General features: G+C 41.1%; 1 pseudogene; it reads left to right on the top strand.

The window, feature by feature from the left end:
• Positions 1-37,816: 37,816 nt before the first annotated feature.
• Positions 37,817-54,018, top strand: LOC125390689 (COP9 signalosome complex subunit 2-like; annotated as a pseudogene).
• Positions 54,019-72,089: the final 18,071 nt, after the last annotated feature.

Genomic DNA, 72,089 nt, shown 5'->3' with positions numbered 1-72,089 from the left:
ATAAAGAACAATAAACAACAACAGCCCTCTCTCACATTAGGATACACTAGCACACCTCTCCTTCAGTCACTGTTCTGTTGCTGTGGAGCCGCTGCAACCTGCAACTCTTTTTTTTTTTTTTGATTTTCAAGACAGGGTTTCTCTGTATTTTAGGGGCCTGTACTGGAACTAGTTTTTGTAGACCAGGCTGGTCTTGAACCCGCAGAGATCCACCTGCCTCTGCCTCCCGATTGCTGGGATTAAAGGTGTGTGCCACCACCGCCTGTCTGACCACGACAACTCTTATAAAGGAAAATGTTTAACTGGGGCTGCCTTACAGTTTCAGAGGTTTAGTCCGTTATCCTGCCAGGACATGGCAGCATGAAGGCATACATGGTGCTGGAGAAGGAGCGGTGGGTCATACATCTTGATGCACAGGAAGGAAACTGTCACACTGGGCATAACTTGAGCATAAGAGACCTCAAAGCCTGCCTCCACAGTGACAACACATCCCTACTCCAACAAGGCCATACCTCCTAATAGTGCCACTCCCTATGGGCCAAGCATTCACAACTGCGAGTCTATGGGGGGCCTACCTACTCAAACCACTACAATCCCCATGCCGACCTTTGACTCCTTTCTAATTTACAGAACTCTGCATTTACCTTTAAAACTCATGGTACTGCAGAAAGAGTCAAATTTCCTCAGTGATTTTTTTCAGAACAGAAAAATATTTACTTCCCTTGCTTTCTGCATCACCATCTTCCTTATTTTTCAACCTCCTTCTTCCTCCACTGGGTGTAGGAGACCTGGGCTAGACAATGCCATCCTCTGGGGAATCACAGATGCCCTTTAATGGGAAGTCTCTATGTCTACGTGCACTGACTGCTGCTGGCCCAGATCTTCCTGTCAGGTGGGTGAATTAACAATGTGCTTCAGCCTCTTTCCCGGGGGACCCATTGTCCCCTTGCTGGCCTATGGCACCATGCCGCACTCATTGTCTCTGCACCACACTGTCCCAATTAGGCTTTCTCAGCATTGCTGGCACACATTATCAGAAATTATTCCTCTCTGCTCAGCTACACAAGTGTTATTTCTTTTTCTAACTGGCTTGTCACCTATGTGAAATATCTCTCTGTTTAAACAGAGTTCTTACGGCAGTCGTTTGCAAGAATTACTCAATATTTTCCACTATAGTTAGAATAAATCCCAAGGTTGTTGTAGCCTCTATGATTTCCTGCGGTCTGATCCAGCCTCCAGCTCCATGCCTTGCTACTTCCCTTCTTACTGGAGGGGACAGACACACCTTGCCTTTTTATAAACCCTTCAAACTCATTTACGTTCATTGTGACCTGGTTTCTTCTTTCCTGAAGGGCTCGGCTTGTATAGACTCTGAGAGGGGCCTTCCCACCTCCTGGCCTCCTGTGGCCTCTCCCCACCCACATGGCCTCATTTTTTTTTTATCACATCACCCTTTCCGTTTTGTTTTCTAAAGAAAGATTCACAGTAAAAATCCATGCCTAAATTATTTTTGTTAGATTTGTTTTCCTACTTTCCATTTAAACATAAATCTCATGAGTCAAGGGCCAACTTCATCTGTTTTCCATCACATTCCCCATTGTAGAAAAGTTTATATCAGTAAATACTTGCTAGATGAGGACAATATTTCAATACCAAAGGTTAATCAACATAAGCAGGATTTCCTCCATTGTGCTAAGCAGATAAAGGAAAGATGTTATACAGAAAGAAGTGTAGGTGGGACTTGGGCTCTCCACTCTTCCTAAAATGCTTCCAAATTACTGACAGAGGCAAATAGAAAGCAAAGGCATTGTTTCAATATGCAATCCTCTAGTTACCATGGTTTAATTTGATAGGTCATTCCCCATGATGCATTTAAAACTTATTTTTTCCCCTGCTATATCAACAAGAATAAATAAGACACAAACATCTGTAAATGGGTATGGTGGCACCAAGCCTTTAATTTTAGTGCTTAGGAGGTTGGGGACTGAGAATTGAGAGTTCTAAGCCATCTTAGGTTAAAGCATGAGGCATAGTTTGAAACAATGACAACGAGGAAAAACCAAACCAAGCTAGGTAGTGTAGACAGAGGCTCCTTGTTCTTTCCCAGCTGCCCTGACCCAAAATGATCACACAGCAACTGGATTATTGTAGAAGGAATGGTGGGCTACTTCCCTCCTCCCACCCGGCTAGCTTTTACATGGAAACTTTATTCATTTAAACACTGCCTGGCCCATTATCTGTAGCCTCTTATTGGCTAACTCTTACATATTGATCTAACCCATTTCTAATAATCTGTGTAGCACCACAAGGTGGTGGCTTACCGGGAAAGGTCCTAACCTGCGTCTGTCTAGGAGAGGAGAGTCATGGCGACTGCCTCATTGCCTTCTTCCCAGAATTCAGTTATGTCTTCCCCGCCTACCTATGTTCTGACCTATCAGGCCAGGCAGTTTTCTTTATTAATTAACCAATGAAAGCAACAGATAGATAAAACTCTCCTACATCAGATTATTACAACACTGCTTGGCCCATTAGCTCATGCTTCTTATTGGCTAACTCTTACATCTTAAATTAACCTATTTCTATTAATCTTTGTATCGCCATCTTGTTGTGGCCTACCAGAAGGTTCCATTCAGCATCCGGCATCTGTTTCCTGTGGCAGCTCCATGGCTTCTCTCTGATTCTGCCTACTTTCTTCTCCTCTATCTGCTTGGAATTCCTGTCTTTCCCTATTCTGTGCTGCAATAGGCTCAAAACACCTTTATTCATTAACAAAACACATTCACAGCATACAAAGGGGAATCCCAAATCAAGGTAGTGGTGGCACACACCTTTAATTCCAGCATTTAGAGGATTAAGACAAGAGGATTAAGACCTTCTGGACTGTTGCCTTCATGGACTAAGACAAGGTTACCTTCTGGAAGTATTTCTTCAGGGGATAGGATGTAATTGAATGACTGTAGGGTGCATTTAAAACAGTGAGTTCCTGCTTGTGTGGCAAGAAGAATCAAGAGGCACTCTCACTTTAAGTCTGATTGGCTCCTTGCCATGGCACAAGGAGGCCACAACAGCAGACCTCTAGTTTGTCTCCAAGCTGTATAAGCTAAATTCTAGTCTTTGCTATAGGATACTGTTCCAAATGGGAGCTTAGTCATTGTCCTTGCTTCTCACATTTGTCCCTATTCCTTTTTTTTCCTTTCCTTTGAAGATATTCTTCCTGGTGAATCTTAAAACCTTACCATGTAGAATTCACTGAAAGTGAATGTCCCTATACTCACTGAGAAGCTCTGGAGTTTTCATCCTAACTATTTCACTAGTCTGAAACCTACCTGTGGATAAATGGCTCTATATGACTCCTGGTTTCTGTTTTATTTTCAGTCAGAATTTTGTGCAGTTTGGGGTGGCTTCCAAATCATTATGTAGCCGGGGAAGACTTTGAACTTCTTTCTAATTCCATTTCCCAAATGCTGGGATTAGAGGTGTGTATAAGCATGCCTGACTCTATAGCACCTCTGAGACCATGTTGTCTGTGGGTGAGGGACCACTGTAGTTTTCCCAGACATAGATCTAGTCAAGTTTTATGGTTATAGCAATTTGGGAACCGAAGCCCATCTATCTGTCCTGTATTGGTTGGTGGTGTCTAAACTACTACCTGGTAAGCTGTGGCCTGGACAAGTTAATCCTGGAAAGCTATTTGATATGACACACTGTCTAGTTAAAGATGACATGAAAGCAATAGGAATGTGGCTCAGTTGGTAGAACAGCTTGAGGAACACGGGCAAAGTCCTGGGTTTAAGCCTCCCATAAAACAGTCATGGGAGTATGCACCCCACACATTCTACTACTTGGGAGGTAGGGGAGGGAGGATTTCAATTTTGTAGCCAGCTGATGTCACAGAGGAATACCTCACTACCAAATAATAACAACAACAACAAAAAGAAGAGCAGGTAGCTAGGAAAAGTGCTGTTTTGTCTTTTGGTAATAAATATTTATTTTCTGACAGTTAATTAGAAAATGATCTTTTTTTTTTTTTTTTTTTTTTTTTTAGTAAATTTTATTAAATTATAAAAGTTTCCATTTCCGCCCCCCCTCCCAACACCCTCCCACTCCCCCTACACCACCCCTCCTTCCCCTCCGTCCCCCAGGGCAGTCAGGGTTTCCTGCCCTGTGGGAAGCTGCAGCTCCCTCCCCCTCCCTCCAGGTCCAGGAAGGCGAGCGTCCAAACAGACTGGATCCCCAAAATCCAGCATATGCAGAGGAAACAGGTCCCAGTGTCATAGTCAATGGCATTTCAGAAAGACCCCAGGCCAGCCACAGTCAGAGAATCCGACCAAATTCCGAGAATCTGGCTAGATCACGTCCTCGTTCAGTCCCAGTCCGACTGGCCCTGGTAAATTCTCATCAGATCCGTTCCCTTGTATCAGTGGGTGATAGCATCCCTCGCAGTACTGAATTCGTCTTTCATGTTCCTCCTCCTTCCGCTCCCCCTCCGGACCTCGGGGGGCTCAATCCGTTGCTCCAATGTGGGCCTCCGACTGCATAGCTGTCCTTCGCCAGACGAAGGATCACTCCGAAGGCCCTGTGGATCGAAAATGATCTTTCTTTAGGTTTTTGTGATGCTAGAGTACTGATTTCCTCACTTGTTATGAATTTTATGGTATTTTATGTGGATAATAGATGCACAGAATTCATGTGTCCTCATATCATTATTTCTGAAAGGCAAGCAAGAACCTCCGCTCACCCTTCCTCTACTTTCCCCTCCCTCACCTCACTCTCCCTCCACCTAGCTTCCCCAACAACTCCCTTCTGCAACCTGACTTTGGTTCATTTTTATTAGATTTTCCCACATCCCTACTACATCAACAGACAAAGCTTGAAATATTATATTTAAGTAGTGTTTGCTTGAGGAACAAACTAAATTATTTAGGGCTGCAGACCCTCAAGCATTCCCTTCACAGAGCAAAACAATAACATCATGTTGCTCTCTGAGTCGGTATATTTGCAAGAGAATAACCAATCTAGCAGATAAACCTATCAGTAGTGTTTTACATAAAAATATTCTGAGCTTTGAAAAATGTATATGAGATTAGAAATCACACACATATATCTTCAAGGATTGTTCTGAATGGCAATGGTGACATTACGCTAGAATAAAATTATGATGCTATAAACCTGGGGGTTCTATTTTTATCTCCTAATTTTACACATGAAAGAAATGGAAAATGAGAGGTGCCAAATGCCTGCCAAAGTTCAGATAGCTACTGGCAGCAAATGTAAGCAGAAACACAGACTTAGGGAACTGTAGTCAGCCTTCTCTGAAGGATGCTGCCTTTGGACAGTTGTTGTTTATTGTGTTTGCAGTAATGTGGGGAGATTGGGATGTTACAGGTCCAGAGACTGCCTTATCTTGGACTAGCTTTAGCCCATGAATAGTTATTCCTTGCCCATCTCTTTGTCAGAACTAACATCTGTGACTAGTAGGTGCAAACCTTTGAAATCTATTAACTTAGCAATAGCTCCCACCAACCTGACCGCTGAGACTGTCACCACATAGCATCTTGGGCCAATAGAAAAGCATTCCATATCTTGCTGCAGTGAGCTCTCTACTGTACCTAGCAATGAGTTTTAAACTTCCCTTGATTTGTGACATTTTTGTTCTGTTAAACTAAGAAATGGCTTCCATGTTGAAACACAGAATTGGGATAAACTAAATCTGTGTTCACGGCCATGGTCACTCAAAATCTCTCCAGAATATACTATCTCTTATCTCTTTTAAGATGAGGGCTGTGGTTTTTATGTCAAAAACAGATTCATATAAAGTATTACAGAAAAGTAATTCAAATATTACCTTTTAAAATTCTTCATTCTGTGACATACAAGGATGTAGAAAACAGTATTTTAAAATTTGGTTCAGTAGCCACACGTGCAATAATTTAAGCCAATACCACAATTTTTGATAAAAATCTGAAGCTGAAATTAGACAGAAGATCACTGTGGTCTGTGGTGGGGGATGGATTAATGCATGATAGACCTTAAACACTGGGTGAAAATGTCTCCGCTAATGGAATGAAATGGTTTACATCTTGTTAAACGTGCTGTACAATAGGGGAAGCTACATTTTTTTTCAGTTTTCTTAAATGGTTTTTTAAAGGAATTGCACACATTTGCAAGTATCCAGAATCAAACTGTCATTGTCAGTATTGTCACAAAGGAAACAGCCTTGGATCTTAGACCTGTCTTCAGTTAAGCCAGGCATGGTGGCACATACCTTTTTGGGAGACAGCAGTAAGCAGATCTCAGATAGTTTGAGGTCCACCTTGTCTACAGAGTGAGTACCAGGACAGTCAGGGCTACACAGAGAAACCCTGTCTGAAATAGATCTTCCGTTCCCTTTCTAAACACATGTATTAGTCAGGATTCTCTAGAGTAACAGAACTTATAGAATGAATCTCTCTCTCTCTCTCTCTCTTCTCTCTCTCTCTCTCTCTCTCTCTCTCTCTCTCTCTCTCTCTCTCTCTCTCTCTCAACCTGTAAGTACAGGGGTTGCTGTCCAGCTAATCCAACAATGAACATGACTGGCTGCGAAGGAAAAGTACAAGAATCCAGTAGTTGGTCCGTCCACAAGGCTGGATGTCTCAACCGGTCTTCAGTATATGCTGGAATGCTGAAGGAGGGTGCTGCAATGCCAGCGAAGGAATTGTGCGTGCTAACAAGGTGAGGACTAGCAGGCAGAGAGTGAAAGATTCTTTTCTTCTATGTTCTTATATATACTTTCAGGAGAAGGTATGATCCAGATTAAATTTGTCTTCCAGGCTCTTATTCTGAAATAAAGGTGTGTGTCTTTCTGCTTCAAGATCCAGGTCAAAGGTGTATGTTTTCCTTCTTCAAAGGTTTGGACTAGAAGTGGATTCACCCACTTCAAACAAAGCAAAAATCTCTCACAGGTGTGTTCTCCACTTTTGGAGTATAGTTAACTCCAGATAGAAGGAAGCTGATAACCAAGTGTTGCAGGAGAAGGAGCTGCTTGCTTGTCCTGGCTGCCCAGAACTGAAATAACCACACAGAAACTGTATTAATTAAACCACTGCTAGGTCCATTAGCTCTAGTTTCTTATTGGATAACTCTTACATCTTAATTTAACACATTTCTATTAATCTGTATACCACCATGAGATCGTGGCTTATCATCAAGATTTCTAACTGGCATCTGTCTCAGGCAGAGGATCCATGGTTTCTCTTGACTCCACCTCCTTCCTCCCAGCATTCAGTCCAGTTTTCCTTGCCTAACTAAGTTCTGCCCTATCAGACCAAGGCAGTTTCTTTATTCATTAATGGTAATCGCAGCACACAGGGGGACTCCCACATCCACCAAGAATAGCCATCACAGCATATGAAGAAAATAGTCTTCCTACCCATGCATACCAGCTCGCCAGTATTATTATGAATTCTCAATACCCTGAAAAAAATCACTGTCCTTTTGCCTTTTTATGGGACATGTTTTGTTCTTAGTTTTTAAGTAAATGAAGCGGCTGTCTTGTAAATATATCTCTGCCACATGAGTACTCACAGCTCCACCCCACGTTCTCATAGCACGGGAAAGGGAAAGCCTGTTTCCTTACAGTGTCAGGTACACAGTTGGCATTCCAGACTCTTTTCAAGCTGGTGTAAAAAAATTCCTGGGAAGAAGCAGCATAAGCAAAGGCTGATGATGATGGAAAGTCTGAGGTTTCCATCTGATAGTTTAATTATAATTTCTCTTGAAATACCTGTAGCCCACTGAAGAGCTATTCTTTGCCTCCCTCTGTATCAGATCTAACATCCTAATGAACAGATAAAAACCTTTGGAATGTGTTATAAGAACTACTGTGTTCATGGTGTCTCTCCACAGCAATAGGAACTCAAACTAAGACACAAGTTGGGACCAGGGACTGGGGTATAGCTGTCATAGACCTGACCACGCTTTCTTGGAGAAATGTGGACTTTGGGACTATCTTAGTTAGGGTTTTCATGGCCGTGAAGAGACACCATGACTATTACAACTTTTAAAAAGTAAGCTGATTAGTGTGGCTCACTTATAGTGCTGCAGAGGTCCAACCCATGATCATTAGGGTGGGAAGCATGGAAGCTTGCAGGCAGACATGATTCTGGAGAGGTAGCTGAAAGGCAGATCTTGCTGGCAATAGGAAGTTGACTGACACACTGGGTGGCATCTCGACCATAGGGAATCTCAAAGTCGGCTCCACGGTGGCACACTTCCTGCAACAAGACCATTTCCACTTCAACAAAGCCACACTTCCCAGTAGTGCCACCCCCTATGAGATTATGGAGCCCAAACAACATTCAAACTATACCACAGGGAGTTGGGATTAGAAACACAGTTGAATATTTTAAGTGAGGCTTAATGAGCCACACAGCTAGGAACTTGGGATATAGTGGTGCTGAGAATGATTTGAAATGTGGATCCCTGACTCAAGAGGTTTCAAAGGAGTAGAATACTTATATGTGGCCTAGAGATTGTTCTTGTGATATTTTGGTTAAGTATATGGGTACTTTTTGCCCTGTTTGAAAAATCTGCCTGATTCTCAACTGAACAGTTTTGGATTCATGGCGCTGGCAGAGGAAATTTCAAAACAGCCTAGCATTGACTCTGTTGTGTGGTTATTAATTTTCACTCTTATGAAGATCTATAATAGAAAGCAAATAAGCTGAATAAGGAAAAATCTAAATTGTACAGTCAAAGGAGAAAGGGGCACCAGGAAGTGGAATGGGGCTAAATCCTGTTTTCAAGAAGATAAAGAGATTAAAGAAAAGCAGGAGGTAAGGTTGAATAAAGGGAGAGGTGACCTCAGGGCAAAATCCCACCCACCTATGCTTGCTTCCGACTTGTGAAAAGTCATTTAAAGGAAAGTTTAGGGCCAGGTGCAGTGGTGCATACTTTTAATCTCAGCACTCCTGAGGCAGAGGCTGGTAGATATCCGAGTATGAGGCCAGCCTGGTCTACAGATCGAATATCAAAATAGCCAAACTTACCCTGTGAAGGAAGCCATCTAAAAACAAACAGCTGGTGAATGGAATGAGAGGGCCGTGTTCCAGTGTGACGGTCAAATTCGAATTCAACTAAGACCACCCCTCTTATGCCCTCTCCATGACCCCAAGTTCCTGAAATGGGTTGAACTCCACCCTGGGTTTGACTGATGACAGCTACTGACCACATGCTTCAACCACGCCTGATGTGTTTTTAGCCACTGTACCTTTTAACTCGGTACTTCGCCGCTCGCCATAACCAATCAGGTTAAATGTTAACTACCCCAATATCTTCGAAGTAAAGCCAAGGCTTGAGACCCCTGTGCGTACTTTTTTCCTTTATAAACCCTACCCTATGAGTGCTTAGGGCCGCTTTCAGTTTACCAAGTGCTGAGTTGCTGCCCTGGTCTGGACCACCTTCCATAAAGACCCTGTTGTATTTGCATCATATTCTGACTCCTGGCGGTCGATTGTGGGTTTGAGGACATGGACTTGACAGCAGCCCCAGTAAGCAGCAAAACTTGGCAGCTTGGGCCACATAGTTCCGGATTTAGAGTCTAGGATACAAGAAAGGGGTTATGGAATCTCCCTCTCTGGTTAAGGAAAGTCACTGAGACCAGGCACATGTCAGGGGTGTTCCTGCACGGAAGATCAGAGAGGCCATTGTGTGAAGCTATGAAAGGGACACCTGGATTGCCTTTGGAGACCCCAAGGTGGTAGAGATACCTGCCAAGGAAAGCTGCTGACAGGGAGGGGAACCAGACCAAGAGAAAGGAGTGTGCTGCAGTCAAGAGAGCTGAAAAGAGTTGGAGATTTAAAGAGTTCTTTGTCAACTGACACGGAGATGCAGAATTTGGAGTTTTCCCAGCTGGTTTTCAGTCTTGCTCTGGTTAGTATTTCCTCATTATAGTACATTTCCTCCTTTTTGGAACAGTAATGTATATCCTGTGCCATTGGATGTTGGAAGTTTGTGATCTACCTTTTCATTTTGATTTTATAGGGATTATAGTTAAGAGATTGCCGTTAGTCTCAGAAGAGACTTTGAGCTTTGAAACAAGTTAGACGGTGGTAGACTATGGGAACTTTTGAAGTGGATTAAATGTATTTTGCATTAGGATATGGCTACAGATTTGTGGGTGCTAGGAAATGACATGTGGTGGTTTGAATAAACATGGCCCCCATAGGCCCATAGGGAGTTGCGGCCTTGATGGAGCAGCTGTGGTTTTGTTGGAGGGAGTATGTCACTAAGAGTTAGGCTTCGAGGTCTCAGAAGTTTAAGTCAGGCAGATGGCTCAGTTTTATGCCTGTTGATCTGGATGTAGAACTCTCAGCTCTGTAAATTGAAACTATGCTTTTGTTTCCTGGCCGCCCAGACCCATCTAATCACACAGAAACTGGATTAATTACAACACTGTTGGGCTGATGGCTCAGGCATATTTCTAGCTACCTCTTACATTTCTATTAACCAGTTTCTATCAATCTATGAGTTGCCACTTGGCCATGGCATTACCTCATTTTCTACATGTCTTGTTTTCTTGGCAGCTGGCTGATGCCTGACCTGACTTTGCCTTCAATTTTTCTGTATCTCTGCTCGGATTTCCCACCAGGCTTTACTCTGCTAAGCTACTGGCTGTAACAGCTTTATTCATTATCCAATAAAAGCAACATATATACAGATGGAGCTCCCACATCTCAGCTCCTTCTCCAGAACCATGTCTGCCTGTATGTCATCATAAATCCACAATAATAATATTGGACTAAATCTCTGAAACTAAAAGGCAGCCCCAATTAAATTAAAAAACAACTCTTTATAAGTGTTGTTGTGGTCTTGATGTCTCTTTACAGCAATAGAAACCCAAACTAAGACATGTATTAACTGAACGAAACCCTATTCTGGACCAATAGAAAGACTAAGAATATAATCAGATAGCGTCTTAAACCTCTCTACATGGATATGACCAGCTTCTCTGATGCACCCGTCAATGTGTTATACTTTGTCTTGGCTTATGATTTTTTTCTCTATTACTATGGAATTTCATAAATGTGGGAACATTAGAATTTGGGGTAATTTAAATCTGTTTACATGCCATGGTCATTCAAATTTGGCTCTAGAATTAATTGTCTCATATTTCATTTGAGATGTGAGCTGTAGTTTTACATCGACACTAGGTATGGTGGTTCATGCCTATATTTCTAACCTTCAAGTGCAGGAGAATTGTTGCAAATTTAAGCCAGCTTGGGCTATCTGAAGAGACCATGGCTCACAATCTTCCCAGAAATCCCAAATCCAAACTCAAATAACATCTATTATATTCAAACTTAGTCACAGGGGTGATGGGTGGAGAGTAGTAAGTCCAAAGAGGTATTCTGGATGAAAAATGGCCTCATATCATTTTGATTTTTGCTTGTATGATGTGTGTATGCTGAGGATTGAACCCAGGCTTTGGACAGGCTAATTTCATATATTGCTACTGAACTACATCTTTGGCCTGAATATTAGGATTCTGTATTAGAATAGACAGCTACATTTTTCAAGATGTTTTAGGATGAGAAGTAGGGACTTCATCATCGCTCTGCTTCTTTTCCTTGGAATTGATCCTTTAGTCCTTTAAGACTACATGTTCTTAGAGCCAATTATCCAGTCAAAATGATCTTGCAAGTTTGTCTTCTGGTACACATTCATGCTCTAGGTTCATGTATTTGAGCTATTTGGGCTTTGGTTTAGGCTTTGCTTGCTTTGAGAGGTATGCAGTACTTTATATTTGTCTGAATAACTCAGGCTTTAGTAAGTGTGCTGTAGGTTACTGAAACACATAAGATTTATCGGGAAGGAAGAATCCAGGAGGGTGGTTGCCTCTAGGGTTAGAAGTAGCAGCAAACTGCACAGGGTACAGAGCTTATTTAGGATTTTGGGGGATGGTGGACTTTCCAGTGTGGCTTGGAATTGGTGTGTGTGTGTGTGTGTGTGTGTGTGTGTGTGTGTATGTGTGTGTGTGTGTGTATGTGTGTGTATGTGTGTGTGTGTATGTGTATGTGTGTATGTGTGTGTGTGTGTGTGAGTGTGTGTATGTATGCCTGCACACATGAGTGTTGTGCCCAGGAAATCCAGAAGAGGATGTAAGATTCCCTGGAGCTAGAGTTACAGCCAATTGTGGGCCACCAGATGTGGTGTTAGGGACAGAACTCAGTACTGTCCAAGTATTGTGCTCTTGGTTGCTGGGCTAGCTCTACAACTATCAGATGAAATGACATTACTTCATATTCTATCCCTTCTCTCATATCTTGTACACCTTTTATTGTATCATGTGGGAGGCAGAGGCAGATATATCTCAGTGAGTTTGAGGACAGTCTGGTGAGTTGCAGTCTAGCCAGAGCTACATTGTGAGACCTTGTCTCACCTCCATCTCCTATTCCATTTATTTGCTGTGTGTCTGTGTGTATGTGTGCGAGCATGTGGGGGTCAGAGAACAACTTGTTGAAGTTGGTTCTCTCCTTCTACTCTATGGGTTCCAGGGATTGCATTCAGGACATTAGGCTTTGTGTGAAACTTTACCTACTGAGTCACCTCACTGGTTCAAATTTAACATTATTTAAAGCTAATAAATTCAGGCAAGATGCTTTGGAAGGGGCATCTCTTCAAAGTGGTGGTCAACACCGATTGTCATTTTGACAGGATCTACGATCACCTTGAACAGAAATCTCTGGGTGAACCTGTGGGAGATTTTCTAGATTAGATTAATTGAGGTGGGAGACCCACCCTAAATGTGGGCAGAATTCTTGCATGGGCTGGGCCTGTCACATGCAAGTAGAAAGTGAGTTGGGTGTGAACAGTCATTGATGTCTTCTTTCTGACTGCAGAGGCAACATGATCAATTACCACACATGCCCACTGCCGTGCCTTCTCGATGGAATGCAAACTGAGATAAGCCCTTCCTTCCTCAAGTGACTTTTGTCAAAGAAACAAGACAAGTAACTAACACACTCAATAGTGACACCTCCGTCAGTGAAGTCATGCCAACACCTAGTTTAGGTCTTCTAAACTAAGGAATCTGTATCAAAGTAACTTTCCAAAATTTCATCTATTTTGCTAACTAAAACATCTCTTTATCTCATGTTCCTCAGATGTGTCTGCAATATTCTATATGTTTTCATTTTTGGAGAATCTATCAGTTATTTAGGTTTCGATTGGCATGATATAATTATGTGTATTTCTTTTTATTATAGAGGTCATCAATTTACTTATTTAGAAACTTTATCATAGCATGAGTACCTGATTTGCATGGGAGCAGGGGCACAGGTGCCACAGTGCCTGTGTGGAGGACAATGTTGTAGAGTTGGTGTTCTCTCTACCTGTATGTGGGCTCCAGGAACTGGACTCATGTTGGCATCCTGACACAGCAAACTCTTTACTTGCTGATCCATCCAAAAGTGACTTTCTTCTTCTGTCCCCTGGTTGCACATTCACTCTTCTGTGCACCCCCTTGCTTAGTTCCTAGAATCCTCGTGCATTTGCACACATTCATGCATTGAATTTCAAAGACCACAAATGATATTTGGATCTAGGTGCTCTTGTCTTCTTTGCTTTTTCCATGCAATGATCTGTCTTGGAAACTTTAAAGATCTGTGCAAATGAGTCTACTCATTCTTTGTAGTGATGAATAGCATTACATTGTATTTTACTATACTGCAATTAACTATTTCTAATGTACTAAATCAACATGCAAACATAGCCAAATGTTTCACTATTTCCCAAAAATCAGAAAGAAGAGTTATTAGTTTTATTTTATGGTCTTAATCTAACTTTAGTACATCAGATTCTTATTTATGTTGGTTTCTATTGTCATAATACTCATTCTTTGTAGTTATGAGGTTGAATTCAGGCCCTTGTACATACTAAGCAAGTGTTCTACTATCGTCCATCTTCAGGCCTCTACTTTCAGAGTCAGGATCTTACAGTGTAACTTAGGCTGACCTGGAATGCCTTACAGAGCCCAGGTAAGATTCTCCTGCCTCAGCTTCCTGAAATTTGAGATTACAGATGTGTCGCTCTGCTTAAATAAGACTAGTATACTCTTTATTCTTAAGAAAGACTTATTTATTTGTTTATTTTTGGATTTTTGATAAGGGTTTCTATGTGTAGCCCTGACTTTCCTGAAACTAGCTCTGTAGACCAGGCTAGCCTTAAACTCAGAGATCCACCGGTCTGTGCCTCCAGAATGCTGGGATTAAAGGTGTGCACCATTTCTCCTAGCAACAATATATGCCTTTAGTTATTAAATGCTTACAAAATTCTTTTGTTTTGTTTTGATTTTGTTTGTTTGTTTTTCGAGACAGGGTTTCTCTGTACCTTTGGAGCCTGTCTGGAACAAGCTCTTGTAGCCCAGGCTGGCCTCGAACTCACAGAGATCCGCCTGCCTCTGCCTCCCAAATGCTGGGATTAAAAGTGTGTGCCATCACCATCCGGCTGCTTACAAAATTCTTAATTATTTACTGTGATAGGTTAATCAGTAATATATTTTTCTAAAATATTTGTCATTCTTGCATTTATTTTCTAAATAAACTAGAAACTATTTGCCAAGAAAAAGGGAAGCAGTAGGTATTTTACATTCATAGATCAATCTGGGATTGTAACTTTGCAAAATAAGGAAGCTCCTACAACAGCAGCACATTCTTTTGTCTCTAGCTTTTTTTGATAGAGATTTTTACACACTCTTGTCTATACTGTTGCTCTGATATTATTGTCATGGACTTTTTGGTTACACTATTTTAAATTTGTTGGTGTTACAAAGAAAGTTTATATTTCCACTGCATGCTTATCTGTTAAGAAAGAAGCTTGTATCCGAGAGCTTACAAATGGGATGAAAAGACAAGCCAATGTTAAAGTTGGAATGAAAGAACAGTTTAGCTAATAATTATGTGAACTAATATGTAAATGAAGTTTAAGGGTCTAAAAAGGGTCACACTGCTTATAATGACTACAGAGGGCTTGAGGGAGGCACAGCTTGACCTGATTCTTCACAAAGAGGTGAATTGCTAAGTGAGGGTTAAAGAAATGAGACTCAACATGGCCTAGGCTTACAAGGATCTTGTCTTGATAGGTCAGAGAAAAAAGCTAAAACCCACAGAGAATACAAGAGAAAAAAGAGGGTGGCCATTATTCCAGCTCTTTAAAACCACATGAGACAGTTCATAATTGATTCAATGAGGAGATCATGTTGAGGTCAGAAAGGTGGCATCAGACAGCAGGGCTGTAGAATGGTTTTAGCATACTGGATGCAGCTTGTAATTACTGTAGAAAGTTACTTCAGTAACACAGTCTTACAGAGAATGGCGTTTTAAGCAAATGTCAGAAATAAGTGAGGGATTCCAAAGATAAAGAGTAAGCTAACACTAGAAGCAATCAGTGTGGGGGAATAGTAGAGCATTTAAAATGCTGGCCTCTGGCTTGTGAGCCTCCTGCCCCAGCATCCCGAGGACTGAGACTGCAGGAGTGCATCACCTTCTCAGGTTTAAGGAATGCAACACTAGCTGGGTTTTTACTGATGTTGTTAAAGGTACTTATTTCTTTTGCTTTGGTAGAAAGTGATTAAAGCAGTGAGATTATTTAAATGGAATGGGTTCATAGGAAATATGAATCACTAAAAAGCATAATTAGGTTCACATTCAGCATTCTGTAAAGGGTATTTTGGTGTTTAATAAAGGGTAAAGGCATTAGACCTTTAAACTTAAAGATCACATTTATGAGAAGAAAGAAGGCCAACGAACATGCTTTCAAGAGACCCTGCAAAGGAGAGCTTTCGGTTTGTGAGCACTACAGATACTCAAGTCATAGAAAGCCACAAAGCATGCGTGCTGTCCATAATGCTGTATATCTGCTTCTGCATTTGAGGAAATACAAATTATTGACTGCTAATTACAAGTGTAAGATCATTTCATAGAGTCATCTCCTGGCCATGCCAGCAAATTTAAATATTTAGGAAGAAGTCCTTGGTAAAAAAAAATGCTACTGTATTTAGAAAGTTTTTAAAAGATATATTTTTTCTTTGATTTGGGAGTATATGTATGCATGTATATATCCAGTTCAGAGGCCTGCATAGGTCGCCCTCTGTTGATGGAGCTACAGAGGACTGCTGTTAGAGCAACAAGTGCCTTGAACTACTGAGCTCTCCCTAGCCCCATACTCAAAACTTTGGTAATTCAAAGTACATCTCTTTTTCACAATAAATGTCATGAATAAAATCTAAGCTGTAGGGACGATATGAGAAGCAGATTAGAAGGCAGATGAGATACTACAGCCATGTGATGTCGCCAATGAGAGAAGCCAGGATAACAAAGAGAAGACTCCATTTCAAATGCAGGGTGGAAAAGCACTAGGCCTCACAACGGGAGTGTGATAGGGGAGCTAGCTGTTCAGTCCAGAGACGCAGGATGATTCAGTAAAAAGGAGCAAGTATAGCCGCAGTTGCGGGGTGCCCTGTAGATGTTCATTATACATCTGCTCTGCTGTGGGTTCTGAAATGCAAACTCAAAGCTTCATGCTAGTGTGACATGCAATTCTATCTGCAGAATCATCTCTCTGACCTCCATTTTAATTTGTTTTGAGTCAAGGTCTCACCACATATCCTTGGCTGGCCTAGAACTTGCTACTACTTCTTGTAAACAAAGCTGGCTTTGGACTCACAGAGATCTGCCTGCTTTTGCCTCCTAAGGTCTGGGATTAAAGGAGAGCACCAACACACTGAGTTATTTTAATGTTCTTACTTGAAATATCTCTGTAAAAAGAGTACTGTCTGTGTAGCAGCTTCTTCAGTGAGTGTTAATTTGACTAGAATTGCTCAGAGAGGGTTTGATTGGACACTGTTGTGAGAGGCTCCTCCCTTTTCCTACATCCCCATAAATTTCTGTCCTTTCATCCTGTCTGAGTCTCCCCCACTGAGATGTTGATCTCTTAATATTAAGGTTTTAAGAAGGATGAAAGTCCATTTCCTGCTGGTGAACATGAGCCCAGACCCTGACTATCCAGGCATCAAAAGTCTTGGCCTATCTGATCTTGGAAGATCTGTCCTTACAGATCAAAATATTCTCCATCATTAGGGATCTGGAGGGGAGGATCTTACTTCTGGGACATCAAAACCACATAAATAATAAAGCATACAGCAGATTGTTAAGCCTGATTCCAAGATTACCATGAAAAACAACAGGACCTCTTTATCCCTGGGTATCTAAGATCTGTGGTGTTGGAAAAACCTTTGAAAAGTAGGACAGAACATGGATTAAATTTGGAAGTATAGTTCTAGGCACAGGCTCTCTTTGTGCTGCTGTCACAATAGCAGTGACTATTGCAGTCCATTATAACCCAGCTGCTTTTACCATCTGAGCCTTTGCGTTGAGGGCTGAGATCTCCGGGACTGTAGAGCAACATGCGGATAGTTATACATTGATTGTATGCAAACAGAAAACAGAGAAGATCCATTTCAAGAGGAGATCCAGTGGTGGAACAGATCAAAAGGAAAGTTGTGTGAGACAATTACTGAGCACATTATAGCTTTAAATAATGTAGGCTTTTTTTTTTTTTCCTGAATTCCATTTTGGTGGAGTAGGTCTTGATGCAGTCAAATGGTGTCACAAAACATTCGATTATATTTATGTTTGATAGGGTAGCATGAGGGATTCTGAGTTGTCAATCTCTTCCAGAAAGCAACTACATGTTTGCATTACATTACAGGAAGGTAGAGGCTTGTTTTATATTCTAGCTTTTTACAGAGATAGGGCAAATAGGCCCTTATTAATTGTTGTTGACTCTGTAGTACTTTTCCCCAAAGGCACAATGAACTAGCACAGTTAATCTCTGCATTTTGTGCTGTCATGAGTCATGAGGTTTCTTAATAATTTGTTTTTAAATCTGCTTGGGGCAATAGAATCTTATTTCTCAGACATTTTCAGTGTGTATTTTTTTTCAAGATAGGGTTTCTCTGTGTATCTCTGACAGTCCTTGACTTGCTATGTACATCAGACAGGCTAGAGCTCACAGAGATTCACCTGCCTCAGCCTCCTGAGTACTGGGATTAAAGGTTTGAACCACCGCCACCTGACTTCAGTTTATGTCTTTGCTGTTTGACCTATGCCTTTTTTGCTTCTGCAGGTGATGGACTTGCCCCCAGTTCTAGGAAAGAGGCTTGAGTCGTCTTTGTTGCCTCCAAGGCTTGCTAAAAGCTGCTGTAGTTCTAACTGGGACTCCAACAACATGCTTTGACTTTCTATCATGTCATGTAACTCCAAAGGTCACTCAAAGTCATCCCACCGCAGCAGAGTCTTGGGTAGCTCTCTTGGAAGCAACAAAGTGATATGGGACCATCAACTCTTGCAGGATACTCCCCTGGACAAGCAGTGTCCTATTCCTATTCCGTCCGGATGGAATAGCAGGATAGGCTAAACATACCTATAGGGTTTTCTAACCTAGCACATGAAAAAAAAAATCAAGCTGAAAAGAGGTCACGCTGGGCAGAGAAAGCAGCAGCCAGTAAAATTTTCATGAGCGGTGCTGGCGGTGAATCCCAGACTAGCCCCCAAACAGATTTAGCCAAGGTACACCAAGAGACAGCCCACACTGACACCAGTGGCCTGAGGAGTTCCCTTGTCCTTTAGAAGCTTCTACTGGAATGAAGCTGATGATGTCGTAGAGTCTAGTTGCACTAATCCATGTGCTACCTAGTTGTGGGTCAACTTGACACAAGCAGAGTCTTCGGAGAAGAGGAAGCCTCAATCAAAAAAATACTTTTCTAAGATTGGCCTGTAGGACCTCTTATAATTAGTAACTGACGTGGGTGGGTGTCTCTTCCCATTGGGGGTGGTGCCATCCCTGTGCTCGTGGTCCTGGTTTCAAGAAAGCAGGCTGATGGGCGGTGGTGGAGCAGACCTTTAATCCCAATACTCGGGAAGCAGAGGCAGGCAGATCTCTGTGAGTTCGAGGCCAGCCTGGTCTACAAGAGCTAGTTCCAGGACAGGCACCAAAGCTCCACAGAGAAACTCTGTCTCAAAAAACAAAACAAAACAAAAACAAAAACAAAAAAGAAAATGAAAATAAAAGAAAGCAGGTTGAGAAGACCATGGGGAGGGAGCAAACCAGTAAGCATCACTCCTCCACGGCGTCTGTACCAGCTCCTGTCTCTAGGTTCCCATCCTGTTTGAGTTTCTATACTGACTTCCTTCATTTGGTTGAAGCCCCAGGGTGATTGGTAATGAAAAGTCCCCAGACTATCTTGATACAAAATATACAGCTTTAATAAACAGAAGTAAGACTTACAACAGCTTACACCAGAATCCAAACAATCCGTCTGGACGCAGAAGCCAGGCGAAAAAGGAGCTAGCGGGAACTTGCTTGCAGGTTTATAGGCAGGCTTTAGCCTAAGGGCGGCACGCCCCCAAAACAGAATGTGATCGGCTGAACTCCCCTATCATCTCCCCGTTTTTTCTAAAATAAGACAGAACCAAACCAAATACAACTATATACAATAGAAGCAAATAATAAATATAAAGTTACAAACAACAAACAATGTTAAGCAAGAAGCATATAACAAAAGTTCTGCTAAACATTCTATTTCAGGGAGTCTAAATAATGTAGATGGTAACTACAACTATGTAATCTTCAACTCCATCGAAGATCTGAGAAGGAAAATAATTTTACTCAAGCAGCCCGGAAATACAAGCGAGAAACTTTCGAAATGTGTAACGAATGGAAGAGACAACTGAATACCTGGGCAATCACCCAAAGTCTCGTTCGTATGCAATGTTGAGTGAACCAACTTTGGCTAAGGCCTGATGTAACTGACATGCCATTTTTTAAAGGCAAGAAACCTTTTAGGACTCTCTCACCCTGTCTTGGCAAGATAAGACAATCCTGCTTTTATCCATTTACGGATATTCTGTAAATCTGTCAGTGGTTGAGGTATGGGCTTTTTCTTTGCCCAAAGGCCAGTTCTGCCAGGAAGAAGACAAGCTCCATGTGGAGTGTCTTTGGTGCTCAACGTTCTCTCGGGAGTAGAGCAGTGATGCCAGGAGCGATTGTGTCTCACTACTATAGAACTATGAGTTAGATTAAAGGCCATTTTCCATAGCTCTTTGAAGAGGTTGAAGATTATACTATCTATACTAAGTATGATCTCTATGCACCTAAATAACCTGATTAGCCTAAATATAAATATAATAAACATTTATGACTATTGATTTCTTTCTATCTAACTTGAAGACTAAGAGAATGAACAACTATGTAATGAGTGAGGACAATGACCTCCAAATGTAAACAATGTACATAAATATCTTAATCAGACACAGGAATGTAAATATATGTATATATATTAATATAAATAGAGGTAGAAGCATGCTAACATACAATATTCAATATATCAATGTACAAAAATCAACACCGATACAATTTTCTAAAACCAATAACTCACAAATACCAAAATATTATTATTATTCCAATCAAATTACATAAATATCTTAATCAAAGGTATGTAAATATATGTATATATATCAATACAAATAGAGGTAGAAACATACTCATATACAATATTAAATATATTAATGTACAAAAATCAACATTAATACAATTTTTTAAAAACAATAACTCACAAATACCAATATATTATTAACCATATGTGCCACAGCAGCTCTAAGGGCCTGGGACTCAGGTCAGAGAATAGAATCATATATCAGGGTGAAACAGGGTCAGAGAGAACCCTTTAATGACTTTTTACAAAGACTAACTAAGGCTGTACAAATAGGGATACCTGATCCAAAAGCAAGAAATATAGTAATCGAGTCTTTGGCTTATGAGAATGCCAATGTAGAATGCAAAAGGATCCTGGTACAGTTGAACCACTCATACATATAAAATAAAAATAATCTAATATGTAAGAAAAATGATGAATAGATCAACCCCCTTCTACGCCATTCAGACTGTCTAATCATTGTGATGGAACACCTGACAGAACACCTAAAGGAGAAGTATTTCAGACATTTCAGACTGGGGTCCTTGGCTCTGGTGATTGTGACCATGGTAATCTTAGCAGAGCAACATGACTGTATGAGCAAGTAGTGGAGTAGGTTGTTGACCTCAAGGTAGCAGGAAAGAAAGAGTTAGACAGAGAAGAGCTGGAATAAGATAGAGCCACCAAGGCCATACCCCCAGTGACCTACCGCTAGGTAGGCTCCCATCCGAAATGTTTTAGAACCTCTCCAAAGAGCTGTTAATCTGGGAATGAAGCCTTCAAAGCTTTGGTGTTTTACTTCTCCTCAAACCATATCATTTTCTTTTATAGACCAAGGACCTGTTACAAACTCACTGTGTTTACTGTTCCCTATTGTGGGGCAAACTACTCCACAGCCTTCACACCCATGGGCACCTTTGGCAAATCACTCAGTCGCCAGCACCACTAAGCAGGAATCCTGTCTCTACAGCAAAATGCTACAGACAGTCAGGGATTCTACTGTTGTGAAGAGACACCATGACCATGACAACTCTTTTACAGAAAGGCATTAGAGTGAGAAGGCAGCTTACAGGACAGAGTTTCAGTCCGTTATCATTATGGTTGGGAGCATGGCTGTGTGCAGCAGACATGGTGTTGGCTACATCTTTATCAGAAGGCATCAGGAAGTGAACTGAGACACTGGGTGGTATCTTGAGCATATGAGACCTCAAAACTCACTCCTACTGTGACACACCTAATCCAACAGGGCTACAGCTTTCAATAGTGCCACTTCCTATAAGATTATGGCGGCCAATTATGTTCAAACTATCACAGTGACCTCTTCTCTCTTCCATTCAACAGAATGCCAGTGAGAACGCCCCTTGGTTTTAGTCATACATCCCTTCAGTGACAAACATGGCAGCATCCCTACAAAACTACAGAATCAAGTCTGGAATTAACTTTCAAAAGAATATTTCAGGATAAGAAAATCAAGTGTACTGATTACATGGACACAAATTGCTTTTAAAATATATGTATTTTAAAAATGGAAGCTTTATCTTCCACAATCCTTGAAGATATTATATGGATCTTGAGCCATTTAAGGTTGTCTGTACTCGTTGCCAAATTATCATCGGAAGATGGCGCACTCTCTAAAGGGTTGGGAAGTACATGAAAAGCATGGCTGGTTTTGCAAGAGAAAACCATGAGTTACAGTCAAACGCATCTCGGTTAGAAAGCCAGTCTGAGTTGAGCAATTATACTAGAAAGGGCCAGGGCTGCCAGTTACCCATGCTTTAATTTCCCAGAGTAGAAATCATTTTCCCTCAGGTCTAATTTTTCAATTGCCATATTATCCTTCCTCCAGTACAATGGGGAAGAATTGTGTGCAGGTTGACGCTAGATTTCTGGCATCTGTCAATGTGTCCCACAGGTGCCTACAGGGCAGAGTTTCAGGGTCCAGAAAACAGCAACTTGATCAGTGACTCTTTGGGTCCTGAAGCCTGAGTGGCTACAGAGTTTGGAAACCAGAGAGTCTTCACCTGCCTTTACACTCCAGACTAAGCCAGATTGTTGCTTTCTTCATATTGTGTTATCTGGAGGGAACTCTGAGTGTGCTGCAGATTGGATTTTAATGAGAAAAACAGAATCAGAGGAAAGGGAGCGAGTACACCCTTAGGGTTTTATGGGAAACACTTGCTCTTCCCATCTGTTTGGCTTCTGTGCCATGTGCACCGCATCTCCATCGTGTTTTATTCAAGCAAGATTAGGGAGAACGTGCTAATGAATGAGCTTGCGTGCGGGAATTCTTCCAGAGCATTGATGTGTCCAGTGTAGCTCCTGCCCTTTGACAGCTGTCTCAACAGTCTTTATAGGCACCCACTCTCAGAGGGTGCCATCATTTTATTACTGACCAACAAATGCACAGTAAGTGTCTAGCGTTGTAGGGATGCTTGAGTCAATCATGTGAAAATGTATGCATAACAGCGCCCATGATTTCAGACAATCTGTTTCTGTCTCCCCCCCTCTTTCCCATCCCTCTTTCCCTCTCCCTTCTCCAAACTCCTTCTTTCTATACATCTATCTTTCATTTCCTCTTCATTCGCCATACATTTTTTTCTTCTATCCTTCCTTCCCTTCATCTTCTCTCTTTTTCCCTTTGTTCTGCCCACCCCTGCTTCTGCTTCCACTGTCTCTATCAATGTTTCCTCCCTATTTCCCTTGCTGCTGCTAAAACCTAGTCCAGATGCTGCTTAGGTCATGGTCATCTACAGCCGTGTCTTCTCCTTCCTCACGGCTGATTTCACACATAGGACTCAGGCTAACAGAGTCCAAACTCTCAGGGCTGCAGTTCCTATGATTGATAGGAACTTACACTAATGTAAGTGACTGCTCCTCTCCATTCACACACCCTTTAAATGCAAAACCTCCTTCCCTCCATGGGAACCAGAGACAGCCTGAGCAATGCTAACTACAAGCTTATTCTGTGAACTACTCATAAATCCTATCCTGAAACCTTTTCCTGCGAAATCTGCAAGAAGGGACCCTCACTCTGCCATACGAGCCTGAACTCTGCTTGGAGTCCTTGCTGTGCTGCTACATATCTATCTATAGTGTATAACTTGTCTAATAAATTTCTAACCCCAAAGGATTCTCTCTCTCTTTCTCTTTCTTTCTTTCTTTCTTTCTTTCTTTCTTTCTTTCTTTCTTTCTTTCTTTCTTTCTTCTCTCTCTCTCTCTCTCTCTCTCTCTCTCTCTCTCTCTCTCTCTCTCCCCCTTCCTTCCTTCCTTCCTTCCTTCCTTCCTTCCTTCCTTCCTTCCTTCCTTCCTTCCTTCCTTCCTTCCTCCCTTCCTTCCTTTTTTTCTCCTTTTCTGTGTGTTTGAGATGTTTTTGAGACAGGTCTTGCCTTGTAGCATAGACTGCCTTGGAGCTTTTTTTCCTCCTGAGTGTTGGGTGTTCACCCAAGCCCTTTTCATCTCGCGTTTGTTTTAGGTGCTGTATTTCTGCCTTCGTTAACACACTGCTTCCTCATGTCATGGAGACTAGTGTCCCCATGTTGAATGAACTTAACGATCTAAAACCTCTGGAACTGCTCTTTTCCACAGCGCTCATTCTAGCAAGTTCTCTCTTTTGTTAGAAATGTATTTTATATGCACACACTGTTCCATACTTCTCTAATTTTGCCTAAAAAAAAAAAGAATGAAAACAGGATATGGGACGCACACATGTAATTCTTGTACTTTGGAGGTGAAGACAGCAGGATGGGAGAGTCGGGGGCCATGCTTGGCTACACCGTGAGTTCCAGGCCAGCCTAGGTTACCAAAGATCTTGTTTAAAAACCAAGTCAATCAATCAATCAATCAATCAATCAATCAAACAAACAAACAAAAGAGAAGTGGTGCTTGTTGGTTCTTTTTCAGAAATCCAGCACTCCGGAGGCTGAGGTTACAGAAGCCTCACGAATCCAAGAGCTGCGGAGTGAGATCTTGCTTTAAGAAACAAAACATAAACGAACAACAACAGCAACAAAGAGAGAGAGAGAGAGAGCTCTTCCGTGGGAGGAACTTGTATTATTCTCTCATGCTGTTAAAGACAAAAATTCCCTAAGAAGTTGGGGGTGGTGGTGTATGCCTAGCCCAGGAGCCTGAGGCAGGAGGAGAAATGAGAGGTCAAGAGCAACATGGTAAACTCCAATACCTGCCTCAAAATTAAATTATTCCTGTATGGATTAGAGAGGGGCTCATAAGGCCTCACTCCACCTGAGGAACAGATCAATTGGCAGTTGCTTGTTTGTGGGGGAGGGAGTCATTTTTCTTTGTGGGACATGCATACTATTATGTAGCCCATACTCCAGTTGACAGCTGCATACACACATGCATACACACGCACATACACACGTGCATACACATGTGCATACACATGTGCATGGGGCAGCTTTTATTGGGCTCAGTGAATGAATTATTTATAAGAAAGAAGAGGGGGTAAAGTTGGAATGGGACATGCTGGGCTTGAGGAGGGAATTGGGGTGGATCTGATCAAAATATATTGTATATATTTATGATTTTCTCACAGAATAGAGAAATATTAAAAATGGAATGAAATACACATTTAAGAAAGGTCAAGGCATCTTCTGTAGTGGAAGGGAACTTGCCTCTACTTTGGGTTCAGTCCCTGTCACTGTGGTCTAGACTCCCTCAGTGGACCAGGCTTGTGAATGCTCAGTTTCTGTTGGAAAATGTTTGATTTTTGCTCACGTAGATATAGCTGTGTAGTGAAAGATATCATAGTTCTCATGAGAGCACATTAGTGCTTTGCTCCTCAAATTAGCTTGCCTGCTTTTTGGCAGGATATCTTGATCTGGGATCAGAGAAAATCATGGACATGGTTCCCTAGCAACGTGCTTTCAATTATAATGAGGTTAAGTAACTGTGTCCAGAATCTACACTGTATCAAGAACTGACACCTGGCAAGGATTAACCAAAATCTATTAACTTGAAAAGCCCTGTAAGTTAGGGCTGTCTTCTTAGGTGTAAACAAGCATCGTGCTTCAAAGACTAAATGCTACTGAGGCTGTGAGCCTTGGCAGCATTTGAAACCCTCTCTGTAGTAGATTGTGGGGGATGTTTTTCTCGTCATATTGCATCTGCCTGTGTTCACTCCCTCTGCACACATATTTACCGAATGACGAGTCTTGTGCTAAACATCTCTGGCTTGTTTTTAGCACGGCCGGGGAGTGCCTGTGAGGCCCTGGATTCTATCGCCAACACCACAGAGCAGACAAACAAATAATCAATCAATCACAGAGAAGCGGCACACACACTGTACAAGGATGAACTGCAAACTGCTCCAATGTGGCTCTAACTTCCCTGCCTGTTTCTAGATCTCAGTGACAGCAGGTCTCATATTCCTACAGCTGAGTAAGACAAGGGCAGCAGAAGGTCAAAGGGGAGACACAGAGTGGGAGGGTCTTGGTTATGTGGCCTTTTGTGCCTTCAAACACGTGTTCTCTGCAAATGGCAAGTGAAGGAATGTTCTCCCTTCTCCTCAACTAGCTGTCAGCCTCAGGTGAGTGAGCAACTGCAGCGCGACTTCTCCTCTGTCAGCCCGGGTACCAGCTCCCTGTGTGACAATGGAGAGAGGACAGTGCCCATACCATCTGGTGACATGAAATTAGGCTCTCTTCTTGATAACTTTCTAATGTCGTCACTCGTTAAGGAATAAAATTGACCTTCATTGTTCTTTGAGGGGATAGATGTCTGCTTCTGCCAAACTTGAGACAGGTCACTGAATCACATGACCAGGTGACCTTCTCCTCTTCTCTTTGAGGCAGGATCTCACCATGCAACACTGCCTGGCTTAGAACTGTCTGTGCATGCCAGGCTGGCCCGCCTGGAACTTTTGCAAACCCATGTGTCTCTGCCTCTTGAGGGCTGAAATTAGAGGCAGGTGACACCAGGACCACTTGGACTGACTTCTTAACTATTAGAAAGTTTAGAAAAACTGAAAGATACGCTATGTACTTGTCTTTTTCAGACTTGTTTGGTCCATATCCCAGATGGGGCTCATTCTCTGTTTGCCTGCTTTGTCCTCCTACATGTTGGAATTGCAGATGTGCCAACATATCTAGCTCCAAAAGCTAAGAACAGTTTATTTTGATGAACAGCATTATGTATTATGCATAAATTATATATAACATTAAAATACAGAAAATATATATTTGCTGTATTTTCATAAAGTCTACTTTTTTCCCAATACTGGGGAATGGAAACCAGGGCCTTATGCTTCCTGAGCAATTAACTGCTAAATTGCACCCCATTCTTCTACATATTATTTTTGAGACATGAAAACTTATTTAGGAAACACGTTTCTTTTTAATTAACTGAATGTATCTGTATATTGTGTGTATTTGTGTGGGCAATGGGAGTCAGAAGAAGACATATGGGAGTCTGAACTGTCCTACCATATGAGACCCAGTGATCAAATTAGAATTCAGGTCTTCAGGCTTGGTGGTAAGTGACATTACCTACTGAGCCATTTATCCAGCCCCCATTATTTATTTTTATTAGAATTGAGATCTTCAGGATTGATGGTAAGTGACATTACCTACTGTGTTGTTTATCCAGCCCCAATTATTTGTTTTCTTTTGAGATAGGGTTGCATGTAGCCCAGGCTAGCTTCAAACACAACATGTACAAGTATGTCTTGATCTTCAGATTATATCCCTCTATCTCTCAAGTTCTGAGGTTACAGGCATGCATCAACACACACACTACTGCATATATCTTAGAATCACACTCTGCCAATGTACAAATATATACAGATTCTCACTTATAGGTTTCTTGAATTTTGGTAAGAATCATAGAGACTGACTTAGATGTGCATGTTTATAAATTGGAACTTTTAATCCATGAATATATTATGTCCCTCAATTACTCTGAATCTATTTAGAATATTCTATAAACTGGGGCTATAACTCAGTGGTAGAATGTTCACCACTTGATATGTACATATCATCTTGATATGTACAAGATCCTGTAATTATCCCTAATGTCACCAAATATAAAATAAAGCCATAGATAACTTATGCTTACAGAGATATATAATGATCTCTGAGGAAACTTTGAAAAGATTTTGTACAATTTATTTTTAATTACAGGATAATTTAAAACTTTAATGGCAATTAAAATTTTAGCCTTGAGTTGTTTTTCTGATAAGCAATAAAAACAGTTATTATAAAATTTATATGAGAGCTTGAGAGATGGTTTAATGTACAAAGGCACAAACATTAGGATGCAAATCTGAATCCCAGCAGTGTATATCTGAAAAATCAGAGCTGGGAACAGAGATAGGCAGACCCCAGCAGTTAAATGGCCAGCCACCCTACTCAAAATGGCAAATTTTAGATTCAGTGAGAGAAAATAAAGTGAAGACTACTACCAGGGAAGTAGTGCCCATACCTATCATGACCCCAGAAGAATTTCTTACCATGCAACACACAACCACCAAACTTCTAAGAATCAGAGAGGAGATAGAAACCAAGGGACAAAACACACACCCAACAAAGACAAGACCAGATAGCAGCACGTAGAATTACAATCTTTCCAACGAAAGATGTGAGCACACCAGTGTAAAAATACTCTCAGTAGCAAGCCAGGACAGTATGTTTCCACTGGAGCTTAGCAAACCTGCCAGAGCAGGCTCTGGATATTCCAATATGGCTGAGGCACAAGAACAAAGACCTTAGAACAGACTTTATAAATGTGATAGAGGTCCACAAGGAAGAGACAAATAAGTCCCTTAGCCTTAAAGAAATCTATGAAAACACAAACAACAGAGGGAAAAGATATTTCAAGAAACAAGCTAGTGTACCTATTTTTATATCTAACAAAATAGACTTCAAATCAGATAAGATAGGGAAAGACATTACAAACATATCAAGGGTAAATTCACTAGAGGACATTACAATTCTTTACATCTATGTTGCAAACACAAGGGCACCCACGTTTGTAAAAGAAGCATTAGTACATGTTAAATCACACACACTGAGAGTGGGGGACATCACTACACCACCTCACCAAGACAGGTCATCTGGACAAAAACAGAGAAATGCTAGATCTAATATAATGATATTTTCTTTGTGTTTTAGTAAGTAAAGTTTGCCTGAAGATCAGAGTGCAAAGCTACATACACTAGTCAGTCATAGGCCAGGCAGTAGTGACTCACACCTTTAATCCCAGCAGCGGTACTAGTTAGCCATAGAGGCCTGGTAGTGGTGGTGCATGCATTAATGCCAGCATTAGAGAGGAATATAAGGCAGGATGAGACAGGAACTCACTCTCTTTACAGTATGAAGATTTCATAGAGGTAATAGCTTTCTTGTAGTTGGCTGCTTTGTTTCTTTGATCTTTCAGCTTGAACCACAATATCTGTCTCTCAGTTTTTATTAGTCATACTACAATCTAACTGATGTCTTAAACAAATGGACCTAATAAATATTTAGAGAATATTTTACCCAAAGGCAGAGGACTATACCTTTTTATCTGAACTTCATGCAACTTTCTCCAAAATTGATCACATATTTGGATACAAAGCAAGTCTCAACAGATACAACAAAATTCAAACAACACCCTGTATTCTGTCAAACCACTGAAGAAGGGCACGTGAAAGAAATCCCACACTAGCTCAGAATTGAGTATAATAGAGGGCTATTTATTTAGGGGTAGACTCACATATCACAGTCCTCTGCTGGAACTGGGAACAGCAACCGAATCCTGCAGCCGGAGAAGAGGCCGGAAGCATGTTTTACATTGGCCTATACAGTATAAGAGGCCACGCCCAAGTGGGCGGGAAGTGCTACTGGCAGTAGGAAGTCCTGCAGCAAACCACCATGGCTTAAAGTTGGACATCAACAACAACAGAAACAACAGAAAACTTACAAACTCATGGAACCCAAACAACTCTCTATTGAATGAAAAGTGGATCAAGAAAGAAATGAAAGTTCTGGACTGCCACTGGAGGCCATGAGGATGTCTGAGGCCCTTGCTACCCCTAGAGCCCAGGTGGGCAACTGCATTACTGCAGGAGGCCATGTTAGTATCTGTGGTCTGGGTTGCTTCTGAAGGCCATGCCGATGTGAGTGGCCTAGATTGCTGCTGAGGGCCATGTTGGGGTTCATGGTCCTGCTGCAGTTGGGGGGCCATATTGATATCTATGTCCCATGGTACCACCAAAGGCCATGTGATTGTCTGTGATCTGTGTCACTTCCTGAATCCATGTTGGTGCCCATGGGTCAAGCAGTTGCAGGGGGACATCTTGATGTGAGAGGCCTTTGCAGTCACCTGAAGCTATGTTAATGTCCTTGGCCTGTGCTGCTACCAAGGTCTATAATGGTGTCCATGGCCCAAATTATAGAAGAGGGCAATGTTGATATTCGTGGTCTGTATTGCTACCAGAGACCATGCTGACGTCTGTGGCACAATACTATTCTGGAGACTGTGTGGACACCTGTGCCTCTGCTGACTTTAAAAGGCAAGAAAGCTACTTTTGCTGTGTATCAGGGACTGCAGACTCACAACTGAGAAAGGGGGACCTAGAAAGCATCTGTTACAACCTCTACAACTCCCCAACCCCCAAGTAACAGCCTAAACAGGAAGCCATTGGAGAGAACTCTTAAAGATTGTGATAAGAATATTGAAGTGTAGCTCTCAACAGCTGAAGGCTTCTGGCAGGAGCCCAGGTGGGGAAGGTCTCAAGTTTTCTTTAAGGGGCTCGATACTGGGAGTTTGACCATGCATTACTGAATATTCAGAAAGCACAAATTGGACTTGTGAGTTTCTTCTGCTTCTTGTGGAAGTTTTGTTTAACTATGCAAAAGAGGTGTTGCACTTATTTATGTTGCAGAATATTTGTTTACCTATGTAAAGATGTGTTGTATATGTTTAATTATGCAAAGATTTTTGGCTGTTTTACTTTTCCTGCCTAAGGCACCTGATTGGTTAAATAAAAAGCTGAATGGTCAATAATGAGGGAGGAATGTTGCAGGAGGCTGCTTGTTAGTAACGGCCGCCCGGCTAGCTTAGCCCCAAAATAACCACACAAAAACTGTATTAATTAAATCACTGCATGGCCCATTAGTTCTAGTTTCTTATTGGCTAATTTTTATGTTTTAATTTAACCCATTTCTATTCATCTGTGTATTGCCATGTGGCAGTGGCTTACTGGGTAAAATTCCCAGTGTTTGTCTTTGGTGGATCCATGGCATATCTCCCACTCCACCCTTCTTCCTCCCAGAATTCAGTTCTGTCTTCCCTGCCTACCTAAGTTCTACCTTATCAACAGGCCAAGGCTTCCCAGCAAGATTCTAACCAGCGTCTGTCTCAGGTGAAGGATCAATGGCTTCTCTGACTCTGCCCTTTTTTCTCCCAGCATTCAGTCCTGTAACATGAGGGCCGGCTTGTTGGGGTTTCTGTCCCGCCCGGTACCCCACAACCGCAAACCCCAAAGAAAATCACAGACGGGACTCCATAAGATTATAAACTGATCGGTTCATTAGGTCAGGCTACTTATTAGTTCTTATGACTTATCTTAACCCATTATTCTGATCTATGTTAGCCATATGGCTTGGTACCTTTTTCAGCTGTCAGTTTACATGTTGTCTCTTCAATGGTCTGCGCAGGAATGGCTGAGGGAGCTTTCTCCTCCCTAGCCTTATCCTATTCTCATTGCCCCGCCTCTACTTCCTATCTGGTTGACCCGCCTATACTTCCTGCCTGGCCAATCAGCGTTTTATTAAAATACATGATTGACAGAATACAGATAATTCTCCCACACCACAGTCCAGTCTTCCCTGCCTACCTAAGTTCTGCCCTATCAACAGACCAAGGCAGTTTCTTTATTCATTAATGGGAATCACAGCACAAAGAGGGGACTCCCACATCACCTCCCCTTTTCTGTTTAAATAAAAAGAAAGGTTTTAACTTTAACATAGTAAAATTACATATAACAAAACAGTTATCAAGCAAGAATTACAATTACAATACTTATATCTACTTTATCTTTTATCATAACTAAGGAAAACTATAACTATAGCTATAAATTCTTCAACTCCATCAAAGGCTCCAGAACGATATGATATTACCTAAGTAAACAGGAAGAGCATTGTAAGCAACTTCCAAAACTCTAGAAATGACAGAGACATCTCACTGCCTGGACAGTCACCCAAAGTTCTTCTGTACCATTGGGGCATCCATCTTCAGCCGACAGGTCCATAATATCCAGCAGACTTTTTCATGAAGCCGGGAATTTCAAAGACAGTTCTGCCTATATTGGCAGTTTGCCAGTCACTTTCTTCTGTATCCTGCAGAATGTGTCACAGACTCTTTCATGAAGCAGGAACCCTGAAGGATCATCTCACCTTTAGGCAAGTTCATCAGTCATTTCTCTGTGGGTCCTGCATGTCCAGTGAAGCAGTTCAGGCAAGAGCAGTTTCTTGCCCAAATGGCTAAGGAGCCTCTTCGATGTCCATCTGCCTTTTGAAGTAATTGGTGCTGCCAGGAGCAGATGTGTCTCACTCTCATGAAAAGTCCTAGGTTATTAAAACATTTTAAATAACATATTCTGAAGGTCTCTGAAAGATTTGAAAAATACTTATCTAACTGAAATATATCTCTATACATCTAGAAAATCCAACTAGCATGACTACAAACTTGACTATTAGAGATGACTCTCTATTAATCAGTATTTCTTAATTATACATAACATTTTAAAATGAGCTACACAATCCCAATACTGTAATCAAGATCAGAAATACATATACATATAACAAAATAGACCTTAAATTTGTATCAATAAACCATGATCCATAACAAAGTAAATTATTCATATCTATATCATAGGAAGTATAAGTTGAGCTTCTGGGTAGGGAGAGTAAGTAGGAAAAAGAATTGAGGCTTGAAGAAGAAAGAAAAAGAGATGAGAGGAAGATGCCAAGTGCCAGACAAACAAACATTGAGGAAGCTTGGAAGTAGGACATACAGAATGGAAAAAGGTAAAAACTCCAGAGGCAAAACATAGATAAACAGAAACAGGTTAAACTAAGTTAAAAGAGCTAGTGTGACAAACCTAAGCTAAGTCTGAACATTAGTAATTAATAAGTCTCTGTGTATTTATTTGAAAGCTAGTTGGTGGTCCAAAGAAAAGACTAACTTTGTCTTCTTCTTTCTTCTGTTTGGGTGATCATAAGGGTTGGGGGATAGACCTGGGAATATGGGGAGGTGAGTGTGATTGGGGATCGTAACACAAAATTCACAAATGTTCCAAAACATATTACATTGTAAAAAACCACAGAACATTGACATTAAAAAATCACATCAAAAAAATTGCAAGTAAATTGATGGAGCTAGGAAAAAGTCATCCTGAGAGAATTATCCCAGATCCAGACAAACAATTATGGTATTTGTATTCACTAATATGCCAATATTAGCTGTTATACCAAATGAAAACTAAGCTACAATCTTCAGAACCAAAGAGTGTACATATATATATATATATATATATATATATATATATATATAAAATTGAAGAAATAACAATATCATTAGAAAAGGAAACCATATTAGTTAATTAATGGTGGATGGGCCTGGAACAGAAGGATCAAGGGTGGAGTGGGAGAGGAGGAGGTATTGAGGCAGGGAATACAGAGAGACAGCCAAAATTAATAGGCATTCAAGGAGTAGTATGGAAGCCTAATATAGTAGAAGCTCCCTAAAATATATAACTATGTAAAATAAATGAAGGCAAGCTAAATGAAATCACCAGATAATGGAGGAGATAGACTCCCAACTAGACATCTCTTGTCACCCAATGAAGTGTCCAATACCAGGATTGGGTTATGTCTAATTGAGTTGTTGCCCAAAGGAATGCCATGGGAGTACCCAAGCAACCCATACTGATTCCAAGACAATCTGACAGTAAAGCCCCATTGCTGAAAACCCCTACACAACTCTTTGAAGATGTTTTATGCTGGTGCCTGCATAAAGTCTTTACCTTTATGCTCTGGTGTCTTTAGTACAGAAGTGGTACTCTGTACACCACCAAAAGAGAAATGTAAACTCTAAGTCAACCACAAACTATTTGACTTACAGTGGTGTAATGCCTGCAGGATCTGCGAGGACAATGGTGGAACAAAGCGTGAAGGTGTCATCAACAAAGAACTTACTGTACTCAAGGACCACCCAATGATTTGGAACCCATACCTGACACTGCTTGGCTGACCAAAAATCAAAGACTAGGCTGCCCAGGGTTGTAACGTAAAACCAAATAATACTTGTCTTAAAAAATTTAGTGATAACATGACTCTTAGTGATGTTCTGTGATACTCATACATTAATGCTGTATTCAGCCTCAAAGGGATAGGCAGAGAGAGATAGAGGAGGAAACCTGGTGCCCTCTTCTGGACTCCATGTTTGTACACAGACACATACACCAGCATTCCCCCCACACATATACACATATACACACAAAATACACACAAGTAAATAAGTAAAATTTTTTTAAAGAAATAAAGTGAAGGTAGAAGCTATTATGGTTTGATCTAAAATGTCTCCCACAGACTCCTGCTTCAGCAGTCGCTCCCTCCCTATTTCATGGTGTTTTTTTGGGAGACTTTGGAGCTTCAGGAAATGGAGCCTGCATAGCAGAAGCATGAAACCAGCATGCAAAAACCCCCGGTGGTAACACACTCCCTTTGTACCTTCCTTCCTTAAGTGTTTTGAAAATTTCTGATAATGCCTCCGTCCCCTCAGGTAGTTTGATTGGATCTTCATTAGCTTGATTGATCTTTTTTTTAACTAGGAAGGTATTGGCATAAACCCTGATGACAGACAACTCAGTGTTCAGTCATGGTTGGCAATTAAACATTCTTTACAAATAGCACTGCAGAACAGGGGAGACGGACCCTACTATAAGGCCGTGCTAGTGACACTGGTAGAATGCTGTGCTATGCCCCGTGTATAATCAAGTCAAACTGCGTGGTAATATGTATGCAGCATCAATAACAGAATCTCCATTTTCCAGATGAGGGCATAGACACACAGGTAGGCTACGGAAGCTTTAAAAGGACACACCAAATGGAATTATATACTTGCCAGCTACAAAGCCGTTAGTCTCCTTTTCTAAAAAATTTGTGCATGTGTGCACGTTGGTCAAAGCCACCTACACTCTCTCCTCACAGCTCCTCTGCCTTCAACTTATCTTCCGTTTTCCTCTCAATTTCATATATATCAACATATTTCATGTATTTTAAAATAATAACTTCTCTTTTGCTGTGACCGAGGCAATGTATGGAAGTGAGAGCTTATTTGGGCTCACTGTTCCAGAGGGCTCAGTTCATCACAGCAGCAAGTGGCAGCAGGAACAGAGGGGCTAAAAACCTTTCCCACCTCTGCTTTGAAATTTTATCACTCTTGGTCACGTGAACATCTTGTGTGGGTAAAGCTCCTGGCAGGTTATGTGTGTACTGGCTGTGCCATGCCCAGAGGACAGCATTTCACAACACTCTTTCCCATTCTCCAGCTACGGCATTCATTACCCCGCCTCTTCTTCGTGTGCTCTAAGCATGATGGTTGTAGTGGGATTTGATATATGTGCTCCATCGACGTTGTGACGTTGTAACCCCAGCGCTGTCACTAGTTATGAGTTTCTGCATTACCCACTGCTCTCTTCAATATGAAGCTTCTGTGGCCAGGTTGAGAGCGGCACAGATCTACAGAGATGAACATAAATATTTGGAGGGGAGTTTGACAGCATGGCAGTTTAGCACAACATCAGTGGGGTGACTTCCTCCCTACACAGTGCCACCTTTTAGCTCCTCACTTTGTGTGTGCACCAGGGCAGTAAGACTCTTCTTTATTAAATGTATTCATTGATATTTTTTAAAAGATAGTTGGCATAAAAATTACATAGTTGGGGGTATAACTGATTTTTCAATACATTATAGACTATGAGATGACCAAGATTAAGTTAATTTGCTTTTCTCCACCTCATTCATAAGCTTTTGTCTTCAATAACTGCCTACTGAGTCTGTCTATGTTAGAGTTCACTAAGCAGACCTGTGAACACTTGGCAGCCTGTAGGTCTCCTTAGTACGTTAAAGAGTTTTTAAATTACACTCAAAGCATAATATGAAAGTGTCACCCGAGACAAGACTTTCTTGAAGGAAGGAACAGTTTATTTTGAACCACAGTGTGAGGGTATAGTCCATCATGGCAGAGAAGGCACGGAAACAGGAGAGTATCAGGATGCAAAGGGAAAAAGATGCACCAGGATTCAAAGAGAGAAAGATGCATGCCTGGGCCCACTATTGCCTTTCCTGTTTTTCTGCAGTACTGGCTACCAGCTCATGGAGCACTACTGCCCATATATATATATATATATATATATATATGGTGTGTCTTCCCACCTCACTTAACATAGGCAATGAGAACCCATCACAGGCATGCCTAAAGGCTGAGACAAGACTCAAAGAATTATAAACAAGCTATTTTACATTCAAAACGGGTATCTGGTTTTCTGGAGAAAAAAAAGAAGTAAGATGGCTGGGCATGGTGGTACATGCCCTCAATTCCAGCACTAGGGTGGTGAAGGCAGGCAGACAGGACTAAGATTGAGGCAGGCCTGACCCAAGTAGTTCCAAGTCAGCCAGGATTGCATAGTGGGAAACTGTGTAAAATGATAATAATGATGATTATGATACAATGATAATGATAATAATAATACAGTTTTCAAAATGCATTTGGTAGTGTATGTAAATACTGTCAAATGCTTATTGTGTAAAAAACAAAATTGCCATTGTCTCATGAATTATTCTGAGACAGCCTATCAAAAGCTTTTTTTCCCCAAATGGGCCTGATTGCAATTGTTTTTGTCTGTTTGTTTGCTTTTCCCCTTGGGCAGGGTGGTGGTGATAGTGGCAGTAGTGACAGGGAAATGTTGGGGATCTTGCTATGGAGCTCAGGATGGCCTTCAACTTAAAAATTTCTGTGCCCAAGATTCCTGACTGATGGGATTACAGGCCTGCAAAACCATGCCCATGTCGTCCTAGCATCTGCTCACTCACTTCCTGGTACTCAACCCTAATGATCACACATGAGCTAAGCAACTGCTATACCACTGAGCTAGAGCGTCAACCCTGACTCCTACTGTTAAGGATTAGTTTAAATGGTTCAGATGGCACGACATGACTATAGTCAAAATATCTGAAAGGTATCAAACAATGATCAGACCAATGTGAACTGCGTATGTGGTATGCTTTATGACCTAGGAATTGGAAAATGGGAAACTCCGTCTGCATTCACGTCTTGCCTTGGCCCAGCTTGGTGAGGCTGCTGTGTGCAGCTGTGCATTAGTGCTGATGAATCAGAGTCAAATGAGCACGGCTAGCCAGCAGTCTCCCCAGGGTTTTAGACGCCCCGCAGTCACCCTTCTCAAAGGGCTTTACAAGATCAGACACTGCTGCCGAGAGCACCAGGATTGAATTCGCAGGAACATTTCAAGTTTAGAGATCCAGAACCAGCATCGTTTAGCCCTTGTTAAACCCTCATTAAAAATGAAAGAAACCCTGCTCTATCCCTTTCACCAACCAGGAAAGTGTGAACACTACTCAAAATGCCAGTTCTTATGTCTCAGTGCTTTGTACCTATTAATTATATCATTTTTAAGTTCCTTGGCTTTGATCTAGGGGTGACTGTCTGGTCTATTGTTGGCAAATGTCAAATGCTTATCTAAAATAATAGCATACAAGGATTATTGCTATTAATATTAATTGTAATGTTTTTGTGGCTATAATTTGCTATGGGGATTACATACTTTAGTTACATGAAGTGGTTTCTGAAGAAAATAAACTTAAAGAACTTGTCATGCACATGAAATGGACTTTTGCTTAGTAGGATTTTTAATGTTCAATAACAAGGTAATTACTAATAAATGCTCATACGATTATGTATTACATTTATTTCAGTTTGGGTAATATAATAAACAATAAAAACAGAAAAAATATACAAATAAATCTTTCAGTTGATCACCTTGAGTGAAGATCTATGCATGAGAAAGGGTGATAATGTGAATGAGTAGTGTAACATGGATCTTTGTCAGTGTGGATGGCATCATGATGCATGCTTATATGTGTGCTGTTAGAAAGCAAATATGTCTATAATACATGCATAGGTATAAGAACCTGGTACGTACGGAATGACTCTCCTGACTGGCTCCTCTTAGTGGATTTCCTATTTGGATAAATGTTATACTATATTGTGAGGGTTCCTGCAGTCGTCATGACTGGAAGTGAAATGGTCCCGGAAGAATCAAGAAGGAAAACTCAGTTCAGCTCACTTAACTGGGCCAGATCAAACTTCAGGAGTCTGATGCCAGATGGTTTCCTGCTAGTGTATGTAAACACAGTACAATTTGAAGAAAGGTTTCCAGGTAACAATCTTTCCAATTCAAAATCTACAATAAAGCTTAAAGTCTGACTACATAGAAGCTCCTTTGCAAAGTACATGTGACCATGAAGGTGGGTTCTGTAGCTAAAAGGCAAAAATGCTAGTGTGGTCTCTTGCTGAAATAGCATAGAGGTCAGCAGGCCATAGAGGACATGTGACATCTGCCATGAGGATGGGTTTATTTATTATACATGACTTAAATTCATTAGGATAGGATAATTATTGAAACATTTATTACATGTTTCTTGCTTGATAATATTTATGCTGGCTGTAATTTTAATTTTTATACCTTATATTTGTTCTTATTGTATATAATTTTGTATTAGGCTCAGAACTTTCTTATTTAAACAAAAGGGGGAGGTGCTGAAGGAATTCCTACAGCCAGTAGCTTTTAAGTTACCCGCTCATTTGGTCACGGCCCCTTACATTATATATGCCGATGTAAAGCACGCATCTGGCCTCTCTTTCGGCTGTGGGATTTGGTTGCTGTTCTCCATTCGTAGAGAGGACTGTAATCTGTGAGTCTACCCCCAAATAAATAACCCTTTATTATATTCAGTTCTGAGCTAGTGTAAAATTTCTTTTAAGTGTCCATCCTCATGTTCTAATACCAGCAAAACAGTACCTCAACAATAGGACAGATGAGCTGGCCAATGAAAGTGAGGGCAAGCAGTCAAAAAGCAAAAGCTTCCTTCTTTCACGTCATCTATGTTGGCTGTCACCAGAAGGAGTGGCCCCTCTGGTGTGTCTTTTTACCTTAAATGGTTCAATCAAAAAAAAAAATTCCTAAGAGTCATGACCAGGTGCTTGGATTTAAGCTGATTACAGATACAGTAAAGTTGGCAATCAAGATTAGCTCTCTCTCCTTAACTCAATAAAAGAAAAAAAATGACTAATTTGCCTTCATTCGGACTTGGTTAGTTTATATTAGTCGTCAATCAAGAAAATGTGCTGCACTTTCCAATATACCAGTCCTATGGAAACATTTTCTCAATTAAGATTTCTCCTTGTTAGATGAGTCTAACTTATGTCAAGTTGGCATAAAACTTAACAGCACAGCTGGATTAAAATATTTTTAATCTTGATAGCAGTTTTCTGGACAACTCAAACTCCCTACATTTTGCTAGAGGTCAGTGCATTCTCCAATCCCAGCCTGGCTGCAACATTCTAGACACAAACCTCTGTCCTGTGCTTGAGTGCAGTCTTTCTGGGACTATGTGCCTCCCCCTGTTGTGGTGTCTGGAAGCTTCCAACCTCAGGCAGTACTTGACTTTGCTCCAGTTTGCACTTCCTTTTCTTAGACCATTCTTGTGTTAGTCTCTGCAGAAAATGAAGGCATTAGGAGGTAGCTGTATGATTCCTTCGGGGAGTTGAAGAGCTGACTATTCACATCCACAGGGCAAGGAAGGCAGCTTGATCTTAGTGTTGGGAATGAGGCTGATGTCCCTGGGCAGAGTCCTGTTCTCTGGGGGAAACACAAGTTTTGGCTGTAACATGAGGGCCGGCTTGTTGGGGTATCTGTCCCACCCGGTACCCCACAGCCAGCAAGTCCCAAAGAAATAACAGAGTCTACATTTGGTTATAAACTGATTGGCCCATTAGGTCAGGCTACTTATTAGCTCTTATAACTTATGTTACCCCATTACCCTTATCTACGTTAGCACATGGCTCAGTACCTTTTCCAGCGGGGCAGCTTACATCTTTCTTCTCCGGTGGTCTGGGCAGAACTGCGGAGGGAGTTTCCTGCTTCCCAGAATACTCCCAGTCTCTTTGCTCCACCCCTACTTCCTGTCTGACTTTCCTGCCTATACTGCCTGCCTGGCCAATCAGCGTTTTATTAAAATATGATTGACAGAATACAGACAATTCTCCCACACTATTTGGCCATTCACCAGATTAAATGGGGCCCCTCAGATGATCTGAGATAACCTCCCTTACCTTAGTTAAGTAACTGTGGGTGACAGTCACTCTGTAGAGCACCCAGATGAGGGTGGAATAATGAAGCCATAGCTTAGCCATGTTGATGTGAAAAGCTATCTGTGCCTGTCTTCCTGAGTTTTAATGTGGGAATGGCAATGTGGAGTTCTCTGAAAGTTCGACAAGAATGTGTTGGTGAGGGTTTTGCTTTGTTTTGCTACCTTGACAGAAGCTGAAGTCACCTAGGAAGTGGAAACCTCAAAAGAGAAAAAAATTGAGAAAATCTTCAACATATTGTCTTGGAGGTAAGTCTGTTGGGAATTTTCTTAATTAATTACTGACATGGGAGGAACCAGTTTGCTGTGGGCAGTGCCACCCCTGGTCAGGTGGTCCTGGGTTCTATAAGAAAGAGGCTGAACGAGACATGAGGAGAAAGCCAGCAAGCAGCACTCTATGACCTCTTTCTCAGTTCCTGCCTTTAGGTTCTTGTCCTGAGTTTTTGTCTTGGCTTCCCCTGATGATGAACTGCAACATATGAAAAAAATAAATCCCCTGCATTGCTTTTAGTTATGGTGTTTTAGCAGCAATAGAAATTAAACTAATGAGCAATAAAAGAAGTTTCTCAAAGCAGAGATTGTACTTCCTGCAAACTTGCTTGAAGTCTCATGGAAAGGCCTCATATGTGGTGTTTTGACAATGCCTGGGGCAGCAATAGTATTTCCTTAAACTTTACAAAACCTTCTTAAAATTTAGAACACATTCAATCAAAGCTTCACAATTATTTAGTAGGCGATTCTGAGTTCTCCCTCCGCCCCTGACCAGAGAACAGGTAGGGAGGAACGGGGAGGTAAGAGCTGTGTGCTGGCTCTCCTCCCCACCCCATCAGGTTTCAAACTGTGTCTTGGTAGCCTCTATTGCATTTTCTGCCTCTGCCCCTAGAATCTGGTGGTTCCCAGGAAACCCCAAGTTTTATAGCTCACACCTCTCTGCCCAGTGTTGCTCCTGGAAGTCAGAATAGAGCAGGTCTATGCAAGCCCTTCCTGTAGTTTGGCAGACACGCTCTTCTCATTCCATCCCTCTGCCTGACCTTCCTACCCTCTCGTTTCCTCTCCTCTATCCTAACCCTTCTCTTTCCCCCAGGCATTGTCTATCCATTCACACTGGTTTTGTGTTGTCAGCTTCAATGCCTTTCTCTGTGCCTGCCTCTAGGCACCCTCCTTTCCTCAGCGTGGAATGTATGGCTATTACTCTTGAGACCCTGCCTAAATGTGCCCATGCCTCTCTCTGCACTCAACCCAATGTCTTCAGGCATTCGGTAAATGTTTGTGCAATGCACATGGAAAAGAGGTGGCCAAGACAACTGGCACTTCTGAAGCCCGAGTGGCGGCTGAAATAGGGGAAAACCACAATTTCAATTCACAAATGCTCTTCTGCGCAAAGCGAGCAAGAAGTTTAAGCTATAAATACTCTTCCTGAGTAATTAAACAGGACAAAAGATAATAATAGTTAGCTCAAAATGCAATCACATTTTAATAGAGTCTGGAAATTAAACAGGCTTTCTGACAATACATCTTCCAATATTCACATTGCCCACATTAGAGAATCATAGTTTCTGGTGGCTCTGAAATGGCCCACTGAATTTGAGTTTCACTGAAGTTATTACCATGAAGGCTGCAAATCGTTTCCTTGATATTTACAAAATCAAACATATCTCCTCTTAAGCACCAGATACCGGCTGTTGCATTGATTTAATCCCACTTACTAAGATTACAAGTTAAACTGGCAGTAGACACAGAGTCTTGTGGTAGAGGCAAAAAAAATTTATTTCAGCACAGTAAGTTACTTCTTTTCTTGCCCGTAGGGGATGAACACCCCAGATGGGCATCTACATGTGGAGTAAAAGGGGAGCACCTGGGAGAGCCTCCAAAGAGTCAGAGAGTCTGTGCTCAGAAGGAGGCATTATCTACCACTGGAATTGGAATCTAGTGCCCTGTACATGCTAAACAAACACATGATCGCTTATCTACTCTCTAGACCAGAGCCTGGCATTCCTGACAGACCTTGAAGGAGCCTGCAGAGAATTCATATTCAAAGGAACAAGAATGTCATTATGAGCTTACTGAAAATATATGGAATTATGATCTGAGAGAGGATAGTATTGCAAATAGGAATATGGTGATCATAAAATCTAATTTATCAATAATACACTTAGATATAGAGTATGAAGAATGATATTCTGTATCAATGGAATTTTGTTTTGGCTATGTTTTGAGGCGAGGTTTTATGTAGCCCAGACTGATTTTCGTACGGGAATATTGTTTTAACTGTGTAAAGATGTGTTACATTTGTTTCTGCTTCTTTTGTTAACAATACAAAGACATGTTACATTTGTTTGATTAAATAAAATTAACCTGGGGTCAGGAGGCTGAGTAAGCAACTCGCTGACAGGAAGTGGTAGGGAGAAACTAAGTAGCTAGGGTTCTTTAGTGGGGGTAGAGCAGAAGAAAAAAGGCCTTTTTTCTTGAGAGACACAAACAAGGAGAGGAGGTTAGCTATTTGCTTTTCAGTCTCCCAGAGCTAGAAGGATTCCCCCCAGCCTTTGAATCCTGAGTTTTGTAAAGGGATAGAGATTTAGGTAAAGCATCCTTTAGCAGCTGTGATAGAGCCAGTGCCTGAGGGAACAGAGTTCCCACTTGGCTGTGTTGCTGTGGTACTGGTAGTTGAAACTGCCGGTTGGGACAGCACTTGCTTCAGTTGCAGCCACTGTATTGAATGAAAACAACAGCTTTTAAACTCACTAAGTAGTTCAAGATCCCCTTGACCTCCTGGTCTGCCTCATGCCCCCAATTTGAAAGGGCTGGGATTACAGGCATGCATCATTGCACCCAGCTTCGGTAGACATGTTGGTCACCAGAGCATCACAATGTGTCAAGGGAAACTCACAGTAGAATACACTGTGCCCGCTGGAGCACATCTGTCATGGTGTTTCAGTTACCTCTCTGCACTGTGACAGGATACCTGAGATGGTACGCTTGCCTTGGCTCACTTGCAGAGGTTTTCAGGGCATGATTACTTGGGTCTGGGGTAGCATTGTACATCATGGAAGGGGTGTGTGGTGGAGAAGGCATGTTTGTCATAGGGCACCCAAGAAGTACATAGAGGTAGGAGCATGCCAGCACTCTGATATTCCATTTAAGGATGTTTCACAGATAACCTGCCTCTCTTCTACTTCTACCTGTGCCCTAAAGCTGCTTCTACTCCAGAGCCGCAAAGACTGGGATCTTGCCTTTGACAACAGGGCCTTTGGCGACATTCATGATTCACACCGTTACAAACACTATGCATAATATTTTTCTTTAAAACAGTAACTATTACATTGTAGAACCATTCATCTATCATGATCACCAATGGGATTTATTTATTAGACTTGTGATAGGAGTGCAAAGTTTCTTGTTCTCAAGGATAGCACCAGGGAAACCGGGAACGTTAAACATTCAGGCTCTTCTTTTCAAAGAAAAAGAAGTATAACCCTTTGTCCACCAAGACACCTTGGAAGGAAGGATCCTAATAGCCTAGGTAACCCCTTTGCTATCTGTTTTGCAAGGCCGTACCTCCCTTTCCCAAGCTCCCACAACCAAAACTGCTAATAGCACAGATGACCTCTGCACTATCTGTATGACTGAGACCACGCCAGATACTCCACTAACTCCTTATGATAGCACATGTAGCCTATCTTAGGACCCATCTTCATGGAACAGATGACATGTACTTTAAGAAGAGTTTTGATGTAATTAAGCCTCCTGTGCACAGGGAATTGTGTTACACCGGGGGGGGGGGGGAATTATGTTACACCAGGAGGGAATTATGTCACACCAGGAAACTCTTTTCCCCACTTGTACTGTACTTAAATATGCCTAAAAGAAACTGCCCCAGGTCAAATTCTAGAAATCTGAGCCAACACCAGCTACAGAGATATGTTGAACCTTTAACTGCTGAGACAACTTGCTGGCCCTTATTGAATGTCTTACTGCATGTTGTAAATCATATTAATGATGTACATTCAGAAGAGACTGAATTGGTCCTTCTCGTAAAGACATGCTCAGTTCAGTAAGCAGCAATGGTCAGCGTTCTGGGTATCTACTCTGGTACATATGTGCTTAGAGGAACATCTTATATACATGTCGGAGAGGGCCCAAGAACCAGGTGAAGATTCTGAAACTCCAGAAAGTATGCAATGAGGAGCAACCCGCCTAGGAGATCTCCTACTACGCGCTGACCTGGCAGAAGCTGCACAGATGCCATGTGCTTGGCTTAGCACTGGAAGTGGGTGTTATCAGAAGCCAGAATTTCAGTCAGAGCTGCCCAGAAAACTAGGTGGCCACACTGCTATGCCTGCTGGTGATTCTTCCCTGTGCAGCTACTTCTGTTTCTCAATGCTGCAACTAATTTGTGAACTATCTAGTGTGATTACGGAAGCTGGGCCTCATAAAGAACCTAGCTGCAAAAGGTCTTATGGGTTGAGGTTAGTTTTGCAAGTATAACTCAGAAGGACAGGCTGTGAAGGTCGCTGGAAAAGGTGAACCAGTCATGCCTGCTCTGCCATGAGAAGAGAGAGCATGCACACTGCTACTAGAGCAGGCAGCTTTGCTGCTGAAGAGGAATCGCAGGGATGAGCACCAGCTGATGCTGAGTGTGGAGTCTGCCCTGTCCAGCCGAGAAGTGACATGAGCCACAGATGCGATTTCCCATCTCACAGTAACCACAGCAGCAACAAGCAGCAGACAATTAATTTTCTTATCATATTTAACTCACAATGTTCCATATATGATCATTTTAACATGAAATAAATAAAAGGTTACGAAAGTGACTTAGCTTGCTTTTCTCATACTAGGTTTAAAAATCTGATATTTATTTTCCCCTTAAACACCCCTCAGTTTATACTAGCACCTTCAAAGCAATCTCTGGCCTCGGGTTCTAGACCACCACTCTAGACAGTGCTAAATGTGCAAGGTGCTGGGAAATTCAGAGTGGGAAGCAGTGAGACTTAGGGGCTGAGCTGCTGGGGAAAACTGTGACAGCGCCTGAGTTTGATAGACTGCGAGAACTTACTTACTGCCTCTGATTATTTTTTTGGCTGCTAGAAAGTTCAGCTTCTTCAGGCTTCCCATGTGGATTGAAGACCAGTAGTTCTCCAGGAAGGTTCCAGCTACCAGATTGAGGCTACTGAGGCTTTCAGCCTTGTGGATGCACATAGGGTGCGAGGCAGTCATTGTTGAACTATCCTGAGAGTATCGAATAAACCAAGCTAATGTCCCTTCTTTCAATATGTATTCATTTTGCTGGTTCTGTCCCTCTAGAGTACTGATGAGTACGGAGAGTGCTTTCCAAAGGGTCCACACATCACGTTTGTAGCAGCCATGTGTGACTAGTGTACGTTCTCTACATCCTCTTCAGCCTTTGGAGTTGTCATTATTATTTATGTTAGCCATTCTCTGTGGTGTTTAGTGACATTTACTGCAGCTTTAATTTGCATTTCTCTAATGGCTAAAGATGTGGAGCACATTTCATGTGATTATGGCCATCTGCGTATGCTTCTCAGTGAAATGTGTCTCTATGGCTTGCAACATTTTCTAAGTGGATTATTTCTTTATCTTTCTATTGCATTTTGGGAGTTATTTTCTTGAACATATTACAGATGTTTGTTCTTTTTTAATGTAGGGTATTAGAAATACTTTCTTTGTATCCTCCTTGTTACCTAGATTCTCTTGAACTGTGACTTGTAGCATAGTTAGTCTTTACTTTACAGCTACATCTGTAGCTGAACAAATACTATATGTAAGTTATAGGTGAGTGAAAAGTAGGTTTTGACTTTTTCTCTCCATCTCAATTTAAAACTTTGGGTCTTACCTACAGAGTCAGTGCCAGTTTTTGTTTGTCTCAGGTTCAAAGCTCTGTGGGTAATTTGGTCTGACATGTCATGGCTCATTATTCCTGAGAACAACAAAGATCTGATCTATATCAATATCTGCCACACAGGCATTCCGAAGAACTACCCCATTGTCTTGCAAATTGACGACCTGAGAAGCCTAGAGGATGAAGAAAGCCTGAGGCATCTCTCATCTGAATATAAGAGGCTCTGAAGCACAAATCAGCTGAAATTCCATGTGTAAGGTTTTTCCATATTTTTATTTAGCATTCCTTTCTTTAGTTTCTTAAAGCATGAGCTCTTAAGGTAAAGACAAAAGAATGAAGCTCAGGAAACAGCATGAAGAATTCAATTTATTTATTTGAGAACTAAATGAACTCACCAACGATGTCTGATAACATCAGGCATGCCTCTTAGAGGGAGAAGAAAGGATTTATTTTGAACCCAAGCTGAGCATGTCAATTATTGAATGAATCACAGTAAGCAGCCTTCCCTCGCTGTTGCCTGGACACGAATTTAAACTAATGCTGGCCATCCTTTGCTGACTTACAGAAGTTAAATAAAAACAGAAACAAGCAAATTTAGCTAATTTGATGTTACATTTGATCCTAGAGAACGGGTTACTGCTTCAAGACATGGATTCCCTGGTTCTAACTACATAATTCTTATAGCTGTCTCCAAGTTGAAATAGCCAGAGTCAGGAGAATAGATATTTGTGGGCTACATAGTTAAATCATTTGCTGTTTGTACAGTTCACAGGTTTTATGACTAGTATTAGGATAGTTGAAGGCTTTACTATATAGAGAATTTTACATGTGCTTATAAACTAGCATTTAACTGTTGTCTTAGGGTTTCTGTTGCTGTGATGAGATACCATGACCAAGACAACTCTTAAAAAGGAAAAATATTTAGTTAGGGTGGTTTACATTTCCAGAGACTTAGTCCATTATCATTATGGTGTGACATGGTGGCGTGCAGGCAGATATGGTGCTGGAGAAGGAGCTGAGAGTTCTTGCATCTTGATTCTCAGGCAGCAGGAAGTAATCTGTCTTACTGGGCATGGCTTGAGCATATATGAGACCTCGGAGTCCTTTTCCACAGTGACACACTTCCTCTGACAAAGCTTCACCTACTCTAACAAGGCCACATTGTGAATAGTGCCGATCACTTTGGGGAACATTTTCTTTCAAACCAGCACAGCTATGGAATATTGGCTTCTCAAGATTTAATTGCTTTCTCATTGCTAGCTAGTTTTTATTGAAGGCTTGCTATCTCTAAGGCATTGATCTGATACTTTACCTTGACTTGACTTTATTGACTCTATAGTATCATCAATTGTCCTATTTCATAAAGAGTAAAACCAAGGCAACAAATGTTTCAGTGATCTTTTCCACAAAGCCCATAATAGGTGAACTTGGAAGGACATGTAGACTTGAGTTTGTCTATTTTCATATCTACATAACCCCAAAACCATCCTTGTTCTCTCTTCCTCTCTGTCCCCACCCCCCGACTCCCATTGTAGGGATGGGAAGAATCCATTTCCCGTGTTTGCTGGTCAAAGCACCCACCACTGAGTTACACCCCTATGGGTTTTTCATACCTGGGAAGCTGGATAAGAGTGGATAAGTAATGATAAATGTTAAAAGTTTTTTCCTGTGTTTTCTTTCAAAGGACAGAAAGATGGAAGTTATAAGTCATGGACACAGAAATTCAATAGTGATGGATGTAATAACGAAGAACTAACTGTAAACATGTATTGTTTATCTCAACAGAAATATTTGCTACCACAAAATCACAACCAGTGGGTATGAAGTTAGTGAAAACATGAGTTGGCCAATGTCTAGATAAATGAACTTTGGCTTATCTGAGTAGCCTGCTAATTTATTTGAGTTCTGGCAGACTGCACATTTTGCTAAGCAACAAATAGTTGACATTTTAGAAACTTAAATTTCTTGCCTTTTTGTCTGTCCTTCACTTTTGCAATCTTCTAGAGGAGACAGCCACCTTTTGCTCAGGCCCTGGCTCCCTGATCCATCCATGTACGCAGTCTCCTTGCTGTGGGACAATGATCTGTATCCTGTCACTTGTATTTTAAAGAAACACTGGTTCGCCAGTAGCCAGGTGGGAAGCATAGGTGGGGTGACCTGGCAGGAAGTAGAGGCAGGAAAACGAGAATTCTGGAAGAGGGAAGTTTCAGTCTGAAGTTGTGACCCAGTCACAGAGGAAATAAGATGTGACTGTCTTGCCAAAAAAGGTACCAAGCCACATGGCTAACACAGACAAGAATTATGGACTAAAATAAGTTATAAGAGTTAATAAGAAGCCTGAGCTAATAGGCCAGTCAGTTTTATAATTAATATAGACCTCTGTGTATTTCTTTGTGACTGAACAGCTGCCTGATTGGGCAGGACTGGGTAGGACAGAAACCCTGGTCAACATCTCCTGGGTGCTATTTTATAGGTTTCTTGTTCTATTTCTTCTCAGTTTCTAGTTGTTATTGTTAGTTGGCTCTTTATTACTGTGACAAATACCTAATGGTTATTTTGGTGCAGGATTTAGGTCCTACTTGCTTGGTTCCTTTGCTGTTGAGCCTCTGTGGTGGGCAGGGGGGCATATACCAGAATGTGGTACATGTATTAAAGGCATAGCAAAACTATATTCTTCCGTGCAGCCAAGAAGAAAAGGAGGGAGGAAGGATCTGCTAGCCCAGCATTCCAACACACCCCGAAGAACCATACTCTTTTCCTTGGACTTTACTTAAGTGTTTCAAAGTCCTGCCAGCTCTGCATGGTATCATAGGGAGGTAACCAAGCCTTTAATGAACACATTTTAAAATATTTATGAATGTTTGTGGGCTGGTGAAGTTCTTTGGGATGGAGTCTCACTTTGCATCCCACACTGGCCTTGAACACGTGACTTCTGCCTGTGTTTGCTGTGATGGAACTGCAGATAAATGTCACCACAGCCTTTATTTTTTCACTTTAAAAATATAATCACATTGAACATGCTTCATTGCTTTTCATTTGCACACATTTCTGTAATGCAGTTCCTTTTCACCTGTTCAGTCCTAGTGTTCTCATGTTAACTATAGGCATGATTGGTAGAATAGTCTTCTGAAAGTCTTCCAAGGGCTATTCCAGGATTGACATACACTGTAAAAAGTGGATCAGTGGGTGGAGGCACTTGCTGCTGAGGATGATGATCTGAGTTCAATCTTCAGAACCCATATTCTAGAAGAAAAGAACGGAGTCCTCTAGTGATGTGCACACACACACACACACACACACACCCCTAACCTTCAGAACACAAAATAAATAAATGAAATACAATGTTTAAAATTTTTAATTAGTGAGTCACAAATGAATAAATCTTTTCAAAAAGATTTAACTTATTTTGAAAATAAAGCATATTTTTATATACAGGTTTCAAAAATCCACAGTAGACTATTTAAAAATACTAATTTTTAAAAATTGATGTGTACATGTGTATATTTATGTCACATGTATATCAGCACCAATGAGAGCCAGAAGAAGGTTTCAGATCAGTTACTGGTAGGCGTGAGTCACCTGACATGGGTGTGAGGAACTGAACTCTGTCACTCTGTGAGAGCAGCAGATACCCGTGCACCACCTTCGCAAGTCCCATTAAGTGTTTGACAGAATAGTTTTGCTGAAATTAAACCTATAGATCATACAAAATCATGCTTTTTATCTAGTTGGGGAAAAGTTGTAACTAGAAAGTATTATAATGGCCTGCGTACCAATAGCACTGTGACCGCATTCAAGCCTGTGTGAGTACCTTGAGGTTTCTTTAACCTGCAGAAAGAATTATTAGGTATGCAAAATTTAAAATATTTCAGTTTTATTGTTCGGTATCTTCTAGTTTCTGCCTTTGGAAAAAGGGACTTCCGCTTTAACACTGTTAAAATGAGCTCTTATCTCGACTATCCAGTTCCCTCATGCTCTCCCCCCCGGCTCCCCTCCTCCCCTCTTCTTCCCCTTCCACCCTCCCTCCTCCCCCCACTCCCACGCTCCCAATTTTGTCAGGCGATCTTGTCTGTTTCCCCTTTCCAGGTGGATCTATGTATGTTTTTCTTAGTGTTCACCTCGTTACTTAGCTTCTCTAGGATCATGAACTATAGGCTCAATACAACTAGTATCCACTTAGGAGTGAGTACAGACTATGCTAGTTTTTTGGGGTCTAGGTTACCTCACTCAGGATGGTTTTTTTTTCAAGTTCCATCCATTTGCACGTAGATTTCAAGATGTCATTGTTTTTAACCATTGAGTAGTACTCCATTTGTAAATGTGCCACATTTTCTTTATCCATTCTATGATTGAGGGCCGTCTAGTTTGTTTCCAGGTTCTGGCTATTACAAATAATGCTGCTATGAACATAGTTGAACAAATTTCCTTGTAGTATGTATGACTGAGCATCTTTTGGGTGTATGCCCAAGTCTGGTATTGATGGATCCTGAGGTACGTTGATTGCCAATTTTCTGAGAAACCACCATAATGATTTCCTGAGTGGTTTTACAAGTTTGCATTCTCACCATCAATGGAGGAGTGTTCCCCTTACTCCTCATCCTCTCCAGCATAGGCTATCATTGGTGTTTTTGATCTTAGCCATTCTAACTGGTGTAAGATGGTATCTCAGAATCATTTTGATTTTCATTTCCCTGATGGCTAAGGATGTTGAACATTTCCTTAAGTGTCTTTCAGTCATTTAAGATTCTTCTGTTCCTTTACCCTCTCTGAGGAGTGGATGGGGCATGGGGGAAGACAGGTGCAGGGAATGGGAGGAGGGGAAGGAATGGGAACTAGGATTGTTATGTAAAGTGATAAAAGATTTTCTTTTTTAAAAAAATAAAATAAGCACTTATATTTTCTTCTGCTTTTGAAAATTATCAATATTTATTTTAATTTTGTAATAATTCTTTAAAAATTACTCACAGTTTTTGTTGAGATTATAATTGGAGACTGCTCCGTTAAGACATTTCCAGCTTAAATTTGCTTGGTGTGCATTTAAATGTGGTCGAATGAGGGGATAGACTCTGTCTTAGTTTTCCATTGTTGTGAAGAGACTCCATGACCACAGCAATTCTTATAAAGGAAGTAATTTAATTGGTTCTTGCTTACAGTTTCAGAGGTTTAGTCCACTGTCATCATGTTGAGAAGCACAGAGGCATACAGGCGAACATGGTGCAGAAGAGGTAGCTGGGAGTTCTACAGCTGGATCTGCAGGCAGCAGGAAGAGAGAGTAAGAGAGCCACTGGCCCTGGCTTAGGCTTCTGAAACCTTAAAGCCAATCTCCTGGTGACATGCTTCCTCCAAGAAGGCCACACCTACTCCAATAATTCCACACTCCCTAATCCTTCTCAAGTAGTGGCACTCCCTGATGACTAATATATGACTTGTATACTCAAATATATGAGCCTTTGGGGACCGTTCTCACTCAACTCACCACAGGCAACCTTAATCCTACTTACTTCCCTTACTGTTCTATAGGTGAGGTACAGTTTCTGTACGGGTTTAGCACAAATGAAATGTATGAAGCTGTCTTGGTCCTGGCATCTCATTTATTTGCTGGGGGTGAAAGATGCTTTTCTTAAACTTTGAAATGGCAGTGAGCAACAAGGCCGCTGTTCACAAGGTCAGGCGCAGAAAGTGCTCTCTCTCATTCATTTTACCCTGTGCAAGATAAGAATCTTGATTTATCAATTCAGATATGTTGTCTTTGGTAAATCCTCTCCTATGCCAGGATGTGTGGTAGAAAGGATGAGGTGGGATCTGGCTTTGTGAAGGAGTTACATAAAAACAACAAGTAGGAAGACAACATATAGAAAGCATATCGTGGTAACTAGTGATTAAATGGCTGCAGCATGGTTACTAACGAGTGGGTAAGCATTGAAACATGAATGGTGAGTCCATGTGTAGCAGTGACTGCTATTTTGTTTTTAAAAGTCTCTGGTTTTTCTTCAGATCATACATTCTGAGCTTTCCAACTTCCTTTATGAGGCTTCCTCTGTAAAACTCCTGACAATTCCTGTGACAATCATGGCTTTGTAAACACATATGACTCAAACCAATCTCCATGTGTGCACATTTCCCTTGATACATGGTGCACTGTACGCCTCAGACTGCTTTACTCCTGTCTCAGCCTCCCTAGTATCTTGGGCATTCAGATAAATGCAGTTATGCCTGATTACTGTTTTCTTTCAGTGAGGCATTGTATTTGGATCTCAAGGTATGCACAGCTGGTCAGAGAGCCAGATGTGTAACTAAATTACTTTACATGCATTATTATCATCAAAAATAACAGAGAAGTGTCATTGGGGGAGGAAACAGGACCACAATAGAAACATCCTTGTACTTACAGACTTAGGGGTTGTCCTACCAAATATAATTTGAGTAGAAATGCCCCCCCCTCAAATACTTTGCTCCTAAAGGGTTGGTTCCTGACTGGTGGCAATGTCACTATCTGTGGAGGCTTTGGAGACTTTCAGAAATGGGCCTAGCTGGAGAGCAGAGGCTGCTGGAAGTCTGCTCTTGGGAACTGTATCTTGCCCCAAGTTCATCTCTCTGGTGTTCTCTCTGTTTTCTGGATGCCATGACATAAACTGTTGTCTTCTGCCATCCCTCTCTACAACGATGCTGAAATTTTATGCTAAATGACTGTTGGCTCCCGTGTGTTGTTAAGCTATTTGGTCACAGCAATGTGAAAGGATCTACTAGAGAACCTTTGTTCTACAAGCGTACCTATAGAAGCGTACCTATATAAGTGTACCTATAGAAGCCCTTGGCTTTGACTATACCATTTGGTCCTTAAGTCCTTAGAGAGGCTTGTGGGAAGAATTTAGAGAAAGTCCATAGTTCTGTCAGCAGAGCAATAGGAGGATGTGTTAATGGGAACTCATAACACCAGAATGCTAATGGCAGTGTGCATAGTCGGTTTCCAATTCCTCCTCCCCTCCCAACTCTAGTAAAGATGTCTGACACAAGGACTATTTCAGATGCAGCGATAGGGAGATGGTGACCTGGAATACTCCAAAGAACAGAACTCTGAGGCAAATGTGGATCTGGAGAATGAGTACTGTAATACCAGCGCATTAATAGAAGACCCCAAAGCAGCATCAAGTGGCTTCTAAGTTTTGGAACTAGAAGGTGAAGGAGAAGCAGAAGATCAAGATAAACTCGAGATGATAGACTTGCCAGGGATAAAAAGATAAAATCTGTTGGCTTGTGTTCCAGGGGCAAATAGAAGGCTAGTCTGAAAAAAAAATCTCTGAACTCTATTCCCGAGTATATCTGTAATTCCAAGATGGACACACTGCACTAATTTTATAAAACAACACTGGAAGCTCGGAAGACTGTAATCCATAAAGTTCGCAAAATTATATTTAGAATAGGAAAAATATGGAAAGCCTCAATAAAATTTATGACAGTTATGTGAATCTTGTCAGAATGATGATGGGAAAGATGACCTAAAAAAAAGGTATCCAGTTATTAGGGATTCAAATATATGCAACCCAGAAAATAACAAAGCCCTTCAGATTGAGTCCACTATCCCTCATCTACTGATTATGAAATCATCTGAGAATGTGGTATAAAGTATACTTGAGAGAAGGTCATTTCAAAAGATGTACACACTTTTTTAAGCTTACAATAATTATGATGAATCACTGAAAGCCGAGACACAGTAGTTGTTCAAGCCTTTGGTCTTAGCAAATATGCTAATGAGATCAGGAAGGCATGCATTTGACTCATAGGAGGACAGGCTGTATAAAAATGATCCAGAAGTTCAAGCTGTGACGGATTTGTGCATGTCTCTTAGAGCACTGACATCACTGAATTTGAAAAGATTCTAAAAATAAGCCACAGCAGCATCATGGATGACCTATTCATATAAGTATACGCTGTGCAGCTTTTATTAAATAAGAACACAAGTGCTCATAAAATTAATTAAGCCTTGCACCAGAATACATAGTCCTTATATTTGTAAGGACTGAGACACCGATGCAGGGGGTGTGGAAAGTTTGCTCCTGCAACGCATACTGGATAGCAGCGTTCATGACCGAATAATCTGGTCAACCAACTCAGTGAACTGGAGCATCAGCAGAGGGGTGGTGCGTGATGTTCTACTGAACAAGATAAATTCTCTGAACTACGCTATGGTCAGTAAACTGGCTTAATGGGGAACAAACTGTGGAGACACACTTAAGGCAACAGTGCCAAGGAAAAATTCAGAAGGGACTGGAGGCAACAAAACAAAACAAAAACAGCAACAAAATTCCTGTTTGTTGCTGAGTCCTGGAAATGTGACAGACATGCTATTTTGATCAACTGGTTTTGCTGCTGAATTATTCCAAGAAAACCAGTTTTAATCTCTGGAAGAGTAGAGATCTGTGGACTTTATAATGCAATGATCCAAATTTATAATCCGAACATATGGCATCATGATATTTTGTCACAGAGAACATAACCAGAGGTGATCTGTGTAGAGATTTAAACACACTGACATGCTACTGTTAATGAAGGTTTGTTTGTTTTTGTTGTTTGATTTTTTTTTCAGACAGGGTCTCACTTTGTAGCTTTGGCTGGCCTAGAACTGATTAGAGAGATCAGGTGAGCCTCAGATCTCTAGAGATTTGCCTGGTTTGGCTTCCCAACTGCTAAAGTTAAAGGCCTGTATCACCTACCTGTTTGTTACTTAATTTCGACATATTTATCTGCAGAAATCCTTTCACAGATGATCTGCAGTAGTTTGATATTCATACTCTTTTGAACACTTCTTTTTCTCATGTATAAATAAAAATATTTGCTACAATTTGCAAAATATCAATTCTCCTAAAATGTGTAGGTGTCTTTCTGTTCCTGTAGCTAGTAAAGCCTAGACAGACCCATAATGAGAGCAACACACTGTTTCTCGGGGTTTCTGCAGCAAAGAAAATAATGAGGCTCAGAAACTGTCTGCTTCTTGGTGAGTTTTTATTATATTTGGTGTTACTCTTTTATTTTTTTAGTTCCTTAGACATTTCTGATTATTTTATTTCCAGTTAAGATTTTAAAAGCTTCAAAGTGAAGAGTTAGCATTTTTGTTTGTTTTCAAGACAGGGCCTTACTATGTAGCTTTTGCTGGCATGGAACTGACTATATAGACCATCTTGGCCTCACACTCACAGAATCCATCTGCTTCCTGAGTACAAGATAGGCTATGTGGGTTGCCACCGACAAGGCCATGGAGTTAGGGCTACCAAGACCCATTCATGATCATATCATGCAGCCATGTGCCAGGATGCCAGACAGAGCTACAGGATTTAGTGTTTGCCTTTCTGGGTTCTGGTCTTGCTTTGGTCTGACCTTCTGTGGGATTGATCTTGTATGTCCCTCTTCAGTTCTTCTCTTTTGTAATAATCTTTACTCTGGGTTTAAGCACTTGAACAATGTTAGAAGTGGCAAGACTTGAAGTCTCTTGGAGACGGACTAAATGCATTTTGTGTTAGAGGATCATTAAACTTTTGATGCCAGGTAGAAAGTTCATGTTTGAATAAGCCATGTGCTTGGTCTGAAGCTGTGGCCCTAACTTAGAAAGCTCTGTAGCTTTAAGAGGCAGGACCTACGTGGGGGAAGTGAGTCACCATCAACACATTCTTGAGGCCCTATCTCTGGCCCCTTTCTGTCTCTTTGCTCCCTGGACACAGTGATGTGATCTGTTTGGCTTCAGCAAATCTTCTCTACCATGGTTACCGGAACCCCGGAAACCATAAACTAAGCAAATATTTCCTCTCTTAAATAGTTATTGTCAGGTTTTTTGTTTATAGAAAACAACAACATCAAAACCAAAGCAAACAAAATAAAACTACCCAGTGCCTTCATTCACTCATTTATACAAGCTAAGGTTTTCAGACTATGTCATGGGAAGCTCAAGCCATTAAACACACTGGGGATTATATCACTGTAGACATCCTTTCATCTTCGTAAGTTGTATTTCAAAAGTTACGTTTGCCACTCTGTTAGGCATCTTCTTTTTTTCTTTACCATAACTCCACACCAAAGACAAACTAGCTCTAAAGAGGGATATGTTTTCTTCAAAGATTGGGAGGTTCAAGGGCATAGTGATGGCCAGTTCGCAACAATGTCAGCTGAGGGTGATAAAAATGGTGGGGGAGAATATGGAAGAAACTGCATTTCAAAATAGGAGTCAAGAATGATCTGAGTGGCACCAGGCTTGGGCTTATCATCACCCTTTCCTCAAAACTATAAAGGGGTCACATGAGAACTATCTTTTCTATACGTTTTATATCTCACGTATTTGAGCACTTGGTTCTCTGTTGGTGGCGCTGTTTAGGAAGACAATAGCACTGTAAGAAGTTTAACCTTGCTGAATTTCACTGTGAGGGCTTGGGCTCTTTATAGCCTTGACGCACTTCTAGTTTGCTCTTCCTGCTATCTCTGCACAGGTGGGACATGATCTCTCCTTCCTGCTCCACTATTGTGAACACCTAAACCCTTCTAGAACTGTAAATCAAAATAATCTGTTTCTTAAGCAGTTTTTGTTTATGGTATTTTATCACAGCAGCAGTGGTGTAGGGGTCCATTTGTATGTGTGTTGATTTTATTGGCTAATGAATAAAGAAACTGCCTTGGCATGTTGATAGGGCAGAGTAGAATTAGGCAGGGAAAACTATACTGAATGCTGGGAGAAAGAAGGCAGAGTCAAGATACATCATGTAGTCGCTGCCGGAAACAGACAAGCTGGAACCTTGCCGGTAAGCCACGCGGCAATACACAGACTAATAGAAATGGGTCCAATTAAGATGTAAGAGTTAGCCAGTAAGAAGCTAGAGCTAATAGGCCAAGCAGTAATTTAATTAATACAGTTTCTGTGTGGTTATTTTGGGGCTAAGCAGACAGGAATAAGTATATGCCTTACCACAACAGATTGATGCTCCAGTGTGTGCTAGCTAAATCCACATAAAACCTGAGAGGGCTTGGAAAGCAATTTTAGACATTAAAAAAAATAGTTTAGCTGAATTTTTTTTTTTCGAATGGATTCTGATTGCTGGTGGAATGATGCAGTTCCTTTAAAAGAGGTCTTCCTGATTCACAGTAGCAAAACAAACAAAAAACCCAACGTAGTTTCAGAACAGCGCCTTCCTAGGCCATGTTGCCAGCACTAACTCTCTCTTTCAGGAGACCAAGTACATGAATGGGGTTTGTGAGCAGTGTGCTGCAAGTTACTTGGTGGCAGCTTGAGCTAACTGCTTACCAGAGTTGAGGTGATGAGAGTCGGTCCCTCCCAGCAGTCAGTAAATGGACATCTGCTATGATGGACTGGTCAAAGCCAGCAGGCACTGCAGTGTTTTAAGAATCACTTTAAATTTTAAGAAGCCTTCCTGGTCAGAAATAATTACAAATTCATAATAAAGGCAGACTCAAACAGATATAGACCTCTAAATGGGTCACAGTGTTGGATAAATGTAGATAGGCTTGGGAAAGAGAAAGAAAAGAGTATAGAGAGTCATAAATAGAAGCAAATAATTTAAAAAATAAAACAAAGTCTTTAAAGATATGGAGTACAGACAGTCATAGATTAAAGGAGTAATGATAATAAAATAAATATTAAACCTGTGGAAAAAGTAATAGAGTAAGAAAAATAAGCCACATAAAGATGGAATATACACAGACACAAATATAGAGTTTAACACAGCTTTTTGCTGTTTGCTAGGGCATGCTGTAGAGAGATTTCCTGATTCAGCAAACAAAGAAAAAACAAATATTTAAGAGATCAGTTACTACTGGGCAGTTTTAAGAAAGATAATCTTAAAGAGTAGACTTAAGACAATAGATTAGTCACCATCAGCAATGGAAATGTCAGGGAAGGTGAAGAAAGAACCATCTATGGAGAAAATACAGTAGTTTGATTCAACCTATTGCATTGTGACATACAACATACAAATAGAATGCCTTAAAATAAGAATGTACTGCTAGGTTTCCCAACCTTTTTCTCAAAGCATGCATCAATTGTGATTGCTAATCTTAGTTGGAAATTTCACAACAGTTGGAATCAACTGAAACCCAACCTGTTGGGTACATCCATGAGGGACTTTTTTGATCAGATCAATTTTAGCAGAAAGATTCACCCTAAATCTGGTCCAACCTTCAGGAATAAGGACATATTTTTGCCTGCTTGCCCTCAGTCTCACTAACAAGTTTATCTTTACTGCTGTTGTGGTAAGTATTAATTCCAACTTCTTCAGGATTCCAACACAGACTGAAGAAGGAATGCTGTACCAGATTGGAACTGCTAAGACATCAGACCCCATGGAAAGCACCACAGATTGAATTCTCAGCCTTTTTATAATCAGACAGTCATTATTGGACTCTCAAACCACATCCTATGTGACAGTGTAATAATCCAATATGTATATGCACACACACGCACACACATTCATTGTATTAGGTATGCTCCTTTAGAGAACTCTAATACACTAATGTTTGATAAACGAGGTAAAAAGGTAAAATTATTTTTCTTGCTTTGCATGTGAATGGAGTATTTTATGGATGTTAAGCGTATTCTCCATGTATTTATATGACAGCTTAAAATTACTGAGACATCAAGTCTATCTATTAAAGAGTGCAACTTTTCTATAATAGTTGGATTCATAGATTGAAGGAAATATTTGGAATTCTTATGAATCAAAATGTTTGGTGCAACTGTATAAGGAAATGATGGGGATACACGTGGGGTGGAAAGATTTAAACAGGTGTAGGTTACAGGAATGAGAGAGGAAGTGAGTATAACAAAGACCAATAGATATGAAAAAGAATCATGGGAACCCTTGGATTTGTAAGTTAATTTTAACAGCAAATTGAAGAAAAGTTTCAGTGAATATTCCTTGTACTAGTAATATCCTCAGAAGCCGTAGGCTTAATAAACAAAAATTCCAGAGCCAAATATGGGATACATCTTTGTGAGTTATTGGTCAGGGAGGACCCAGAGTGCCCTCTTCAAACAATACAGGTCATTGCCATTGCTCTTGATTGTCTACCAGAACCAGAAGGTAGAACTTTTGCTGAGGACACCACTTACTTGGTTGCGGGATTCAAAGAAATCAAGCAGGAAGTGAGATGGAAGATGTCTTCCCACTCTCTAACTTTTATATTCTAGGAGTTGCTATGTAGACACGAGTGAGACAAACAACCAATAGTCTTACCAAGCTGCGGATCCTGCATGCAACAATAATGATCTATGCATTAATATAACGGGCAGTAGTCTGGGATTCTAAAAGAAAGCAGATTTAGCAAGCCAGTACGCAGCACTGCTCCATGGCCTCTGCATCAGCTCCTGCCTCCTGCCCAATTTTAATTCCTGCCTTGGCTCGCCTAAGCGGACTGTGATTCAAGATATGTAGGCCAAATAGCCCTTTCTTCCCCAAGTTGCTTCTGATAATATTTCATCACAGCAATAGTAACCCCTAAATAAGACAGGAAGTGAAGGTGGATCAAGGATGAGTTGGAGGTGAAGGCATGAGTAGGATCAAAGTATACTATAGTAAATTCTAAAATAATTAATAAAATATTGAAAAACTGAAAATTAACTTTATTTTGGGGACAATAGTTCAAAAGACCAAGATGTTGATTTCATATAAGTAGAAAATAGAATGGTAGAGAAGAAAGTCTGGGGAGAGAACAGGCGAATACGTCATGAGGACACTGGGTCCAAATCCACATATGGTTGCAATCAGTCCTGGTTTTGTGTGGCACAGTACAGTAAGTATTAAATTTAATATATTGTGTACTTTAAAATAGATAGAAGAGAGGATTTTGAATATCCTTAGCAAAAAAATAACAATGAAACGTGAGGTTTCACATACAGCTATAAATACCTACTTCAAAAAATTAAAAGGAACAAAAGTAAATGACTTGATGATGCAACTCAAATGTTGGGGAAAGCAAGAACAAAACAAACCTGATGGCAAAAATAACAAAAATCAAATTAGAAATCAACGAAATAGAAGTAATATGAAGAATCAATGAATCTAAGAGCTGGAGCTTTGAGAAGATAAACAAGATTAACAGACTTTTTGCATGACTAACCAAACAAAAGAAAAAAGGGACCCATATAAGTGGATTTTGAGATGAAGAAGGCCTCACTACAGCAGACATCAAAGGAAGTCAGAATAGTATAAAAGAATATTCTTAAAACATGTACTTTTTAAACATGGAAAGTCTAAAACAAATTGGTGACTTTCTAGATTTAGCTAAACCATAAAAATTAAACCAAAAGTAAGTCAATAACATAGAAAGACCCAGAAGAAAAAAATAGTAATAAAATGCATTGCACCCCCTACCCCACCCCCGTCTGCGCGCTATGTGCTAGAACCCAGTTTGCAAGCTTCGGGCAAGGGATTGGAGGTTGAGAATACACACGCAGAGACAGATTGACACACAGACCTTCCAACACTGGTACCAAAAAGCCCCCCTTTAATAGCACCTTGGAGGCTTAAATACCCAGCAGTCAATGGCCAACAGGTGAAAATTCCATCCTCTGATCCTCTAGGCAAAGTACAGCTCTTAGTAGCTTCAATTAGAAGGCTCTAGCAGGGAAGACCAGCTGAAGGCCAGGAACCCAATTGGTCCCAACATCTCCCCCCTAATTTTTTTATAAAACAGAAGACCCGCCTGTGTCAGGTCATCTCAGAAGAGTAAACCATTACCCGTCTTTGGGAGGCCCCTTCCCTGTCTTAGGCGGGCCCTCTTCTATAGAAGTTGCCCATCTAAGGAGGAGTCTTCATTGTTGGTACAGTATTTGCAACCAAACCTGGAGTACGTTCAAGTTACTGGCCAACAGGCTCAGAAGGACTTGCTAAGTGACCAAATGCTGCATTCTCATGGGTTGTCTGATCTTACACAGGATTCAGAGATGAATGCCCATGGCAACAGGTGTTATGATTGCCAGCAGTAAGGTTCCCAGTTACCACTGGACCCAGCCTCCCATTTGGGCTATGGTATTCTACCAACCCTTTGGCTAAAACAGTTACAATCTGGTGTGCTAATTGTAATATTTCAAGGGCTATTCAAGTAACCATTGAGTTGCTTCACCACATAAGAGGCATTAGCAATATTAACAGATATCACACAAATGGAATGATAAAAGTGTGAACAAGATATTTGTTGTACTAGCCATAAGTCCACCTGCTCCTACAATAGGGCAGTCTCTTGATTCAAATTCGAAAGTCCAAATTTAATGTGGACATTCAGGACATTCTGAGTCTGGAGAGCATCGCTGACTTGTTTCACCAGTTTATCCACAGTGTCCAACACCAATGATGTTTGTGCCATTGTCGGTCCTGCGACCATGGCTGCAGCAGCAGACACCGCCATGACAGCAACCACTGCAGTTGTTTCTCCAAAATCTCATTTCTCTCCATACAGGGTCGTCTCAGTCTGCTTAGTCTTTTTGGTAATTGGCCGTGGGACGATGACTGATACCCGAACCAACAAGGCAGCACTGGAGTGGTCATCCCAGCAGTCGCTCAGGCCACAGTTTCTGAAAGAACAACCAAGAATTTCTTTTCCCCCAAAGGTGCTATTCCATACTACAAAAAGGAAAAGAAAAAAGAAAGAAAACTAAAACAAACACGGGATCTAATAGTGCCCTGGCTCTCAGAGAAATATTCCGAAAAAGAAAGGAACTACACTCACTTGTATAGGATTCCTTTAAAGTAATGTTCATAGTCCAAAAAATGTAACAAAGCATAAAGCATTCACAAAGGAAAAGGTTTGATTAATAGAAGCCTGTCCTATTGCCATATTGCTTAAAGCAGTTCTAGCTGTATAGTTTGAGGAAAAGAAAGATGAATACAAAGAACTACCTTGGCTCACTGATCCTTACCAAGCTTCACACAGTGCTTTCCACTTGATTGGGACTCACCAGGAGGCTCATCAAGAGAATGACAGGTGTCATTTTCAGGCTCATCACAGGATACTTTCTCATCATTTTCTACAGCCCGAACATATCGCTCTGGTACCCAAATGGGCTTGTCCGTTCCTGGAGGATAAACAAACAGTTCCTCTCACTCTAGCCAACAGGCTAACCATCCATAGCTTTCATCACCAAGGTGGCTTTCCGGGGGGACACCTTTGTAGGTTGTGTTGTTAAGACTGCCCCCATTCTCTGCTAAGAGATCACGTCCCCATAGATGACAGGCAGGCCAGGAAGAATATATGGCTGGAAAAAAAAGCCCTCATGTCCTTCTTCATCATGCCATTTCAATATTTTTGAACTTTTTTTGAGGAGTTGTTTGACCTATTCCCTGCAGCTGTACAGTACCTTCTTCCAAGGGTCATGCCTTTGGCCAATATTTTAAGGACAAAACTGATACATCTGCCCCAGAATCTAATACACCATCAAAGCCCTTTCCCTCTATAGTTATTCTAAGTTGGGGCTGTTCACTTAACTGTGCAACCCAAAATGCAGCCGTTCCAGGGCATCCAAACCCTTGATTGCCACGGGCTCATTTATTATTGGTAACCTTGTTGGAAATCAACACTAATTGTGCTATCTGCTCCCCTCGAGGAATTACCACCAGCCCCTGTTGGACAGATGCCATAACCTTAATCTCCTCTTTATAGTCTGTATCTACTATCCCAGGATGTATTTGAATCCCCTTTAAAAGGGTACTGCTTCTGCCTAATATAAGTCCCATAGTACCCGGTGGTAAGGGCCCATATACTCCTGTAGGGAGTGCTTGCACTCCCATTTGTGGAGTCAAGACTGCTCTGGCAGAGGCACAGAGGTCCAATCCTGAGCTCCCTGATGTGGCTCCGACAAGGTCTGCAATGCGAAAGGATTGCTCTGCAGAAGGAACTGGACACGGCCTCTGCTGGGGTACCGTCCCTGCCCTCCCGTGGTCATTGCTCCATACACTGAGGTTTTGGGGCCCTGGAGCAGGGCCCTCTGCCAGTTTCCCTGCTGTTGATTAATGGTACATGGCAGAGGTTTTCCATCTATATCTATATTAGAGAAGCAATCTTTAGCCCAACGTGCTCCCCTTCTGCATCTAGGGCACATGCCAGGTTTCCTCCTTCCCTTTATTATCAGCTGTGGGTATTCCTTTTGAAAATGACCAGGAGTTCCGCAATTAAAACAATTACGGTCTCTGGCCCTCTCTCCCAGTCCTCTTATGTTTCTCCGAGGTTGAATAGCTGCCGCTAAAACCTGGCCTTGAATGAAATTCCCACCTATATCTCTGCATATCCTGATATATTCATTTAAACTCTTTATTTTGTGAGGGCATAATGCTTCCTTACAATACTTATTGGCATTTTCAAATACAAGTTTGCTTTATTATAGGCATGCCTGCTGTCTCATCTCCAAACAATCTACCTGCTACTTGTAACAGTCTATCTACATAATCTTGGAATGGTTCAGATGGCCCTTGTAAAACTTTTGATAATTGATCCCCAGCTGCTTTGTTAGGTAGGGCCTTCCAAGTTTTAGTGGCAGCTGCAGCTATTTGGGCAAATACTCCTGGATCATACAGAATTTGTTTCAGCAAATCAACATAAGTCCCAGCCCCAGTTAACATATCTAAATTACGTTGGGCTTGACCCGCTAGAGCATTTAACTGGGCCGTTTGCGTACAGTTTTCCTGATATTCCCCTCGCCATAGGAGATTATTTCCCCCAGATAAGACAGCACGACATAATTGCTGCCAATCACTTGGTGTTAAATTCAAAGCGGAGAAAGATTCTACCACGGCCAGTGTGAAGGGTGCTTGAGCCCCATATACAGCTACAGCTTCCTTTAATTGCTTTCTTTCTTTAAATTGTATTGCAGAATGTTGGCGAATTATTTGCCCTGGGTTGTTGGTGTCTGGCACTTCCATCACCAGTGCAACCATGTGTACAGGATGGAAACAAACTCCCTTGTTTCGTTCAGCGTTAGAACTTAACTGAGACCACCAACCTTCATCATTATAAACCAGTGGGTCCGAGGGAGTTGGGTGTAAATCTTTTTTTACTTTACGTTTTCTCAGTTTTCTAAAGAGATTTCTTATTTCCTTACGTATGATTCCCTCCTCTTCTCCTGATTAATCCTCACTATCTTCTACAATCTCGAAATCATCAAACTCCTCCCTAGCGACTGACTCTTTTCTGAACAAGGCAGAAAAGATACTGCCCACAGCTCCCATCTCAACTCCTCAGTATGTCCCTGTTGGCCGGGAACGATCCTGTTCGCTTACATCTTTATCTCGGTCGAAATTCCCTTGCCTGCAAGGCCTGGAACCGAAACCAGAGCAAAGGAGGGACATCAGGATTAACACATACCTCAATCCACCTTCGCCTTCGAGGGCGACCTCTCAGCATTCCCTAGTTCCGATACCTGGGTGGGACCTCCAATTGCGGCATACCGAGCCCCCATCCCTCACCCCGTCTGTGCTCTATGAGTTAGAATCCAGAATCCAGTTCGTGAGCTTCGGGCAAGGGGCTGGAGGTTGAGGAAACACAAGCAGAGACAGACCAGCACACGGACTTCCCATCTCCCATCGCTGGTACAAAAGCTTTTCTTTAATAGCACCGAGGAGGCTTAAATACCCAGCGGTCAATGGCCAATAGGTGAAAATTCCATCCTCTGATCCTCTAGGCAAGGCACAGCTTTTAGTAACTTCAATTAGAAGGTTCTAGCAGGGAAGAGCAGCTGAAGGCCAGGATTCAATTAGTTCCAACAAAGATTGATCACCAGAGTCACAGAGAGCCCCAACTACACCAATCAGAAGAAAATATGGGTAGACAAGGTAAGAACACATGCAACACCACAACGAGCAACACAACCCCAGTAAAAACTAGTGACCCTACAACAGCAAGACTTGAACAACCAAATAGATGAAGCAAAAGAAAATGACCTAAAAAATAACTTTAAGAGAATGTTTGAGACCCTTAAAAAGGAAATAAAAAATTTCCTCAAAGAAATTGAGGAAAAGATAAACAAAAAATTGGAAGACATCAACAAATCCCTTAAAGAAAATCAAGAAAAAGTAATCAGACATTTGAAAGAAACTATTCAAATCTTGAAAACGGAAATAGAGACAATAAAGAAAATAAAAGCCAAGGAAATTATAAAAACAGAAATCATGAGAAAATGGTAAGAACCACAAGTGCAGGTATTACTTGCAGAATACAAGAGCTGGAAGAGAGAACCTGAACTGCTGAGGACACAATAGAGGAAATAGACTTATCAGTCTAACAAAAGCTTAGCCCAAAATATCCAGGAAATATGGTACACCAGGAGAAGACCAAACCCAAGAATAATAAGAATAGAAGAAGGAGAAGTTCAACTCAAAAGCACAGAAAACATATTTGACAAACCATAGAAAATTTTCCCAACTTAAACAAAGATATGCCTATGAAGATACAAGAAGCTTACAGAACACCAAGTAGACTGGATCAAAAAAAAAGTTTCCTCACCACATAATAATCAAAACACAAAGCATACAGAATAAAGAAAGAATATTAAGAGCTGCAAAGGAAAAAGATCAAGTAATATATAAAGGCAGACCTATGAGAATTACACCTGACTTCTCAATGGAGGCAATGAAAGCCAGAAGGTCCTGGTCAAGCATTATGCAGACATTAAGAGACCACGGATGCTAGCCCAGACTACTATACTCAGCAAAACTTTCTTTTTTTTCCTCTTTTTTTTTTATTACTTTATAAATAATACCAATCAAAATCTCCACTTCCTCCCTCCTCCCACTTCCCTCCTGCTTCCCCCACACCCTCCTCTCACCCTCTCCAGTCCTAAGAGAGGGCAAGGCACCTTGCCCTGTGGGAAGTCCAAGGCCCACCTCCCTACATCCAGACTTAGGAAAGTACGCATCCAAAGAGAATAGGATCCCCCAAAGCCAGTACATGCAGTAGAGACAATCCCAGTGTCATTATCGTTGGCCCCTCAGTCTGCCCCAATTGTCAGTCACATTCAGAGGATCCAGTTTGATCCCATGCTCGTTCATTTCCAGTCCAGCTGAAGTTTGTGAGCTCCCATTAGCTTAGGCACAGTTTCTCAGTAGGTGAACCAACCCGTCGTGCTCCTGACTTCCTTGCTCATATTCTCTCTCCTTCCACTCTTCAACTGGACCTTGGGAGCTCAGTCCAGTGCTCCGATGTGGGTCTCTGTCTGTGCTTCCAGACATTCGTCACTGGATGAAGGTTCAATGGTGATATTCAAGATAGTCATAATGGTTCCCAGCAAAGCTTTCAATCATCATAGAAGGACAAAACAACATATTTCATGACAAAACCAGATTTAACCAAACCTAGCCACAAAACCAGGACTACACAAAGTACTAGAAGGAAAACTCCAATCTAAGGAAGTTTGCTACATCAACAAAAACACAGACAATTGATGATCTCACAGCAACAAATCCCAAAGGAAAACACACACACACACACACACACACACACACACACACACACAATAACATCACCAACAAGGAAAACTAAATTAGCAGGTGATAGCAATCACTGGTCATTAATATCCCTTTGTACAAATGAACGCAACTCACCTATAAAAAGACACAGGCTAGCAGATAGGGTATGAAAACAGAACCCATCCTTCTGCTGCTCACAAGAAACACACCTCAACCTCAAAGGCAGATATTGCCTCAGAGTAAAGGGTTAGGGAAAATTTTCCAATCAAATGGACTGAAGAAACAAGCTGCTGTAGCTATCCTAATAGGTATCAAAATCGACTTCAAACCAAGCCAGTCAAAAGAAACAAAGAAGAACATTTCACCTTAGTCACAGAAAGAATCCATCAAAAGGAAACTTCAATACTGAGCATCCATGCCCCAAATGCAAGTGCACCCTCATATATAAAAGAAACACTACTAAATCTTAAATAACACAGTAAGCCCCACACACTAATAGTGGGGGACTTCAGCCCCCCACTGTCACCACTGAACAGGTCTGCCAGACAGACACTTAACAGAGAAATAAGGGAAACTAAGAGATGTTATGACTCTAACAGACTTAACAGACATCTATAATATTACATCTGAACATTAAAGAATATGCCTTCTCAGCTCCTCATGGAACCTTTTCAAAAATTGGCCACATACTAGGTAGCAAAGCAAACCTCAACAGATAAAAAAAAATGAAATAGTCCTATGTATCTTATCACATCATCACAGTTTAAAATTAGAATTCAACAGTAACACTAATTTCAGGAAGCCCACAAACACATGTAAATTAAACAATGCTCACCTCAGTCACCAAGGAAGGAATAAAGTAAGAAATGAAAGACTTTGTAAAATTTAATGAAAATTACCACACAGAATACCCAAATTTATGGAACACAATAAAAGCAGTGTTAAGAGGAAAGTTCATAGCATAAATGCCTACATAAAGAAACTGGAAAAATACCACACTTGTGAGTTAACAGAACACCTGAAAACTCTAGAACAAAAAGAAGGAAACTCACCCAGGAGGACTAGATGGCAGAAAATAATTAAATTGAGAGCTGAAATCAACAAAATAGAAACAAAGAAAACAATACAAAGATTCAATGAGATCAAGCATTGGTTCTTTGAGAAAATCAATAAATCGACGAACCTTTATCCAAACTAACCAAAAGGCAGAGAGAGAATATCCAAATTGTCAAAATCAGAAATGAAAAGGGGGACATAACAACAGACATGGAGAAGGAAATCCAGAGAATCATCAGGTCATACTTTGAGGAACTGTACTCCACAAAATTGGAACTCTTAAGGTTATCAGTAATTATCATTACCAAAATTAAATCAAGGCCAGATAAGCAAATTAAATGACCTGTAACTGCTAAAGGAATAGAAATAGTCATCAAATTCCCCCCCCCTCCAGAAAAAGCCCAGGACCAGATGGTTTCAGCTCAGAATTCTACAAGATTTTCAAAAAAGAAGAAATACCAATACTCCTCAAATTGTTTTACACATTAGAAGCATAAGGAACATTGCCAAACTCTTTTTATGAAGGTACAATTACCCTCATACCCAACCACAGATACCCAAACCACAGAAAGACATTACTAAGAAAAAGAATTACAGACCAATTTCACTTATGAACATTGACGCAAAAATACTCAATAAAATACTGGCAAACACATCAGAATTCAAGAACACATCAGAAAAACCATGCACTATGACTAAGTAGGCTTCATCCCAGAGATGCAGGGATGGTTCAACATGTGAAAATCTGTCAATGTAATCCACTATATATAAAAAAGTGAAAAAATTGATATGATCATTTCATTGGATGCTGGAAAAACCTTCCATAATATACAACATCCCTTCATAATAAAGGTCTTGGAGAGATCAGGGATACAAGGAACATACATAAACACAGTAAAGACAATATACAGCAAGCCAACAGCCAACATCAAACTAAATGGAGAGAAACTCAAAGTGATCTCACTGATATCAGGAACAAGACAAGGTTGTCACTCTTTCCATATCTATTCAATATAGTACTTGAGGTTCTAGCTAGAGCAATAAGACAACAGAAAAAGGCCAAGGGGATACAGATCAGAAAAGAAGAAATCAAACTCTCACTATTTGCTGATGATATGATAGTTTATATAAGTGATCCCAGAAATTCTAACAAGGAACTTCTACAACTCATAAAAACCTTCAGTGTAGCAAGATACAAGATTAACTCAAAAAAAAACCAGTACCCCTCCTTTATACAGAAGACAATTGGGCTGAGAAAGAAATCAGAGAAACATCATCCTCCACAAATAACATAAAATATCGTGTAGTAACTCTAACCAAACAAGTGAAAGACCTGTATGAAAAGAACTTTAAATCTTCGAAGAAAGAAATTGAAAAAGACACCAGAAAATGGAAAGATCTTCCATGCTCTTGGTTAGGTAGAATTATCAGAGTAACAAAATTATCAGTCTTACCAAGAGCAGTCTACAGATTCAATGCAATGCCCATCAAAATGCCTACAGTTTTTGTTACAGACCTCAAAAGAACAATACTCAACTTCATATGGAAAATAAAAAAAGCCCAGGATAGACAAAAACAATCTTGTACGGTAAAGGAACTTCTGGAGGCATCACAATCCCTGACTTCAAACTCTACTATAGAGCCACAGTACTGAAAACAGCCCGGTATTGGCATAAAAACAGGCAGGAGGACCAATGGAAATTAATCGAAGACTCAGATACCAATTCGCACACACATGAATACCTGATTATCATACAATATTGGCTTTTGTTTGTTGTCTAGATCAGTTGGAGTCAGTGACTTAATCCTTTGTAAAATTTTGTTAAACATTTTTGTAAAAGTGCCCCTCATTGCTTCCCTCCAGTGAGTCTTTCTGTTCTCTGTAACTATAGAACAAAGCCCTTTGTTAGAGACACACACAGTTAGACCCACACCTGGCATACACGTTACACACACACAGACAGACATTTCGTGTACCTCAGAACTCATTTCTGAATGCTTTCATGTAAGGTAGCATTTAGGCAGCCACAGATTCACACACACAGCAGACAGATTATTGACAGGCAACTATGAAAGACACAGGAAAAGAAGAGCAGAGAATTCAAATCCAGGCTCACTCCAAAGGCAAGCGCTTTTAATTTCCTTTTCTTAATGTGACAGTACTCCGAGGTTCTTACTAATGCATTCAACACTGGGAAAGGCATAATGAGTTGGGGATTGCAGAAGCCCAGCTTGAGCAAGTACTGCAAAGAGGGAGCTTATGCACACACCTGTGCTGTCCATAATGGGGTTGATACAAAAAAATCACCTTAAAATTTCATTTGAGTCTTTATTGTCAGAATATGAATATATGAGGCAGTGAATCAAGGCTTCATTTCAAAGTTTTAAGATTTTTTTTTCCTCTCAACCTTCTGAGCAGCAATTTAATTAGATGTATTAGTCATGTCGCTGGCATAGTATATCAGACACTGGGTGTTAAACCAATTTACACAAAAGGTCAGCCTTTCCTGCCAATATCCTCTACAGGATACACTCTTGGCATGAATTTTAGAATTGCACTTTCAGAAGGCACTGTCATGATGTGGTTCAACGAGAAGATGAGGACGTAGGAGAAGTTAAAGGTGAGTGTCTCTCCTGTGCTGGGACTCAAACTCGAAGTCTGCATGTGCTAGGTGAGTGCTCCACCACTGAAGAACACACACAGCTCTGTTCTCGCTTCCTATTTTCTCTCTCTCTCTCTCTCTCTCTCTCTCTGTGTGTATGAGAGAGAGAGAGAGAGAGAGAGAGAGAGGTATGCAGTGCTTGTGTGTACATGTGTACATGCATATGCCTGCTTGTGTGTACATGTGTGCGTGCACATGCCTGCTTGTGCATGTGAGTATGGGGTGTCATCCATTATTATTCTACCCCTCATCTTTAGATTTTTTTCAACATTTATTTTTATTTTATGTGTTTTGCCTGCATGTATATCTGTACACCAAGCACATCCAGTGCCTGAAGTGGTCACTGGATGGTGCTGGATCCCCTGGGAATGAAGTTACAGACAATTGTGAGTCACCATGTAGATGCTGGGTATCAAATCGAGGTCCTCCTAAAGAGTAACTAGTGCTCTGTTGGAGGAGGCCACTTGTTTGTCACGGCTGTCCAGAACAGAGATAAGCACACAGAAACTGTATTAATTAAACCACTCCTTGGCCCATTAGTTTCTAGCTCTATTCATCCATTTGCCTTCAAATTTTCTGGTTTCCTTATTTTTAGCAGCTGACAAATAACCCAATTTTGAAAATGTACCACATATTCTTGATCCATTCCTTGGTTGAGGGAGATCTAGGTTGTTTCTAGGTTCTAGCTATTACTAATAAAGCTGTCATGAACATAGTTGAGCAAGTGTCCTTGTGATATGATTGAGCATGCTTTGAGTATTTGCTCAAGAACTGGTTACTGTGGTAGGTTTATTGTCAGTTTTCTGAGATAACCACTGCCTTGACTTCCAAAATGACTGTACAAGTTTGCACTCCCACCAGCAATGGAGGAGTGTTCCCCTTATTCCACAACCTCTCCAGTATCCGTGATTTTGGTCTGACAGGTATAAAACGAATCTCAGAATTGTTTTGATTTGCATTTCCCTGATGTCTAAGGATGTTGAACATCTCCTTAAGGGTTTCTCAGCCATTTGAGATTCTTCTGTTGAATATATAGATCTATTTAGATCTATACCCGATTTTAATAAGATTATTTGGCTTGTTGATATCTAGTTTCTTGAGTTCTTTATATAGTTTCGAAATCAGAAGTCTGTTGAATGTCAGGTTAGTGAAGACTGACATTTTGGCCATTCTGTAGGCTGCCATTTTCTCCTACTGATTGCCTTACAGAAACTTTTCAAGTTCATGAGGTCCCATTTATTGTCAGTCTTAGTGCCTGTGCAATTTGGTGTGCTGTTCAGGAAGTTGTCTCCTGTGCCAATATATTTGAGATTATTTCCCACTTTCTCTACTATCAGGTTCAGTGTATATGGGTTTTTGTTGATAAGTGGGGGACTCCTGACAGTGGGGTGAGAGGGAGGACATTTCAAGTTGGACTGGTGCAGGAGAATCTCCCAGAAGTTTATGGGGAGGATCCCAGGTTAGACTTCAAGTAATTGTGGATAAGTAGCCTGAACTGGCCATCTCCTATGAGCAGATTGGTGCCTGGCCCATTGCCATCAGTGGGGTTATCCAGCAACTGATGGAGGCAGATGCAGAGACCCACAGCCAAACATTAGGTAGAGTCTGGGAATCCTGTGGAGAAGGAGGAAGGAGTATAGCAGCCAGAGGGGTCAAGGGCACCTTGAGAAGGCTCACACAGTCAATGAACCTGGGTTTGTAGGGGTTCACAGAGACTGAATCAACAATGAGGGAACCTACATGAGACTGACCTAGGCATTTTGCACATGTTACATTTGTGTAACTTGGTTCTTTTATGGGACTCCTAACAGTGGTTAACAGAGTTGGGACCCTATTTCTCATACTGGGTCATCTTGCCTACTCTTCAAACATGGGGAGGGGGCTTAGTTTTATTGTAACTTGATAAACCATGTTTTATTGAGAGTCATGGTAGACCTCCCCTTTCCTAGAAGGAGAAGGGAGAGGAAGGGATTGGGGAATGGGAAGGGGAACGAGGGAAAGTGACTGGGAGGGGAGGCTGTGAGGGAGGCTGAGGAGGGGATGTAAAATAAATAGATGACTAAAACACAGTGTGACCAAATCTGCCTTTGAGATGGGTGCTGGGTATCC

The sequence above is a fragment of the Myodes glareolus genome, chromosome 16, assembly GCF_982192425.1.
Source record: "Myodes glareolus chromosome 16, mMyoGla1.1, whole genome shotgun sequence".
Taxonomy (NCBI): domain Eukaryota; kingdom Metazoa; phylum Chordata; class Mammalia; order Rodentia; family Cricetidae; genus Myodes; species Myodes glareolus.
This window is presented reverse-complemented; position numbering and strand designations above follow the sequence as displayed.